Consider the following 72,089-nt stretch of genomic DNA (forward strand, 5'->3'; position numbering starts at 1 on the left):
TTATGTTTACTGAACACAGTTTGCAATTTTTCACAAACTTTATATGGGTCATCAATTCTTTGAAGGTGAAACCATAAAAAAATAAAGATGGACACTTTGATTAATCCACATGTTTTCTCATTTTTATTATCCCATTTGGGATTCTCTAAGGCATTAGCGGATTTTTTTATACTTGTGGTGAATCCCTTTATTTCATAATACATCCTCTATATGAGATTTCCATGAGAATAGTTTGAACTAGTAAGCAAAAAATCACTTGGAGTAGCCATATTAAAATATCTTATGAATTAAAGTTGCTTGCAAAAAATAACTTAACAAAATAATATTAAAATCACTTTCTTGTTATTCAATTTTATAAATTAAGTGGCATGCACTTTTCAATAAAGATGTGATATTTTAAGGTGGTATGATGATCCAGGTGGATATTGGTGGCCACCCACCAAGTCCACTTGGACCACCACCATTGTTTCTTTCAGCTTTTCAGTTTCCTTAATTGTAGCACAGTGTACTATTTTTAGCATTTTTTCTGGTCCTGAACTTCTGGAGTCGTTTTCAGACCCTAAATGACGTTTTTTGGGAAAACTGGGAGCAACATGGGTCCATGGACCGATACTGCTCTTCCCAAAGTTGTAGTTCTCGGATAGATCTTTCTAAAAAGATATTATGCGCATCAAACGGAGATTGTATGCCAAAGTTACAACCCCGGGAAGTTGATGTACCAATTTACCCAAACGGGGCCCACAATTTGGCATTTCATCCTCTAGGGTTAGGTTTTTGGATGTTTAGGGTTTCCCATTATTTCTCAACAATAAATAGGCCTTTGAGCCTCATTGTAACACAGTTTAGAGGCATGTAGCCGCCACACCTCTTCTCAGAGATAAGCTACCATCGCCCTCGCTGGTTTATTTCTATTTCTTCCTGTAAGCATATTTCAGTGTTTTACATTAATGAAATGAAGTATTATTTCCATTGCATCTCTATGTTTATGGTTATCTCTGTAATTTGTTGTGTACCTGTTTAAATCTGGATCAGTGGTATCAAAGCAGTCTGCTTTTTCTCTATTTTTCTTTGCATGTCCCCAATGAGGTCTGGATATAAGGAGTTAGGGCTTGCACTGGTCGAACCTTTGCAAGCCCAGCCTCGCAAATCCCGACGGCCTCCCATGGCGAATGAAAAGAAAGACGAGGGGGCAGAAGATCCTATCAAAATCTTGCTCGAAGAAGCCCTGGAGCGACAAAGGAACGTGATGATGGACAACTTTCCCCAGATCCTTCAGCGGTTACCCAGGGGCGACGCATCGGCTTCCAACAGCTACTCTGGAAATGCCACATCGTTTAAGGTACAAGTTAATTTTGAAATCCCCATATTCGAGGGTCAGATAGAAGCAGATGTCGTCGATAAATAGTTAAATATGCTAGAGGGTTATTTTTCTGTTCATGATTTTTCCAGTCGAGAAAAGATTATTTTCTCTCTTCTCAAAGGAGCCCCCCATGTCAAGGACTGGTGGGAAACCTACTGCGAGTAGAAGGATGAAAGTACAGGCTCACTATTTTCAGCCGCACCCACTTGGAATTCATTCCGGGATGCCATCAAGGAGTAGTACTACCCTGTCGGAAGCTATGAGGATCAATACATAAAGTAGACCACATTGCAACAAGGAAGGGACCAAGTCGTGCCGAAGTTTACCAATATTTTCCATACCCTTCTCACAAAGTTGGGTATCAAGGATTCGGAGCAGCATTTGGTACTCAAATATTGTGGCTGCCTACACAAGTAAATCCAGGAAGAAATAGAATTCCTGAACATCTCCTTACTTGGCACAACATACCGATATGCCGTCAAGGTCAAGCAAAAGTTTAAACAGAAGAAACGAGACTTTGGATCTGCGAATTCGAAGCAAGGGAAAGGTGCCCCCTAACCGCAGAACAAAGGACAAATCCAAGGTGGGGCGGCCCAAGACAACCCGCCAAAGCTGCAAGCAAAGAACAACGTCGTGAAACCGAAAAAGGACACGGGAAAGTGGTGTGAGTTCCATAAGAGCTCCACTCACAACACAAGTGAGTGTTGGGCCAAGCAGTGACTGGTGGTTTAGCTAAAGGTTTCAGAATCAGATGCATGTTTCGACTCTGAGTCAGAACCCGACAAGGGGAATGACAAAGGGAAGCAGATTATCGATGCGGAGCCCAACGCCACCATTGCCACCACGAAGACCCAGAAGGAGGAACCCGAAGATCCAGAGGAGGAGGAGCATCTCTTCCACTCCCGGATGTGGGTAGGCTCCCTGCTACAATTCATTGTCGATGGCGGGAGCCAAAAGAACCTCATTTCCGCAGAGGTCGTGAAGCGACTGGGCTTACTGACCACAGCACATCCACAACCGTACACCATCAGGTGGCTTCACCAAGGACGGGATCTTCGTGTGAGCCAACAGTGTCGCCTTCCATACAACATCAAGCCCTTCATGGATGAGGTATTGTGTGACATTTCTCCCCTTGAAGTTTGTGATGTATTATTAGGACAACCATACTTATGGAAGCGACATGTTGTGTATGAATCAAGACCCCGCGCTGTTATTGTTACTTTGGGAAATAAGTTGTACAGGATAACGAAGGTAGCACCGCCTACCACCATCTCTTTGTTTACTGCAAAACAATGCAGTAAGCTCATTTCCAAAACCAGGAAATTTGTTTTCCTAATGATACGCCCTCAAGGAAAGAAGAAGACGGTGGCCAAGACCTCCAGACAGGGCCCCTCCGCATGACAACTACAGATGGACAAGGTCGTGGAGGAGTACGAGGACATCTTCACCCCCCCCCCCACAGGGGTTCCTCTACATTGTCAGGTCAAGCACTCCATCAATCTGACCTCAGGTGCGTCGCTGCCCAATGGACCAATCTATCGACGCTCCGTTCGAGAGAACGATGAAATCAAGAGGCAGATGCAGGAGCTGCTATAGAAAGGTCACACCCATCCGAGTTCATCACCCTGTGGGAGTCCAATCATGTTGGTACAGAAGAAGGATGGTACTTGGAGACTCTGTATTAACTATCGGGCGCTGAACAATATCACTGTCTGTAATAGGTACCCCATCCCACGGATTGATGACCTCCTAGACCAACTGAAGGGGGGCAAAATATTTCAACAAGATCGATTTGAAGTCAGGATATCACTAGGTGTCAATCGAACCCTCCAATGTGTGGAAGACTGCATTCAAAGCAAGGAGGGCTTTTTCGAATGGTTGGTTATGCCTTTCGGATTGACAAATGCTCCTGCAACTTTCATGAGGCTAATGGATGTCACCTTGTGGCCATTCACCAACTCATTTGTAGTGGTATACTTGGATGACATCCTGATCTTCAGCCAGAGTTGGGAAGAGCACCTCCACCACGTCCAACAGATCCTCCAAACACTGCGGCAACACAAGTTATGTGCCAATTTGGAGAAATGCACTTTTGGCGTAACCCAGGTTCAATATCTGGCATACATTATTGATGAATAGGGGGTGCATGTGGATCCAGCCAAGATCCAAGTCATTCGGGATTGGCAATCTCCAACCACTCTGACAGAGCTCCGCAGCTTTCTAGGTCTTGCCAAGTTCTACTGCAGGTTTATGTTGGGATTTTCTCATATCACTTGGCCCTTGAGTCATGTCACCAAGGGAGGAGCGAAAGAAAAATTCTTTTGGTCTGAATTTCAACAGAAGGCATTCACAGAGTTGAAATATCGCCTCAGCTCAGCACCAGTGCTCGCATTACCAGACTTGCAACAACCATTTGAGGTCGAGACAGATGCCTCTGACTATGCTATTGGGGTAGTCCTTACTCAACACAAGTATCCAGTGGCATATCACAGTGAGACACTTTCAGACACAGTCTGGAAGTATCCCACTTATGACAAAGAGATGTATTCCATTGTGTAGGCCTATCGACAATGGAAGCATTACATTTTGGGGAAGGAAACGGTCATCCACACAGATCACCGACCCCTGCAGTTCATACGGACCCAAGGGAAATTACAGAATGATCGCCATCAGAAGTGGTCCACATCCCTGCAACAGTGCCATTTGAATACCAAGTATAAAAAGGGCAGCACCAATAATGTTGCAGATTGGCTCAGTCGACCACCGATCATGGTGTTAACCACCGTGCTCAACTCTTGTGGTCACGAGACTTCCGATTGGTCACTTCTCTACAAAAGCGACTAGAATTCAGCCACACATACCAGACACTCTTGGAGGGTCTGCATGTTCCAGATTTTCACCTCCAGGATGCCCTGTTATGCCACCTGGGTCACCTTTGTGTTCCTTCAAGCGAGCGTGCCAAGATGATCTGGGAAGCACACTACAGTCGGGCTGCTGGACATTTCAGGATCGAGAAAACGGTAGCAGTACTGCAAAATTATTTCTATTGGTTGAATCTTCGACAGGATGTCGGGAAGTACATCAGATCATGCACTGCTTGCGCCATTGCCAAACTGACCATCAAGAAGTAAGGCCTCTATACCCCACTGCCTACCCCTAGTCGACCTTGGGAATCCATCTCCATGGATTACATGTCAAGCCTTCCTTCCACTAAGCATGGAAACGATTGTGTTTTTGTGGTCGTCGACAGGTTCTCGAAGATGGCCATTATGGCGACCTACAAGAAGAATATCACAGCAGAAGCCACTGCTAAACTCTTCTTTGAACGAGTGTGGGTACACTTTGGGATCTCACAGTCTATCATCTTAGATCGAGACCGCAGGTTCCTCAGTACATTCTGGTCCAGTCTCTGGTCGATGCTAGACACCAAACTCACTAAGTCCACAGCCTTCCATCCTCAAACTGATGGCCAGACAGAGGTTGTCAACAATATGATTGTACACATTCCGCACATGTACAACTCAAAGCATCCACGCACATGGGACAAGAGCCTCCCCTATGTTCAGCACAGCTACAACCGGGCTCTCCACAGCTCAACTGGCCACAGCCCTTTTCAAGTGGGCTTGGGATTCCAACCACTATGTCCCATTGATGTGGCCATGCCATTTGCAACTACTCCCGCAGATTTGGCTCATGTCCAGTCCGAAACAGATAAGGCAAACAACTTCATTGAGCACATCCAACATATTCGCCAGCAGGCCCATGACATTCTGGAGAAATCAAATGCCAAGTACAAGCAGCGACATGATCAACATCGGGTGCCACACAAGTTTCAGGTGGACAACAAAGTCTGGTTGCATTTGCAAAAGGAACGCTTTACCGGAGCCTATCGAAACTTAGACCACTTCGATATGGTCCTTACACCATTACCAAGGCTATGGGAGACAATGCATTTGAGCTCAGCATTCCCCCATTCCTTGGCCTGCACCCAGTGTTCAATGTGGACCGCCTTCGGCCATACTTTCCACCATTACTAGACACATCCAACATTGCAGAACAACTCACGCCCACAGAGTTAAATCTAGATTGCATGAAACAAGTTGCAACTGATCGGATCATGGACACACAAATCAAGCACACTCGCTAGCAGAATATCCAAGTGTATCGAGTTGTCAAAGCAGGCCAACTCCTTCACCAAGGCAAATGGCTCACCAGGGACCAAGTTCAGCAGAAGTTTCCTCATCTCATGAAGGAACTCAACGCAATGGGGATCATTGCTTCCTAAGGGGGGAGGAATGATCCAGGTGGATATTGGTGGCCACCCGCCAAGTCCACTTGGACCCCCACCATTGTTTCTTTTAGCTTTTCAGTTTTCTTAATTGTAACACAGTTTACTATTTGTAGCATTTTTTCGGGTCCTGAACTTCCGGAGCCATTTTGAGGCCCTAAACGACAATTTTTGGGAAAATTGGGAGCAACATGGATCCATGGACCAATGTTATTATTTCCAAAATTGTAGTTCTCGAATAGATCTTTCTAAAGAGATATTATGCGCATCAAATGGAGATCGTATGCCAAAGTTACGACCCAGGGAAGTTAATTTACCAATTTACCCAAATGAGGCCCACAGTTTGGTGTTTCATCTTTTAGGATTAGGTTTTTGGATGTTTAGGGTTTTCCATTATTTCTCAACAATAAATAGGCCTTCGAGCCTCATTGTAACATAGTTCAGAGGCATGTAGCCGCCACACCTCTTCTCAAAGATACGCTACCATTGTCGTAGCTAATTTATTTCCATTTTTGTCTGTAAGCATATTTCAGTATTTTACATTAATGAAATGAAGTATTATTTCTGTTGCATCTCTGTGTTTATGGTTATCTCTGTAATTTGTTGTGTTCCTGTTTAAATCCGGATCATATGAACTTTTTCAAAAAGTAATTTAACAAAAACAAGCTAGAAAAGCCTTTTATTTAATAAAATAGCTTTCAACCAAGTGAGGAATTACAATTTTATATGACCAATGTTATGAAGGATGAGGTTTTTTTTTTACTCTTGATGTCAAAGTGTGAATTTACTCCCAAAACCCTTCTTTGTGCCTACAATAAATTTCAACACGATCATATACAAAAACAAGTGAAATTTCAAAAAAATACAATCACAAAACAAAACAATATCAGGGTTTAATCTCAATTAGTCTACTAAAAAGAATGCATGTTTTATCTCTGTTTTTTATTTGCCGAGATTATATAAAGCACAAAGCAAAGAGCATATGCTGAAAATAAAGCATTTTCTACTTTGTTTCCGGTTTTGCCAAAATTGCAAAAGATGCACAACAAATAGCATACTCAAACCAAAAATGGTAGAAAATTGGGAATATAAACAAAAACAAACAAAATGTCAACACAATAAAAAAGGTAAATTCAAATGAAACTTTATACCCCTAAAATTTGACAAGAATGGTCATATCTTGGAAAAACAAAAACCTTTCCAAGTGAAAAAAATATATTTTGAACTGAAAACAACACTCCAAATATACAATGGACCAACTCAACCCAAAAATGGATAGAAATAGTGATATGGGTTGGATCATTATATTATATTGTTTGCCATCCATCTCGATGTTTTTTGAGGAAAATTTGAAGAAATCAACTTATAAGAAAAGTTTTATCAACAAGACCGAATTTAGAAAACCTTCCAAGGTTAGTTTGAGCCTTAAATGATGTTTTTTGGAGGTAAAAAAATTGCACTTGAGTGTTGGACATATTGTGTTGTTCTACACTCAAAGACCTTTCCAACGATGCATGAATCACATCAACTGTAGTTTAGATGCAAAATTTATGCCTTTTAAAAGTTGACATATCATAATTCACCACCATAATTTGAGAGGATACCACATCAGCACCCATTACTATGGAAAAAGGGCTAGCCACATGGATACTATGAAGAAAACTATAGAAAGGTCAAAGTTGTAACTCTCGTTGAGAGTTGGAGTCAACCTTAACCCCTAGTTGGCTATCAGGCTATGTTATAACTAAGCCCTTTGGAAGAAAAGGGGTTCGATTCTATTCAAGTGCATTTTGTTCCATAATATTGTAGAGTTCTTAAGAATGGAAAGAGAGATAGCAAAACTAAGGGGGTTTGTGTTCTGTAGCAGACCACAGGGCATAGTTGTCAAGTAACTCTATAGAGAGTGCATTCTCCTTTGTAATTGCATCATTTCCATTCTAGACATACGAGAGCAAAGTTGTCTCACCTTCCAACTAAGTTTTCTCTCGAAAGGGATTCTAAGAGCATATTCATTGTGATTGGTGTGTTTGTGTGTATTTCATTGTTCTCCATTTTTCATATTTTATCTATTGCATGCATAAACAGCAAATCAATAATACAATAATAATAAACCAAGAATATAAAGGAATCAACCCTTCTTAGTGTAGATTTTCCATTTATTTAATAGATCTATTGAGATGAACAACTAGTGGAATATCCATGGCAGCTTACAAATCAAATAGCAAAATCCAAAAAAAATCAATGCATGCCATGGCACAAGTTCAAGATCTCAATCAACAATGGGAGTCAAACTTAAGAGGGCTCTAAGACTGTTCAACAAACAAGGAATTTCCACACAAGTCACACACCTTAAGCAACCACTGGCATAAACATAAACATATCAAACATACCAACACCAATGTTTTACATGGTTAAAACCATTAAAGAGGGAAATAATCCGTGGCTTCAACCATTGTGATTATGTGGCAATATATTAATGCAAAAGAAAAAAAATTGCATATGAGTTTCTCACAATCAATCATCAGCGAATGACCATCCATGCTCTTTAAAGTTTAAATAGAGATATGGACCAATCTGGTGTTAAACCATGAATCAATGGTCGTTAGTATCAAGGAAAATATGAATCATCAAAACACTTCATGTCTCAAACATATCATAAACATCGGATTAAATAACTACAAATGCATGCTAAAGAAACACACTTTACCTAAACATACTCTAAACCAAATTGATCTTAACTAAAGTGTCTAAATATCCTCACACCTTTCCTAGATTTTCGTCAATGTTCCATTTATGCTTGTGATAGTCATACATCCATTGTAACAGTCAATTGAGTTTAGCTTGGATGGTTGGGTGGAATAGTTGTTATCCTCCTCACCCATTTATGCTCTGGAATAGAGTAACTATATTGTACTCTTAAGTGAGTCTACACTGAGGGCTAGCCTTGTACCAGCAACCTCTCTCTTGCCTTCCGGCTGAGAGAGAGGCTGACTTTCTTCCCCAAATGGTACCCAATGCCCAAAAAAAAATTTATCCAAATAAAAAACATCCATTATAATAGGTTTTGGACTCATCAGGGCTGCCCCTTGTTGTGATCTTATATGAATAATACTGATTAAAACATGAAGTCCATTTTACTGCCCTCTGAACAAGAAAACAAATGTTAAATATGTCAAAGTACTGGTGTTCTGTATCATCATGTGCCTTTGTCTCGTTCCCATGTTTAAAAAAGCGCAGATGTGTAGTTATTAAATACCTAGCCTAAAATAGCACTTGCGATGACCATACTGGACTCCGTAATTTTGGTTGAAACAAACAACTAATAAGATTTTCCGCAAAGGAATGAAAACAAATTGACTTAATAATGCAAAGGCAGAAAGAGTATTATTCATGAATATGTCATCTTCTGGTACTAAAGCACGGTAAGTGATACTGTTTATTGAAAAACTACTAAATTCAAAGACTCCCAGAGCAGCAGAAAGACTTCAGGGCCAATAAAATATGGTACAAGCAGTTCCAACTTCCAACTTGTTCCAGAAAATAAGTTCATTGGAAAATGGAATGTGAGAGCTGTGTCAGTAAGTACTTTTATTCCAAGATACATAAACTTCTGCGCTTTGCCATCAGATTTTACTGCTAAAGTCACAGATAACATTGAATGTGAACTTTCTGTGAGAATAACAATTACAGTACCAGATCCTTTATATAATTCTGTGGAGGCACAAGGATTATGTGCTTCTGCTGGTAGACCTGTTTAGGAAAACCAACAAGAATTGCGTTTGTAGATGAGATTACACGCAAATTGCAATGTCAATAGATATATCACCAATATCAATTAATAAATAATAGCTAACTTGATAACAACTCCATCAAATTTGCATGATGTTAAGGCAGCTGAAATTAACTAAATCATTCTAAAGTCTCACTAGGCCACAGCTGCTTCCATGTTAAAATTTCCTCGTTTGTTTGTAATTTTCGAATTCCCCCATAAAATCCTTCATCTTCGTTGCCTTCTTCATGATGATCCTTTCTATTAATTGCTGCACGCCGCCATCGTGATCCAGGTGTATATTGATTGAACTCTAGAATCACAGTATCTGCCAAAGGTTGGTTTATTAGTATCTACTTAAACGCAAACATACAGAATCGTTTTGTACATAACCACATACATTTTTCATGTTTCTATTAAATGCACTAAGATATTTTTCATAGTTACGTATTCAGAGGTCTATAGTTTTAGAAACTAAAAATGGACAATCAGTTTAAAACCAAGAACAATACATATAACACACTGGGTTGCATGGCTTTGCAATATCATTTCTAAAGGAATGAAAACTGAGTTGACTGTAGGTTGTCACAGTAGATTCGAAATCTAGACATTAGCATCAGTCACAGAAAATGGGCAAATAACTCAGGTTATTCATGGAGATCTGTCAAAAAATTACATAAATGTTGACAGTAACCCCAGTCTTCTACTAGTGATTTTGGAGTCATTTTTTCTGGGGTGGGAATTTCATAGAGTTCTTAATTTTTGCGGAACTAATTGCTGAGTTTACAATCATATTTGCACATGCTTCTCTAATAGCACCTATGAGTACTCCAATAGCTACAGTTTACTTCAGAGGCAAAGGTGTTGCCAATTTGCACGCATCTTCAGCTCTTAGTGAATTCTACACTTAAGGGTATGGCACTTATAAAGAGCATTTTGGCATGGTAGTCAGCAACAATACATCTGCAATATAATTCTTGGGTAAGCATTTAAAGGAACATACCTAACTCAGAATCCAACAAATCATCAAATTTTCGCAAACCAAACAAGAAGGTTTGCGACTTACATTCATTCTTTTCCAAGAGAAAAGCTTGACATTGTCAATCTCTGTAAAAAAGTACCCAAGAACCAAAAAATTGACATAATGAAATAGTTGGTGATTGTTTTGTCTACTGATGCATGCCAACAATCAGATTCTCCCAGGATAGACCTACCTGGGATGCCAACCCAAATCCTTGGAATTTTTATCAGCTTAGTGCATGTCATCCCTACGCTATATTTAAGCTGATTGTGAATATTTTGGTGCACCTATCAGCGAGCCACAAAACTTCCACACACATATCTGCAGAAATTGTAAGATTCAGGGAAAAACCAATATAAATGGGACTGCACCTGCATGCCAAAAGAGTAAGGAAAGCGCACTGCTTTTCTGAAGAATAAGAGATCCAAATGAAGAAAGATACAACAGATCCAAACCCAAAACCAATGATCCTAAGACTACACTACCCGCCCATAAATACAAAATCGTGTGATCACATGCCCAACAAAATTGGAGGGAATCACACCCTAGAAAACTAGTAAGTAGAAAAATTTACCCTAGCAAATTAATAATTTAATATTTTTTTGAATAAAATGCTTTCTTTGACTATTAATAAAAACAAGTGATGTACATATTCGAATTTTATCCAAATCAGTGAACTGCTTCATAGCCACCACAAGCCAACTCAAAACTGGGGAGGACCCACTTTCAAAACCGCCCAAAAGCACTACAAAAATCAAAACTGCCACTTGGGAATATGAAAACCCTAAAAGCAATCCAGCTGGCATATATATATGAACAACAATAAATTTTGGCCTTCGAGCACACATAACAGTAATCATAACTCAACGAGCCAATGCAATGAGGCCCACTCTAGGTGGGGATCATAATCGTCCTTGGTGGTGGCTCTCATCCATCATTGCCTAGCTTCAGATATGGAGTTAGAGGTCCCCTCCCTAAGTATCCTGCATAGGGTCCTCGGGAAGCTTGTCAATCTCTGTGAAAACTACAGGAGCTCTATCATTTTAGCACTGCGGCAGAGGGGACCAACTATAGCAACATTCCATCCTCTCACAAACAACTTAAACAGCGTTATGTCTGTCATGGCCTTCCTTCAGACCTTTATGATTACCTAGATTGGACCGAATGGACTGGAGAGTTGATGGGCAGCTCCCTACCCATGGTGCAGGCAACACCCCCCCCCCAATATTTCAACAATTGTTGCAGGTGCACCACATCTAATTCAACCTTTTGAAGCTCCACATTAAAATGCATATACGGATTGATGCAAGTTAGCAAGTTTTTGTACTAGGAAAATGTTTTATCAGGTTGTGCCTTATTAAAAATAACATTATTTTGTTTCTTCCAAATGAAGAAAAGCACTTCAATGCTCATTAACTGCCATGTTGTGCGGAATTCACAACCCAAGGAAGTTTATCTCTGAAGAGGGTGTCTTTCTAGGATATGATAATAGGGAGGGGTTGGCCATAGAATTTAGTGACCCAAGTGACTTTGCATATCTACAATACCAAGAAAAGATGCTTAGCATTTCAGACCTACCACAAGGGGACACTTAGGTTGAGATATGCCCAAGTTAATCAACCTATTTGCCAGACCCAAACCCCCATGAATGAGGGACTCACCAATTTGAGTTTAACAACAGGTTTCCAAACACTACATAGCCGAAAGAGCAAGGTCGTTTGCTTTGATTTAAGCATCCAAAGTTTATTCAATTAACCAGACAAGATAAGATTAAGTTAGAGCTATCTGTAGTGGTTGGAGTGTATTTCCTTTAGGACTTGGATTTATTCCATTTCGAGTCCTTCCACCAAGGTTAGGAGATTGCAAGCCCAGCTTAATGAGAAAAGTTCGAGATTAAGCCTTTAATTCAATCAAAACTAAGCATGCCCAACAAAATTTTCCTTTTTGCGCTGTCCAAAGGCACCCAATCCCAAGTTTGGGCATCGAAAATGTCTCCAACATTGACAATGCTTCTTATAAAAAATCTCAAGCCAAGAACTAGGTTGCCTCAACCAAAACTTTTCCTTCATGCAGCAAAATAGGAGAGCACCAAGGGGAATTTTTGGGCATGTGGTATTGTTGAGTCGTAGTATTGTCCCATAGTATTATAACAAAGCCTATTTACAAGTTAATAATATATATGGTAAATTGGGCATGAATATCTATGGTTAAAAATATTGTTATATTGTGAATGTATTGTAAGTATTAAAGTTTATATGTGCTTATTAATTAAATTTGAATATGGTTATAGAGTCATTATTTTAATTTATATGGTAAAATGGATATTAACTTATAATTGTTGCTTATATGTTATATATTTTAAAGTGATATGTATATTATGATCTTCTTTTATCGAAAAAGTGATTAATTTTATTAATAAAAACAAAATTACAATATAACAAAATGAATTTTATTGCTTTTATTGATGAATAAACCAAATCTGAAAGCTTGGTCCTTTCAACTAAAATGGGGTTTCACCACCTACCAAACCCCTTCTAAATTCTTTCAGAAACAAAAGTACCTTTCAACTTTACATATGTTGAAGTGATAACAAGAGTTTATAAATTGAGATTGGCCTAGTAATTTTTTCCAAGAGGAGCTCTTAAGTGAATGCCATTCCTCAAAAGCATATTCCAGGCTTCATTTCCTTCCATTACCTTGATGACCCATTTGGTGCACGGTGCGTAGGCTTGGGAATGTGTCTTAATCATTCCCATGCTTCCCCAATCACTAGGAGTGCAACATAAGTTCCAATTGAATAAGTGAAAGCCTTTGCTCTTATCCAAGTTATCCCAAAGAAAGCTATGCAATGATTTATGAAGTCGCTCATAAGCACTAGCAAATGGGATCTAATAAGAAGAGTATTACAAACGGGTGGCTACCAAGTCTTTCATACATATGTATAAATGGGCGGCTACCAAGACTTTCATACATATCTAAAATTTGGCAATAATGACCATGGACTTTGTCAACCATTTCTCAATCTTCATTTCCACCCCTTGTATAATTTATCCCAAAGGTCTTCAAGATAGGGTTGAAATGCAAAAGGGATACCAAGGAACTTAAACATTTGGCTAGGTTGAACCTAAGACCATTCCTAATCAACAAACCAAGAAATCATGTCATGAAGGCTTTGTCGATAAAATAAAATTGTATCCCCATGAATTCAAGAACCTAAAGAATCACAAAAAATCTAAAGGATATCATAGTGTTCTTAATAGAAGCTTGATCCTCAAGAATAGTGAGAAAGGAGTTATCTACAAAAGTGACAATTCACCTATAGACTAGTTCCCTATTTTTCCAGATTGATGTCTTTGATAAGGCCTTGGCTCATACAATGGGAAATGAGATACTCAAAGTCCTATGTTATCGTCACATAAAGAGTTAGGTCCAATTGTTAATTTTAGGAATGTTCTATGCTTAGAGCAATTTATTTCAATTTTCACAGTTAGCTCAATATCTTTTCTAGATTAGCAATCACATCAGCATTAAAGTAAACTGCAGATAGAACATAAACATAAATCGCAGAAGACAAGCCAAGACAAGAGAACACAAGATGTGGCACTAGCCAAAGACAAACCTCAATGTGGGGAAACCCTTGATCAATTCTTCTTATATGTTCTTCAATAGTTCAGCAGAGGGAGAGAGAGAGAGATAGTACATTTACAACAGAAGTCAACACTTTGACTTATCTAGATAAGAGCATAGATCATCTCTCAAAAGATGATACATGAGATCAGTTGAAGACATGTTGCTTCAATTGATTCTCCAAGGTGACTCCTTCACCTATCATTGTGTTGCATCTCGTCATCATACTGCACCTCACCGTGCTCCACCATGCTGCACCCATCATCATAATGTTGGTCCTCATGACCATGTTGTACACATCATACTGTTGCACCTTATGCTACACTGATGTCCCATGTGCCATTGTTGTACCATGCTATCACAGTTGTCCCATGTGCCATAGTTGCATCATGTTGCCCCACTGTTGTCCCATGTGCCATAGTTGCATCATGTTGCCCCACTGTTGTCCCATGTGGTATGTTGAACCATGTTGACATACAGCGTGTCTCATGTGCTTGCAACACCATGTTGTCCATGCTTGCCATGCTTGTTGTTGTCCCATGTTTGCCTTAGCATTCCTTTGTTGTCCCATTTACTATGTAGCTGTCTCTTGCCACTGCTGCCTAGATATATTGTTGTAGCTACTGTCCCTAACAGTCATGCTATACCTTGTTGTTGTCCTCTTGCTGTTGTCCCTTAGCCTTGCCCTACCTTGTTGTTGTCCCCTTAGCCTTGCCCTACCTCGCTGTTGTCCCATGTGTCTTAGCAGCACCATGTAGCCCAGCTGTCCCATTTACTAGCATTATTGTCCTGGACATGTTTGAGCCCTCAAACTCTCCATGTTGTCCCTGTTTTGAGGTGGTTAAGACCGCAGCCTACCACAATCCCATGTTGTCACCTACAGCCCACTTTTTCGCTACCCCAAACAACCCTTCTTCAACTTGGCCTACCCCCGGCCTCCTTTCACCAGCTCGGTGCCTTGTTTTAGGCCTTAAAACAGTCCTCCCTTTCATCCGCATTAGGCCTGTGTCTAGGGCACCATACACCTGCGGCTAGGGCACCATTGGTATGTTTAGGATAGCGTCTATCTTCATCTTATCAGCGGCTAGGATACCCTTGAGATAGCGTAGGTTAGGGCTGCCTTAGGATAGCATTAGGGCTACCTTTAGGACAGCATTAGGGCTGCCTTTAGGACAACGTTTAGGGCTGCCTTAGAACAGCGTTTAGGGCTGCCTTTAAGACAACATTTTAGGGCTGCCTTAGGACAGCATTTAGGGCTGCCTTTAAGACAATGTTTTAGGGCTGCCTTAGGACAGCATTTAGGGCTGCCTTTAAGACAACGTTTTAGGGCTGCCTTAGGACAGCATTTAGGGCTGCCTTTAAGACAACGTTTTAGGGCTGCCTTAGGACAGTGTTTAGGGCTACCTTTAAGACAACATTTTAGGGCTGCCTTAGGACAGCGTTTAGGGCTGCCTTAGAACATTGTTTAGGGCCCTTCCTTGAGCTCCTTTAGGTCAATGCATAGAACCCTTCCATCACTTCGCTGGCTTGCCTTCTTTGTTGCGGCTAGGGCAGCCTCTTTTCCTCCAACTTCTAGGGCTTCCACTCCTAAATTTCTCTTCCACTAAAACCCGAGACAAGTGGAGACAAATCAAGATAGAAGTGTGTGTGAAATGACTCTCAAGTCATCTCCTTTTATACTAAGACGTTGAGCACATGTGGGGTTTATTTGGTTGCTGTCCGACGTTGACGAATTGTCCCATAACACAAATAATTCATAACTCCATGAATACTTATCGGAATCGAATGATCTTTAGATCAATCCTACACCTCTCGATGAGAGGGATCCAAGAAAAATATCAGTTACCATAAATAAGATGACCCACATGGAGTTTGGCCCTAGTTGCCAATTTTAACACCAATGGACCACCTTGCCAAGTGGATCTAAAGAGCCCTACATCCTCTAATATAAAAATGTTGATGGGCAAGCAAGGCAAGGCATTTTGAAAGAGAGTCTCCACTACATTTTAAGGAAAATTTGTCCAAATCCCAACACCTTGAGCATAGATAGGATGAAGGGACCGCTCAACCCTATCTTGAACTTTTTCAAAGTCAATTTTAATGAATGCAATGTCAAGTTCAATGCATCTGGCCCACTCCATGCCTTCTCATTGCACTATGATATTGTCTAGAATAAATCACCCTCATTTACAAGTGAATAATATTTGGTAAAATGCGTTTAATACGCAAAGCCATGGCCTTACCAAGATTTTGTAAGATATGTCCAAAAATGTAATCAGCCTCTCACTAATGATAAGTTCAAAATCCACAAGCTTGGGAATGAACTTGATTATTCCTTCATTCATGCACGCCCCCAAAAATTGTTTTCTAATAGCTTATTTGTATACCTAGAACTAGTCTAGCCCAGCAAAAACCCATGTGGCCTTGTAAAAATCACATGACAGCCATCCAATCCCAAATAATTATCCTTGGCCATCTCCATTAGCACAATTGTTAGTTCATCCAAGAGAAACAACTATTCACACAATCTTTCTTGTGCCTTGAAAAGACAATGAGGGACCATGTCAAGACAAGTATGCAAACAGCCACCCCTTCATTCATTTATGAAGCCTTGACACAAAAACAAACCGATAATGCTTGAAAAACTCCTCAATGTCCTCTTGTTTGGTAACTCAACCACTGCCCATATTCATCAAATAGATTATTTCAGCAACTTCTTTAGTTGATTAAGGCCTTAAAAAGTCCTTCACTGGTTGATCTCTTGCCTTCAAGTAGTGAGGTGAGCTCTCAATTAAGCTCAACAAACTTTTGTCAACCTTGAAAAAGTGTCGAAGCATGGCTGCCCGAACTTGCATTTCTTCGTCAAATGTATTGAATTGAAATCATCAATTGACCTGCTCCAATTCTTCCTTCACAAGCTTGCGACATTTTCATCAAATGGAAGTAATTTGGACCTATACGCCCAAGGAAAGCAACAATGTAAGCAATGGCATCGACCTCCCACAGAATCTAACCATTGTCACCAGTGTTACTTGGGAGCGGGAGCGAAAGCGGGGAGCGGGAGCGACATTTTCAGAAGCTCCCGGTTTGGGAGCGAATCCCGGAGTGTTTTTTAAATAATATATATATTTTTATATTTTTTATATTTTGATACATATATGTCAACAAAAACATGTAGAATAATGAATTAGATATAAAAAACATAAAAAAAACATAGATTGACCATATAACAACAATCATCTAGAAGTTATAATCTTCATCAACCACGTCCACAAGTTAGTAACATATTAACATACAACATATTGAGTCTCATGATTCATCAATCTTAAAGTTTCAAACTTTCAAAATTCAATATATAACATTTATCATCATTGATCACCAAAGTTGTACTTGTCAATGAAGTGTAACCATTACAACAAAGAATATCTAACAGGAAATGAAATGTTATCAAATGAAATGAAATGAAACAACTTTCAACTTTCATGAAGCATCATATTCATAATTCATTACTAATGAGTTATAATTGCCAACTTCAAACTAAAATTGTCATATATTGTTTAAAAAATATCATAATAAATATGAAAGAGACAATAGTTATAAAAGCTACTAGAAACTAGAAAAGAGAAGAATCTATTATCTATTTCTTATGCTTGGGCCTCTTGCCACCACGAGAAATGTCTAATTTTTTAGTCTTGTTGGAAAATCAGGATCTTTGTCATTAATATCACCCTCTAAGCATTAATATCCAGAGGTATCTTTGTCATTGCCTCTGTATCTGTATAGGAATCTTTTTCATTAATATCACCCTCTAAGCATTAACATAAGATAGAAAAAGCATAGCATGTCAAGTCAAGATCTTGTTTGAGTGATGCATACATTTTTAGGAGGGTCATGATAGAGGAGTTCAACAACCAATGTCACTAACATCAAGGTACATAGAGGGATTGGTGCTCTTAATTAAATACGAGTTCCATACCCTAATACATGACAAAATTCAATGGAAACATTGCAATCCTCCAATCCTGAAATCCTGAAAAACTGATAAGTCTACTGGATTTTGAATGAAATCTAAAATTCTACTTTCTCCATATGAAATCCAATGATGCCGGAACCACTCTCAAACATCCTGAGTCATTTCATGGTAATGTTAAAAATTTAAGTAAAAGGATGAAAATGAAGATTAAGGAGAATGTCACTTTCAATACTGGGGCCTAGACTTGATCATTAAGCTGCCCCACTAAAACATTATTTGTTTCTTTCAAAACAAATTGCATTTCCAACATTACTACAAAAAAAAATTGCAAAAAAGGCAAAACGTTCCCGAAAAGGCAGGGAGCGAAAAAAATTTAGGGAGCGCGCTCCCGCCCAAAGCGCGGATTGGGAGCGGGATCAAGGGGGGGCGCTCCCCCGCAACACTGATTTTCACTAATGGGTCTAAGTAAGAGATTCCAACCACTTTTGATACAATTTAAATAGCTCTATCTTTTCAAATGAGACGAATTCAAGATGCACCTTGTCTTATGCATTTATGGTCACTTTACTGTTCAAGGTCAAAGCATGAAACCAACCTTCCAAGGTGCAAACTTTGGGCCTTTTTTGAAACTCCTCAAGGTTTGGTGAATTCAACAAGGGAGGTGGGGAGCAATCCTTCCTACCACCTCATTCCCTACAATCGAGGTCATGAGCTTGGATGGATCCAACATACTAGAGGTTGTTCACTTGCCAAGTTAAGCCTTTCGAGATTCAATCATCTTATTGCTCTAGGATTTTTCTTTTAAATTACCTTGACCATCCACCATCAAATTCATTAGTGTCTTGAGCAATTGGTGAGCATGAGCTTAAGGTGTTTGGTTAGCTAGGGAAACAAAAGGGTCTTGATTAGCCATACGAAAATAGTCATTGATCTTGTGATATAGGCTCTAGCAATGGAAGAAAGTACTAAATAGGGTAATATATCGTAATAATTACTTAATCATCTTATCCATAACCTAGATCAAAGCAAATTCCTTAAGGTCTTTTCACAAACTAACTCTTATATAAACAGTTTTATGGGGCATTGCAATGCACATAATAGCTAGAAACAATAACTAGATAAAGTACAAAATAATTTGCACATACACAAGTAATTTTATCCTTCAAATATGCTTATCATTCAACTAATCAAAGCTTACAAGGCTATCCCCACAACCATTAAAACCTTGCAACTACATGGTAAAGAAATCCACCCCAACCTAAGGTGTGTGGCATGCACAGAAACCAACATAACAACATCTATTGTTATATAGCCTACTGTATTGTTGTACGACCTATTATACAATAGTATACAACTTGTATGGTACCCTTCATGGATCCATAAGATTGTATTGTACAACTTCTATTGTATAGTATTCATCTTCCTAGATGATGCACTCTGCTCTCTCTCTCTCTCTCTCTCTCTTCGAGTCATTTTCCTATCCGACAAGAACTGTCTAAACTCTCTATCTTGACATGTCTTTATACTTTTAGCCAAAACCCTAATCTCGAGTTGAGATTAATCCTAGTCTAAGTCATTAATGCAATATAGGGTCTACTTTAGTATACTCAACAGGTAAATATAAGACTTTTCACTTTTTCCTAAAGTGAATTAATAAACAGAATTACTTTTTGAATCATCTCAAGCCACTTCTAACACGCTCACACTAAACCTGTGCAAATGTTCTTGTCTAAGCTATATTTCTCAACAAAAATAACTTCAATAATACTATGATTGTCACAAAATAACACAAAAGGACAATGTTGAGCAAGATTTAGGTTACCAAGTGACATCCACATACAAGAAAGATGCTTCACGACATGAATTGCACTGGAATATTCAACTTCAGTGGTGTTGAATCTCACCCCCTATTGCTTTTTGGGACATGTCAGAATAAATTCTTGCACCCTAGTGCAAAGCCCCGCTAGGTAATCAAGACAATGAGCAACAATGGGAGAGTTACCACTAGCACCTTAGCAATTTCTCCCCTAGTTGTAGTGATGGGCACAATCCAACACAAGGGAGGCTTCCCTAGTAAATATTAGGGATCAAATAACCCAGGTATAAGCTAAGGTAAGAGACCCCCTAAGAATTCTACAATGATTACCACCAAGATAATAAGATAATTATGCTAATGTCCAAAAGATGACCACAAAAGTAGGTAAAAGGGATTGTTAAGTACAATGATGTCAATACAAGCAAGAGTATCAAACAAGCTCTTATATAAAGAACAAGGGATAAAGTAAAAACATAATGTTTATATGTTAAGACATAGAAAACCTTCAACTCTAAGTGTGGGCAACCAAAGACTATGTCATGGTCCATTAGAGCTATCTCTCCTAACATTAGAAGCAAAATGAAGAAAACTCAAGATAGAATGGTGCTCTAAGGAGGAGCCGCGGGGAGATCTAGACCTATTACGCTATTCTCGACAATAAGTAACCCATCATTGATTTTAAGGAACCTCGACTACTTACCAATAAGAGATCTAGTATGGGCATGTCTCTTAGGTCTCTGGAGAAGGGGAATGGTACCTCAGGTCCACACCAATCTAGAAGGAAATGTTGTTATCAATCTAATTCTTGGTGCCCCTAGTTGATGAGAGCACCATAAAGAAGGACATAATCCACTAAAAAAGTTTTGGTCTAGGAGGCTAGAGCGTGTGGGCACAAACTCTGAGGGCCTCCTGTATGTAAAGGGCTAGACATCTCTAGTAAAAGTATCGAAAGAAACTAGATAGGGTATGGATCCCCCTAAATAGGAAATGAAATCTCCCAAGAGATAAGATTACACAATTAGGGTTTGACGTTGATTTTAAAGGTAATTTCCAAATTTGAGTTCAAAGGGTCCTATGGCTCTTCTAGAGGCTTAGTTAACCATGATAATCTCAACAAAGGTCCCAAAACACACACAATCAAGAAATGACATTTGGCTGAAGTAAATTAGCATGAAAATCAGAAATTACAGCAATAAACTAGTTTATAACATCAGCAAAACTAGCACCAAAAACTATGATAATAAGCTGGAAAATAAAGGGTTATGATAGAAGTAAATAATAGAATTAATTACGATAATTTTCCATGGTTAAGAGCATATAACAGCATTAAAACCCTAGACATCAGCCCTAAAATATGGCTGAGAATGCACTTTATATGATAATTTAGGTTTTCAAATATATTTCAAAGTTTTTTCTAATCATAGAACATTAACATCCAAGCTAATAAATGTTGAAAATATAATATGTAATTAAACCCCAATATACCAGCGAACAAAAAGAATAATTTAAAGTATAAGTGACTACCACAAGATGGATAGGACTAGTGCCTTTCTCAATCTAGGGCTAATGGAGTCAAGGATCAACACACTTGGATAAAATGAAGTAGATCAAGTTTCAAAGAACTAGCGTAAGTACATTCACTGTCCCTAGCGTTTAAATCAGAACTATCAATCTTCAAGGATGAGATAAGGGAAGGAACCCACTTGCTCCTTCCCTAAAGACTTGGAAGGAAGGGTTTGTCTATTAGAGAGAATGACAATAAAAATACCATGCACACTTGTTTAATATCCAATCACCATAATTTATAAACAATAATCCGGACAAAAGAAGTACACTTAGTTTATCATGCATTCATCCCAACTTCACCATAATCTATTCCACACAAGAGTGCAAAATCACCAAGTCCTCCAAAGAGATCACTCTACCCAAGCATCCATAGCACGCTAGAGAAAAAGAATAGTACTCAAGGAGTGTATCTCCACAATGTGCAAAGACCCAAAGGAGGTTAGCACTCCCCTATTTATATTAGGGCAACCAAGCACTTTATCTCAAATAAGCCTAAAAGCCCCTAAAACATAACAATCCATGATACAAGGTGGATAGGTCTAGGCCAACCCCAAAATATGCCTCTAAAATAAAGGATATAATGCTAAAACATGAAAATATCCTCCAAAAGACGACACGTCAAAGTGTAGAGGGTGGTACCATCTCCAATAAGGGGTGTAAAGGGATCCAAAAGACATGTCTCTCCCTAAAAGGAGAAATGTATCCTCAAAAGATCATGTCTCTCCATCAAAAGTCATGACCCATCATCAAAAGGTGCCTCTCGTCATCAAGTGCCCATCAAGTGTGACATCCTATCACATGTGTAACCTCCTCCATCATCATGGCATCATCAAGGGAAAGGGGTCCATGAGCTTTTCAAACAGGTGTATGATCATCCTCAAGTGCCATGTCATCCAACCAAGCCTCAATATAATCAAAGGGGTGCAATATCATCAAGGGGCTCCATCCACTCTTCAAGTGACTCATCAAGCTCATTCATGCAATGTCCTAACTCCAAAGTGGAAAGTCCATGGTCCAATGTGTGTGGGATTGTGCCTAGCATATGGTGCCAAGTCATCGCATTATCCAATGCTCATCATTAAGGTTCCAACACCCATCATCGAGTCAAGGGGCATGTGACACCATCAAACATGGCTCAAGGAATCAAGTGAGATCAACCAACATGCATACAAGAGCCAATGTGACATAAAGAGTAATCATATTTAATGTGCAAACCATATAACTCGATCACATTAGGTATCCCCTTCAAACTTCCCACTAGCTTAAGACCTTATGCAAGTTGCCAAATTTAGGTGTGGAGGGTCGTCAGCTACATATATTAGGTGCTTCCAAATGATAGCGAAAGAAAAGGCCCCAGGCAGGGAGACAGTTCTTAGGCCAATCATTAAATTGATACATGAATGTGACAAGTGACATGGTTCGGGGTGGACTTCATAAGTGGTGTCATAGTCATATACCTAGGTTATGCAAGACTTTCATCCATGAGCACTTTGTAGAGGGAATGCTTGTAGTACTTGAGTTACCCTTATCTTGGCACTACTTTTTCCACCCCTTACTTAGCCTTTTACTTTTATTTGATTAGCTTGCTTTGGAAGCTTCATTGATTTTCTTTGAATACCCCTTTTAATATGGGCAATTCATTTCTCACATGGATTGGGATGCCATTTTAGGTCACTTTTACTTTGATAGATCATGATATGCAAGGGACTGGGGTGATGGCCACACGAGGGGGTAGGGTTCAAGCTAACTTGGCTTTTAACTACAACTCATAACTTGCCATTATTTTGCATTTTAACATTTGGCATATGCTATTTTATTCTTTCTTAAAGCCACATCAACTTCTAGGCATTTCCAAGCCCCTTCTCATAGGATGAAACAAGCAGAGAAGTATGAGCGACTAACAACCAACTCAAAGGTAAGACAAATGGAAAGTGTTCAAGTATGGAAGGATATGGTCATTGCTATACCAATCTAGGCCTCTTATTCATGCCCCTCCTGGACAATGAAAGAAAAACCCCAAGGTGGTCTTACTTGAATAGGAGGAATTGATAACCACCATGGTGAAATAAGGAAGCAAGCATAACTTCCAAGAATGATGCTTCATTTTATAACTTTAACCCATCATCCTTACTTATATGTCTAATACATTATATATAAACACTTTGTACGAAAAAATGACTAAAGTACATCATGTGTGTTGAACCACCATCATTGGATGAGTATGTTGATCAATTGAGCATACAAGGAAAAAGAGGCATCGGAGGGGATATTGTATGTGGAGAATCCTAGTCATCACCTCTACAATGTGGATTTGTCGTGGAATGGTGAAGAACATGTGTAGTTGTTAGCTAGAAATCTCCATCATAAGAGAAAAACTCGCCTAGGGTTACCCATGTATATGGATTGGTAACATGACAGAAACAAACTAATGCATAACCAAGAGAGAACATATACCTTGCGGTGGAGTGTCGCTTATCAAAATAATCCGCTCAGTCAGCGTTTGAAAAGGAAAGAAGATGGAAGTCTATGCCTACAACATAGAGGATTCCCATATGAGTGGTGCTTCTAAGATAGCACAGAATATGCTTAGCAACTTGCCAATGAGTCTCATGAGGCTCCTACATGTAGTAGGAACACATTCTAATTGCAAAGAAGATATCCAGTGGAGTATGAATAAACCACTGACAAGAGATCAATAAATAGATGCATCAAACAAGGGTGAAGAGCATTGGGCACAAAACCTAATCCTAGAAGCAATAAGAGTACCAACTGGCTTGCAATCTTCCATACCAAATCATTGCAAGAGATTCAAGGTGTATTAAGTTTGAGAAAAAAAAATCCCTGGAAAAGTATGGGAAATCTAAAGCCCCAAAAAGGAACAAAGAAACCCTAAATCAATCATCCTAATGGAGCAGCCCTTTAGTTGTTGCTTTTGATCATTGATCATGGATGTGTAGTGACCAATCAAAACGAGATCACACACATATAGCACAAGAATAAGAATTTGGCCATCTTGATGACAAATGTAGATATATGCTCAACCTCATAATGAGTGAAGCCATGATTGATAAAGAAATTGTGGATCTTCTCATATGAAGAGCAAGGTGTCTGTTTAAGGCCATAAAGAGATTTATTGAGCTTCCAAACTAGGAAAACATGGCCATTCTCTATATACCCTAGTGGTTGTTGCATATAAATCTTTTCTTGAAGAAATCCACAGAGAAAAGCACTATTGACATTCATTTGATGAATCTCCCAATCAATGAAGCAACTATAGATAAAATCATCTTAATGGAGTCCATACAAGCAACTAGAGAAAAAATATCTGAATAGTTCTTTTTAGGAGAAACCTTTAGCAACAAGACATGCTTTACATTTCACAACTCTTCCATATACATTGTACATGCTTTTATACACCCATTTGCAACCAACCAGATTTTTACCCTTGGATAAGGGGACTAGATCCGTAATCTGATTTTTCATTAAAACAACATATTTGGCAACTATAGCATCCTTCCACTTGGGGCAGATTTTTTCCCAATTGAAAGCAGTAGGATCAACATCAGCCTTAAAAACAAGAGCCCATAAAATAGGGGGCCTCTATCAACATCTAAGTTGTCCTCCAGAGTAAAGGTGAGAAATAGAATCCTACATAGTAGATGTATCCCACTTAGGCATTGCCCATGACATAGCCAATTGGGAAGCAAAAAACAGAGAGTTTTATGGTAACACTGCAATGAGGTAGCTCAATCAATAAAAGATCGTAGGAAGCCACCTAAGTAAAATAGATTTCAGTGCTAGTAGTACCAAACAAATCATCAATATGGGCTTTGTTAGCACTCGAATCTGCCTCAGGCTAAAGAAGGCAAAACTCGAGGCAACATCAAACCAAGCTCAGCATGGGAACTGATTTTAGGCTAGTAAGTGAATTTGAATGAGGGATATTTGATTTCATGACTAAGTTGCTAGGCTGTATGGGACAAGGGCAGCATGAGCAGAGAGATTAAATCTGAGACACAGATTATCTCAGGAGGCAAGACAGGCAATAAATTTAGCATTCAATTTTGAAATTATATGGAATGAAAAGACTGCTGAGAGGTTGACAAGGGCAATAGATGAATCCTTATCAAACAGAAGAAAACACAGAACATGAATACCTTCCCAAGGCAGAGCAGTAAACTGGATTCTGCCCTTCTCACTTAAAAGTATTCATTTAGAAATGATTATGAAATGAAATGTGAAACATAACAAGCTACATATGAAACAAAAGAAAAGACAAATGCTAAATTCACACCACAAGAATCTCAGGAGTCAGAGCTGTATCTTTTCATTAAATCCCTGTCAAAAACTGTACAGTGAAGTTTTCCTTCACACCTCTCCCACTGTTTTTCAGAACTCAGACCCCTCTACAAATGATTTTTTATACCATAAATGAACTCCATCTGTGGGAAGACAAATCGATGAAAAATAGGGAGTTGGAAAACCAATCGATGGAGATAGGAAAAGCATTGTCCATTTGTTCTGGAGGCAGAACAGCGCTGCATTATTCCATTTGAAAATCTCTGATGACCACTGGAAAAGCGTAAACTGTAACTGTAGACCCTTTGAATCATAACTAAAGTCCAAAATAGGAAATCGAATCCTATTTCTCTGCTGGGGTAGATATTATTTGTTCTAAATTGGCTTTTGGACTTTGACTTTTCACCTTCGTTTTCCGTTTGAATAAAACTAATTTTTTAATAAAACTAGCCTTTAAATAAGATTTCACCTTTAATGATGGGAAAAATGAACAATCCCAGCTGCAATTTACTAAGCTCAACACGTGTTTTCAGTTTAAAGAAATTACTTGTGTCATTCAAGGCCGCCTCCTCTGTGTCATTTAATTTCAGCCACTCCCAGATTCCAGTGTGGGCAACATATTTGGGGACTATTACATCCCCTATTGAAAGAGAATTGTTTGCATTGCCAGCAATGCCAAAATGCACAACTCCAACTATATTAAACAGATCAGACATCGTCTAAGTCGTTACACCTGCATTCCACATTCCTACACCGCATCTTACATAGATCACCTTTTTGCCATAGATTGTTCTAATGCGAAATTTGCGACCAGAAATGTCGAGCAATGGGTATTTGGGATGACACTTTCAGAACTTTTGTGGACATGAAGGCAGCTTCTTCTGGTGGATACACAGTGACTAAACCAATCCATGGTCCTTCTTTATTGATCTCACCGGCTATTCTGAGCGCCTTCTTGTTCCAAGGAAGAGTTGTAGCCGTCTCATATGTTAACGCCGCCACCATTACCATAATTGTAACATGAAGAGTCACTGCCTTGAATTCCATACTGTCTAGCCATTGTAATATGATTGTAATTCGTGCTCCTGATCCAATAAGTCTACGAATCCTAAATCGAAGCGAAGCGAACAGAGTGATTGGGTATCTGACAAGAAGGATAAAAGGAGTCTACATCTGTCAGTCAACTTCGGCGGCTTTAGATTGTGTCATTCAAGGCCGCCTCCTCTGTTTTCCGCCGGAGTCCTGTGGATTTTCCACAGCCAAGGTTCGGATTTGGTGCCATACAAACTTTCGGAGATTCGAAAATCTATAAAGCTGAAACTGATATGTTATTGTTTAGGGAGGCACCCTGATCGTTTGAAAACGCAAGGGAAGGAGGAATCGACGACCAAAGAGCTCTTGCCATGCTTTCAGAATTTCTGAACGGAAATAGTCATGTGGCTTTCCTCATTTGAGTCCTCTGTTATGGAAAACGAGTGGAAACGAATTCTACACCATTTGCTTGCCTTTGTGGAAAGAATGACATATTGAGAAAAATGCCGCAAGCATCAGTATATTGCAAGTATTGTTGTGCCGCATGTAAGATAGAGGCGTTACATTTGCAGTGAGAGCCCCCAGAACATGAATTTTCTTCCCAAACAGCTACAAGGCCTTCAACAATCTGACGCAAGTTAGAGGCGATTGTTAGAGTTGAGGTCCCTGGTCGATTAATAAGCTCAATGCGATCCTCAAATATTTGTCCCAAGGCGAATTCACGCGTTTTTGGGCACTTGGAGTGAATCTGGGCAATTCTCAGGCTTCCTGGCTGTGTGCGCCGCGCAGCACACCCAGTGCGCCGCGCCGCACCAGTGCGCCGCGCCCATGTAAAAACACACTGCGTGGAGGCGCCCAGTGCGCCGCGCTTGCTCAGTGCGCCGCGCCACTTAACTAGTGCGCCGCGCGGCCCTTCCATAATGCTCAACTGACCTTCGGCTATTAGTATTTTTGTTGAAAGCGATAATCAGCATGCATCTTCTGTCATAGTTCGAATCCCATCTTTTGGATGAAAGGCTGAAAGTTCATGAAATTGATGATATTTGGTGGTTGAAATGCCATTCCCATACGGTAGATTATAATCACTACCTGTGTGACTTGTTTCACTTCCTTGTATCATTCTCTATTGAATCAAATAATGCTGTCTGAATTTCAAAAAAGATTAATTTTAATAATCTTTGCAACTCTTTCAAGGATATAATGAGAAGTGGAATCATCAGGTATCCAGCGGGCTCGAGGTGAGGTGAGAGGCACCCACATCCTATTGTAGCCATAAATTTGAGGTCAGGACATGAAAAAATTCTGGGGAAGTCGCAAGAGAGATGCACCACCCCATGAATGAATACTCCGGTTGTAATTCCCACCACCATCACCTTATGAAAGTTGATATTGTCATCAAAACGGGACAATTGAACTAGCCCTGGTATTTCTATGCCAGGTGATTGTGTTGCGACATACAGGGAAGAGAATGAGAACCATGTTAAGCTTCAACGTCTCAGCAGCGCCCTTGGCTACACAAACGCAGTAACCCGTCACCTGGAATGCAGCTTTGTGCTTGTATTGCATAAATTTCCATGTGAACAGACAAGCATTCAAGGCTATCCACAATAATATGATCCAGATGCGCTTCCAGTTCTCGTGGACAAAATCCTTTGCGACCTCAAGGAATCTGTAAATGGGACTTCTCCAATGCTTGGGAATCATAGTCTTACTCAAAGTTTTGCTGTGCTTTACACATCCTTCGTTCCCATAAGTGTTCACCATGCCCTGTAGCAGGGTTTCAAGCTGCCATATCTCAATGTATCCTAAATGATCTGGATCAAGCTCCTCCATGATGAGACCAACATATTCCGCAGCATTCTCCTTCAACTTTGCCAGTTTGTTTGCAGAAGCACCCAGCACACTAACCCCCTTAACCTCATCTTCTGATATTTGGCCAACCAAGTTGTATAATTTTGGCATTCTGGCATTTGAATGCAAACTCTGTTTCGTTTGATTTTTGCTTTGTCTCTTTGTGCTGATGATGTTCTTTCTGTTTGTGCTTTTGCAGGGATAGGAGCAGCTAAAGTTGCTGCCATTGAAGAGCTGTACAACTTTGAAACACTTTGACAAATTACATATTTATTACAAAAACACATTTGATGATTTCTTCTTCAAAACAGGGTTTTGAAGAAGAATCAATCTCGCATTATTGACGATGACATTCCTGAAATAAAAACTTACTGAACCTCCCTCTGGCCTGCAAGTGTTATTTCACACTTCTGGAGACAAAACCCTGGACTCAAGAATTAAAATGACTCTTTTTGACCAAAATGGCATTTGATGACTGCAAATGACGAGAAATGAACCTTGGTGAATTTGACTCTGACAGAGGACTGACAAGACTGAGTCTAACATTGGCTCCAATTGGGATGGCAGCTGCTGCTCCGTGGAGGTGCCAAGAACATCAGATCTCTGGGAGAGCTAGACAGTGCCTTCGTCCATTGGGCTATGGAGTCCATTATTCCGACAAACCAACATGACTCAATTTATTGACTGAAACTTGACTCAAACTGACTCAATGCAAACTCACATGACTAAAAAAAACTCGACTCTAACAAACTAACTCAAAATACTAAGAACTGAACTTAAAACTTAAAGCTTGATGGTAGTACATGACCACCTGCATTTCTTGCAAGATAATATACCATCAAACAATATTAAAATGCCAATGTAACCAATCAAGCAGATGCCTTTTTGATTGATTCCCCTGATCAGATCTGTTGGTCAACAATACAAACTGATCACTGGGCATCCAAAAACATAGTTGACCATGATCTCCTTCATCACTGAACACTGCAATAAACACTTTCACAGCTGACTGCAACAGATTGGCCATTGGATCCTGAAAAACATGAAGATTTACCTCCTGCTAAAAGAACAAAGTGTCCTTTTCACCTGCTTCTAATCTTTCTTCAAAATGTACTTCAGTAAAAATCTGTTCCTGGTCCCCCAAAAATTCTGAACAAATAGATGAGCAGATCTCTTCTTGGAAAAACATTTCAACACATGAAACATATGAAGAAGAATCTGAATGGAAATCCTGAATGTTTTGATCTTCTGTGGTGTGAATGTACTGTAGGTCATCTTCATATGATATGATAGCAAAGTTTTCATGTTCCTTATTACATTCATTAATCATAAGAAGAGAAACTTCATATGATTCTTGAAGCGCACAAATGACATTTCTACCATCTACTAAAGATTCATCCAAAGGAACCTTTTCACTTACTTGAACGAAGGTCTCATTTTGTTGTTCATGCACTGACTGGATTACCTCCTCATGAAGGCTGTATTCTAATGAACTGAGAACATTTGGATCCATAATTGTGTCTTTTGTATCCCAGATGATTTCAACAACAAAGTTCTCTTTCATAGGATTCTGTATTAGGTATTCTTGGTCATCACAATCTGAATCTGGAACAGAAATAGCTGTCCTGACATTATCACATTCTGAAATTAGAACTGGACTTACTTGCATGCCGTCCTTTTCTATTGATAGATCTGAAACGACACTTTCTCTGTCATCACTTTCAGCCACATAGACATCTTCAACCTGCTGATCTATTTCATGTAATTCTTATTGACTGTCAAGATGCAAAATTCTTTCCTCTTCCACCGTACTACAATCTTGATCATGCTGCAAATTTTCATGATCGTCTTTACGCTGATGAAAGGGATTTTCATCCAGGGCTTCCATGATCTCATCATCCATAAAATTATCATCCTCATAGTATTTTTCAAGGCTTTCAATAAAAGTAGAAGCATGTTTGCAACAGTGATGAACTAGATTTAATGATGGATAAGAGTCTTTATATCTTTCAATGAACATGACATGAAAATCCTTTAAACAGTAAATACAAGCAGGCGGCAAACTTTCATACCAAGATTGGGCTTCACCTTCTAGAGTGGCCATGAATATCTTCATTAAGCAATCTTCAGGAAAATCAACCTTCAACTTGCGAATATGCATGTGAAATCGAACTAGATGTAAAGCAGCATCCTTCTTACCATCATCTTTAAACGTAGGCAAATTCCTTGACCAATCTACTTTCGGAATCTTATTTGGAAAGCCTAGAATGTGATCTCGACTCATGGGAGCGTATCTTCTTGCAACCCGATCCATCTTGAAAATCTTACCGCTACTGATCTCTCTGCAGTGGAGTCACCATGAAGGATCGATTGTTGGATTCTTTAGTGAATGGAGTCGCCAGGTGAATGATTTCAGCCGTCTTCTTATGTCTGATCGTTGTTCACCATCAATAATCAGCTCTGAACTTGAGATATGTGCTAGGGCAACACAATCTTCAAGCGAACCATTTTCTTCCCCAGTATGGTCGCCACTATGTTAGCGCTCGAATCTGCCTCAGGCTGAAAAAGGCAAAACTCGAGGCAACATCAAACCAAGCTCAGCCTCGTAGCTAGCCCTACGAGGACAGGAGAGGGCTCTCTCCAGTCAATCTCAATAAAATGAGCAATAGGGTGTGAGATGACTTAAAATGGGAACTGATTTTAGGCTAGTAAATGAATTTGAATGAGGGATATTTGATTTAATGACTAAGTTGCTGGGCTGTATGGGACAAGGACAGCATGAGCAGAGAGATTAAATCCGAGACACAGATTATCTCAGGAGGAAAGACAGGCAATAAATTTAGCATTCAATTTTGAAATTATATGGAATGAAAAGAATGTTGAGAGGTTGACAAGGGCAATAGACGAATCCTTATCAAACAGAAGAAAACACAGAACATGAATACCTTCCCAAGGCAGAGCAGTAAACTGGATTCTGCCCTTCTCACTTAAAAGTATTCATTTAGAAATGATTATGCAATGAAATGTGAAACATAACAAGCTACATATGAAACAAAAGAAAAGACAAATGCTAAATTCACACCACAAGAATCTCAGGAGTCAGAGCTATATCTTTTCATTAAATCCCTGTCAAAAACTGTACAGTGAAGTTTTCCTTCACACCTCTCCCACTGTTTTTCAGAACTCAGACCCCTCTACAAATGATTTTTTATACCATAAATGAACTCCATCTGTGGGAAGACAAATCGATGAAAAATAGGGAGCTGGAAAACCAATCGATGGAGATAGGAAAAGCGCTGTCCATCTGTTCTGGAGGCAGAATAGCGCTACAATATTCCATTTGAAAATCTCTGATGACCACTGGAAAGGCGTAAATTGTAACTGTAGACCCTTTGAATCATAACTAAAGTCCAAAATAGGAAATCGAATCCTATTTCTCTGCTGGGGTAGATATTATTTGTTCTAAATTGGCTTTTGGACTTTGACTTTTCACCTTCGTTTTCCGTTTGAATAAAACTAATTTTTTAATAAAACTAGCCTTTAAATAAGATTTCACCTTTAATGATGGGAAAAATGAACAATCCCAGCTGCAATTTACTAAGCTCAACACGTGTTTTCAGTTTAAAGAAATTACTTGTCATTCAAGGCCGCCTCCTCTGTGTCGTTTAATTTCAGCCACTCCCAGATTACAGTGTGGGCAACATATTTGGGGACTGTTACATCCCCTATTGAAAGAGAATTTGTTTGCATTGCCAACAATGCCAAAATGCACAACTCCAACTATATTAAACAGATCAAACATCATCTAAGTCGTTACACCTGCATTCCACATTCCTACACCGCATCTTACATAGATCACCTTTTTGCCATAGATTGTTCCAATGCGAAATCTGCGACCAGAAAAGTCGAGCAATGGGTATTTGGGATGACGCTTTAGAACTTTTGTGGACATGAAGGCAGCTTCTTCTGGTGGATACACAGTGACTAAACCAATCCATGGTCCTTCTTTATTGATCTCACCGGCTATTCTGAGCGCCTTCTTGTTCCAAGGAAGAGCTGTAGCCGTCTCATATGTTAACGCCGCCACCATTACCATAACTGTAACATGAAGAGTCACTGCCTTGAATTCCATACTGTCCAGCCATTGTAATATGATTATAATTCGTGCTCCTAATCCAATAAGTCTACGAATCCTAAATCGAAGCGAAGCGAACAGAGTGATTGGGTATCTGACAAGAAGGATAAAAGGAGTCTACATCTGTCAGTCAACTTCAGCGGCTTTAGATTGTGTCATTCAAGGCCGCCTCCTCTGTTTTTTGTCGGATTCCTGTGGATTTTCCACGGCCAAGGTTCGGATTTGGTGCCATACAAACTTCCGGAGCTTCGAAAATCTATAAAGCTGAAACTGATATGTTATTGTTTAGGGAGGCACCCTGATCGTTTGAAAACGCAAGGGAAGGAGGAATCAACGACCAAAGAGCTCTTGCCATGCTTTCAGAATTTCTGAACGGAAATAGTCATGTGGCTTTCCTCATTTGAATCCTCTGTTGTGGAAAACGAGTGGAAACGAATTCTACACCATTTGCTTGCCTTTGTGGAAAGAATGACATATTGAGAAAAATGCTGCAAGCATCAGCATATTGCAAGTATTGTTGTGCCGCATGTAAGATAGAGGCGTTACATTTGCAGTGAGAGACCCCAGAACATGAATTTTCTTCCCAAACAGCTACAAGGCCTTCAACAATCTGACGCATGTTAGAGGCGATTGTTAGAGTTGAGGTCCCTGGTCGATTAATAAGCTCAATGCGATCCTCAAACATTTGTCCCAAGGCGAATTCACGCGTTTTTGGGCAATTGGAGTGAATCTAGGCAATTCTCAGGCTTCCTGGCTGTGTGCGCCGCGCAGCACACCCAGTGCGCCGCGCCCATGTAAAAACACACTACGTGGAGGCGCCCAGTGCGCCGCGCAGCCCTTCCATAATGCTCAACTGACCTTCGGCTATTAGTATTTTTGTTGAAAGCGATAATCAGCATGCATCTTCTGTCATAGTTCGAATCCCATCTTTTGGATGAAAGGCTGAAAGTTCATGAAATTGATGATATTTGGTGGTTGAAATGCCATTCCCATACGGTAGATTATAATCACTACCTGTGTAACTTGTTTCACTTCCTTGTATCATTCTCTATGGAATCAGATAATGCTGTCTGACTTTCAAAAAGATTAATTTTAATAATCTTTGCAACTCTTTCAAGGATATAATGAGAAGTGGAATCATCAGGTATCCAGCGGGCTCGAGGTGAGGTGAGAGGCACCCACGTCCTATTGTAGCCATAAATTTGAGGTCAGGACATGAAACAATTCTGGGGAAGCCGCAGGAGAGATGCACCACCCCATGAATGAATACTCCAGTTGTAATTCCCACCGCCATCACCTTATGAAAGTTGATATTGTCATCAAAACGGGACAATTGAACTAGCCCTGGTATTTCTAAGCCAGGTGATTGTGTTGCGACATACAGGGAAGAGAATGAGAGCCATGTTAAGCTTCAACGTCTCAGCAGCACCCTTGGCTACACAAACGCAGTAACCCGCACCTGGAATGCAGCTTTGTGCTTGTATTGCATAAATTTCCATGTGAACAGACAAGCATTCAAGGCTATCCACAGTAATATGATCCAGATGCGCTTCCAGTTCTCGTGGACAAAATCCTTTGCGACCTCAAGGAATCTGTAAATGGGACTTCTCCAACGCTTGGGAATCATAGTCTTACTCAAAGTTTTGTTGTGCTTTACACATCCTTTGTTCCCATAAGCGTTCACCATGCCCTGTAGCAGGGTTTCAAGCTGCCATATCTCAATGTATCCTAAATGATCTGGATCAAGCTCCTCCATGATGAGACCAGCATATTCCGCAGCATTCTCCTTCAACTTTGCCAGTTTGTTTGCAGAAGCACTCAGCACACTAACCTCCTTAACCTCATCTTCTGATATTTGGCCAACCAAGTTGTATAATTTTGGCATTCTGGCATTTGAATGCAAACTCTGTTTCGTTTGGTTTTTGCTTTGTCTCTTTGTGCTGATGATGTTATTTCTGTTTGTGCTTTTGCAGGGATAGGAGCAGCTAAAGCTGCTGCCATTAGATTTGTACAACTTTGAAACACTTTGACAAATTACATATTTATTACAAAAACACATTTGATGATTTCTTCTTCAAAACAGGGTTTTGAAGAAGAATCAATCTCGCATTATTGACGATGACATTCCTGAAATAAAGACTTACTGAACCTCCCTCTGGCCTGCAAGCGTTATTTCACACTTCTGGGGACAAAACCCTGGACTCAAGAATTAAAATGACTCTTTTTTACCAAAATGGCATTTGATGACTGCAAATGACGAGAAATGAACCTTGGTGAATTTGACTCTGACAGAGGACTGACAAGACTGAGTCTAACAGGCTTCACCATGAATTGTTGACTGAGTCAACTGTAGATGAGGTGCTGAAAGAAGCACCCAAAAGAGGAGGATCAACGGGTCTTCAAAAAGAAATATACACTTAGATAGTTGGAAATGAATTATCTGCAATAAGAGCGGGGTAAGATCCTAGTAGACCATGAGAAAGAACCTCCTCAAAGACAACATCCCTCATTTCAATCACCTTATTGGTGGAAGGATCATACAAGCGAGAGACCTTGGAAGTTTCACTATAGCCCACTAGAATGTAGTGTTGTCTTGTAGGTTGTATCTTGTTGTGCATTTCTTTAGGAATATGGGCCCATGCATGGGATCAAAAGGCTTTAAAACACACAACAAAGGGTTTGTAACCATATCATTTCTCAAAATGAGTCATATGCCAAGAACACAAGTAGGTATCCAATTGATGACATGAGTTGCACAGAAGACTGCTTCTCCCTATAACTTAAGCTCCATCTGATAAGAATGCAACATACAATGAACCATTTCCATAATGATTCTACTTCTTCAATGCACCACTTCATCTTGTTGAAGAATTGGGTTCTACAAAACAATGCAAGAATAAGTGACAAATAAATGGAAGCCATCACCAAAATGCTTATCTCCACAGCCAGTGTTGATAGATTTGATCCTATGATTGTTGTGATTTTCCACCAAGGATTTAAACTCTTTGAACTTCTCAAGGGCTTCATCCTTGGATTGAATAGTATATATCAAAAGAAAGTGAAATAAATCATCAATGAAGGTGAGGAGATATTTTTCCTCATTAAGAGGAGTGGTCAAAGGCCCATTGGTATCACTATGTAGTATGAACCAACTCAAGAGGGAGAGAGGCTTGCGCAACTAAACTTTTGGGAAATGACTTGTGATGATGTTCTCCTAGCATACATTCTTCATAGACACCACTTGATGATTGAATCAATGAAAGGCCATATATGATCCTTAGATGGCTCATATATAAACACAAGGTCCAAAAGTTGGTATGACCCAAGCATTGATGCCATAGTTTGCTAGTGTATTTGCTATTGTCAGCCATTGTGGAGAATCCACTTCATCTTGAAAGGAACGGAGATTTCCCCAACTTAGACTTATGATCCGATTCATCACAATAATTGGAAGTAATCCCTTAAAATCATCATTTATGTCCTTGATAACCCATCAATCTGGCCAAAATTCCACCCTTTTGTTGATGTGAGTGATGTCATATATAGAGAGAAGATTCGGTCCTATTCTGGGATCATGAAGAGTCAACTATTCAATATACATTGCCCCTTGTATAACACATAGATGCACAACTGGAATGGCAGTCTTACCGAGCTCATGGGGAACAGTGAGCTCAGCCCCTTAAGGCTTACTCCTAGATCAATGAGACAAATATTTGATATCCATTGCATCTTTTAAAGAAAAACACATAGACAAACTAGAATGGTGTCCCAGCAATCCGTCCAAGCAGTGAACATTCGGCAATTTTATCATTCTGATACAAATTCAAGTGTCAAGGGAGCTCATTGAGCACACAGGCTACTTAGTCTGGAAGTAGCAACTGGCCAAAACAAAAGAAGAAACACCTGGTGTCTGCAAGCAGACAAATTCAATGAAGTTGGAACATGGAAACTCTGTTGCTATACAATAAGTAGACTTCCTTGCATATCAAGTGCCACAAATAGCAGGCTTCCCCCATCAATTAGAGAGAATAAACAGAATACAGTTATTCAATGCTGATCTAGACTCTAGAGCAATCCACATCCTATTGTATCTCTTTTGCTTCTAATTACCAATATCTCACGGTTCTTACTAAGCATGCTCTCAAATCCTACATAACTATCTAGCCCAAGGGGGCAGTTCAACCAGTTATATCATAGATTTAGTGTCTTTGCATTGAATGGATTCCACTTAATTCTTCTATCATATATTTAGTGTGCTTCCAATTTACACATCCCAGAAGCAGGGAAGAAAGCTCTGGTGGAAGGTAAAAGGCTACAATTTTTCATACAGGAAACTTTTCCATATATTCCTTGCTAGACCAGTTTACATTGCAGCTTTCTTGCATATCAGCACTCTGAGAGTAAGAATAGGCTTCACATCTCCAAGGCTATTCAAAAACATGTAAGAAGAAAGCATTGAACCATCAAGTGCACTTGTAACTGGGAAAATGGATGAAAGTGGGTGTGGGCTATTACTCAAAACATCAACCAGATATGACAGTGGTCTATTACTCTAACATTTAATACGATCTGTGCTTTGCAATTGTTTGCAGAGACCTGACTTCAGAGCCAAAGTTCCTCGAGTCTGAACTAAGGGTTGGCCATAAAGATTGAATGATCATAATATAAATAATGAAATATGACAACAAATAGCAACAATGTGGTGGGCTAAAATCCATGTGCAACACAATTTCTTTGTGAAGCTCAGCTAAAACACATCTTCGCATGAAGCTTACAAAAAAGGATCATTACCCTGCACGGAAAGGGAGACTTGGCATGAGATTCGTGTACTTGAAAAATAGAAAATAAAAATAGAGAGAAGGATCGATGACCTATGCTTTATACATCTTCCCCTTTCCTCTTTCTCTCAACCTTCATGTCCTAATGATGGATCCTGTTCTGGACTCGAAACAACGACTTCAAATGGAAACTGTGGATCAAGTTCCAGACACGGTTTCTTCAAATTCTGACCACCACAGAAGCTTACAAATAAGGAACATCTAGAGAGATTAATTATGATTTGGCCCTGTTGTCAGCAGTCTCAGCAATACGTTTCAAGTGTGAACAGCTTTCCATTTAACAGATTAAACATAGTAATTCAAAGAGAATTGGCAGGCCTTGATCTAGATTCAAATGCAAATACAGTGAGAAAATAGATTGTCTCTGAATGGCTCTGTTTAATGGATTTGAAGTGGCAATTCAAAGAGAATTGCCAGGCCTCGATCTATATTCTAATCTAAATGTATTTTACTAGCAAATCAGATGTTTTTGGGTTTGGAAAGCAGAGCCCCGTTGCAATATCTTTAGTAGAAAAATACTGTCTTCAACTTGTTCTTGAACAAAAACCTTTTTGTTATTGTTTCTTTCAGATGCCCTAGATTTTATCTTCATCCATTTTCCTTTCTCCTCCCAAAAGTCTGGTGGCCCTTCCTCTATGCTATTATTATATAACAAACTTATTAATTAAGCAAAAAACAGTATCTTTGATTTTTATACCCATTGAAAGCCTGGATTAATTTGCAAAATCATTGTACTGCAAGACAGAAATTTCAAAGGGAAAAATGATTGCATGACTAACAGATCAGACAAAGATTTATGGAAGGCTTCATTTTGAATCAGATTATAAATAGATGTGTTGAAAAAATTTACTCAAGTCCAGGATTCCAACATTATCCGTAGCAATCGCATTGTGTGGTTAAAAGAAACTATTTTGTGTGTTTGCGAGTGCTTCATTATATTACTAAATAAATATATGACGCGTACAACGAATAGATATCATCTTACGATTCTTAACATATGGAGGAGGATTCTCACCATCTAAATGACATTGGCAGTGGCGACTATCTCTGTCACAATAATCTGAATGGCCCACAACCCCATACCACCATCCTGCCAAGTAAAAAAAGCAATAATGGATGAAAGATTATTTCCAAAATATTCATCATGTATTTTCCAAGCATAAGAGGATATCAATTGAAGCATTAACAAAGTACTTATCTAGAGGGTTCACTTCGACTACTGATCAACATAAGAATAATTACAAGATATAATAAAACAGCCACTTGTGCACAAAATCCAGGACTTTAGTCCATAAAAAGTATGAAAGCTACACGTACCATATGGGAATTCCTTGTTCCTTCTCCACTGTATCTCAACATGATCTCCAGGACATAGAACATTCAAACAAACAGATGGGTGAAGATCATGGGCAGGTGTGTCCACTGGAGGTGCTCGCAGCCTGTCCCACTGTACTCCTTCCTCAACAACAATTTTTCGATGACCATGTGGTGGATACCTGCAAAAGGAAACCCTTAAATTTTGATGCATTCATGCAAATACTCCCTGCAGGCAATATCCTGAGAAGTCAACTAGAACTAAGAATCAAGAACAAAATTTCAAAGTGAGTTCCATCCGTCTTAGGTTAGCGGCAAATTGGAGGGCTTGCTGCAATGTTGACCCAGGTTCAAACTTCAAAACCCAGCAAGCTTGCTCCTCTGGACCGTGATAAAGCATTCACCCACTCATTTTAGAGCTCTGGGTAGTGTTAATGCGGCAATTCTGGGTCTGTACTAAAGTGGAAGTGCTGTTAATGGTGGTCCTCTTGCTAATGCAGTCAAAGCCCTTAATTGACTCTCTGTAGCTGAAGATTTTCGCGCTGTAATGCCGATATTGAAAGAAGGTACATAGCGTCTCCAGGGGTTATGTCCCTTATCCTTTATGTTAAATAGTCAAAAGTAAAACACAAGAAAATGGGGAACCAATGAAGTTGACCAAAGAAATGAAGAAATGGGTATTGCAAAAGAAGAGGGTGTACACAAGCCATGTCATTTTATAAGCTGCTAGTATTAAAAATAAATAAAAATTGTAGTTATATCCTTCCAGGATTTAACAGGGTTTAAGAAAAATGCCATTTCCAAGAGTGCAAATATAATGAAAAAAATTCAAAAAGATATATTTAACATACCTGGCCTTGAAAGTATCGGTTTTGCTATCATAACTAAGCTCTGCGTCGTAACAAGATAGCATAAACCCAACATGTCCACGCTGCACAAAATGAAATCATCATGAATTAGGCCAACTCATATATCATTCTAATACCTGTCTCATGTTTTCCTTAAAACCCACTATTTCTCCAGAAATCATTGAAATCAAGCAAATTTAAATGAAATCTAGCAAAAAATACAACTATGTTTGTCATTATTATTGGTAAGGTTTAAAAAGGCATGTGACTACTTGTACAAGGCACCAAGCTTCACAAGAAAATCTATATTGACCTTATAATTTTTTAAGATAACTAGAAACAGTGGCCTTATATTTTGATAATTTAGCAAGCAACCAGCAACATTTTGTCATACATTCCCAGCCCTCAGAATTCCTTGCCTCAGGCCAAGAGGCTATTTACAGAATTTTGGTACCTACCTCGCGATTGTACACCTGAGCTGGAAACCAAAATTTACCACTTTCAAGTGCCAGATACCACGCCATCACTGAATCACTGGGTGGGCCGCTTTTGCCTCCTTTGTTAATCTCTGGCCGTAATCTCAACCACGAAAATTGCCAAATGCAAGACAGGGACCTCAACCAGGCGTTAACTTTGCAGCCATCTAACACCCCTGTCTCATTACTCATTGTAACAGTCCATTGCCATTCACGGTAGGCTGCAGGACCAATAACCTTCCCCCATTTTGCTTTCAAACGAGGTTTCCACAGGTGATTGCTCCTACACCTCTCCCTTAGATCTCTGCAAACACATGCCATGTTACATAGGCTGGCAGGTGAAAGCCTGCTTAATATGCCTTCCAGTGCCAATTCAGGTAGATCTAAAATAGAAAAGTCTTTTACTTCTTCTACATTGTCTACTTTTTGAATACATTTTCTCTTCAAACCCGTTGGAGCAGACATTTTTACCAAGCTCCTCTTTCTGGTAAACTCCAGAAGCAGCTGCAACAGTCCCACACCGGACCCAACTGGAAAAACATTCATCTCATTCTTAGGCCAGCCTTTGACCCACAACAATAAAGGATGAAGGAATAGAGATTGAGATACTAATAGAAAAGAGAGGCAGGATATCAAGAAGAAAAACATTAGATTAGTTAAGATAGACAAGGGTGAGGCCCAACAAAGAGTTTAAAATTTAGACTAGTACATGTGGATCAATCAATGTGTGAACACGTCAGAAAAGCAAAAATAAAAACTCTTGGTATACTTTAGAGAACCCAGAATACACAAATTATATTTAAAATCGGATCTGCACTGGACCTTGAGAAAGATATGCCCATGTAAACGAACTCAGGTCTCTAAACAGACAAGTCCTTCAATCCAGAGACCTGCAATGGTGTTTATAACCCAAGCTTACAAGAACATTTCTCAACTATGTTATAGGACCATCTCTCAGCAGATTATTCACCCCAGAGCCCAAACAGAATCCCATACATATGATGGCATGTAGCACTGCGAAAACTGGTTTTAAGCCTTGAACTATCAATACCAAGACAACTTGACTGCGAAGTGGATATTAAAAACAAATAAACAGCATCTCAAAGGGCTTTGACCAATCCAAACCCAGTAAGAATGTTGAGTCCATGGACTCGTGGCCAATGCCAAGCAGGAGATTCACTGTAGGGATTCTGCACCTGACAGCCCGCAGATATTATGGGGTTTGTATATTGGGTATTGCATTGATTTTATTTGGACTCTACTGGCCCTCATAAAAACTGGACCTGTGTAAAAGCCCTCAATGTAAAACTGCTTGCATTAATATGATCATTTAACCTCTTGGATGGGTACCCGTCCCGCTTGCAAAGAGGTTGGAATAATCTTATCTAATCAGATTGAATGAATGATACCTTCCTCGCCCCATCAAGTTAAGAAGTACAGACAGGCAGTCCCAATTAACAACAAAAAGTGAAAAGCAAGCAGGAGATGGTGAGGCCGGGGATGTGTACCCCGCATTACATAAACAAATAGACCACCTGCTACAACAACATACACAGCAGTTACTCTTCTTTCTCAATGGAGATCAGCAGAAGGTTAATTGAAATAAGTGGGTTTCACTCAATTTTTATCCTCCACTTACCCATTTAAACCAATGCCTCCTCCCTGTCCCTGTGATTGTTTCAATAACCGAGATGCTGAGCAACCAATCCAACTATCTTAGGCATTGAAATCTTAGGAGGTTAAGAATTAAGGCACTAACAAACTCCCATACCGAAACAACTGAATATGGGGAATTTGTTTTTTCCAATTTGACTGTCTGTACAAGTCCCACTTCCACCTCCTTCTCCTCCTGCTTGCTTGGAAACTGTCGTCAATATGACCTCACTGGAAGATGATTATTGGTCATCTGACTTGCTCCGTTACTTCCTTTCTTGTTCGTTAAGCCGGCCGCACGTGAGCAACGATCGGCCCGACTTCCAACCCATAATAATGAAGGATCCACCCCATCATTAGCTTGCAAACCAGATTGTGAGTGCCAGATCACATCCCTTGGATGATGGCTGGCCGGTCCAGAGGAGCTGGAAAGGTCCCACATGCTCCCCTTCACTCGGAATTTGGCGCTATCAAATGAGTTTGATGCGGTTCCTTGTATTGCACAGAGAAGTAAGTCTCTCCACGACATCGATTACCATGGGCTGCACATTGCTCCCTTCTAATAATGCGCGCTTCAACTAAGAAGCAAGTCCAAGTTCATGGATGGGAAATATTGACATTTCACTATATATATACTTAGTCTTTAGGAATAGGGAGTATCATAAATACCATGTAACTATGATGGACCTAATTACTTTAATAATAAAGTACATTATCTTCACAAAATATTATAATTGGAATCTTAAAAATAGCTTATTTGGACCATCGTGGGATCACCTAGGCTACCGAGCTTTATTGTTTTAACATTGGAAGATTTGACGATGGGATTGTGGCATGCGTAAGGCATGTTATGCATGGCAACGTGGAGTCGTAGTTTAAGGTTTTCACCTTGCAATAGTTATATGAGGAAAGAGGATTGTAATAGAGGATTGTAATATGGTATCAAGCTCTATGGTGGACTTACTCTAATATACTCTAATATAAAATTGAGTTAAGAGCATTGATTAAGAAGTTATTATCGCCAAAGTTGAATATTTGTATAGAGTTGTATGGATGATTATTCATCCTATTTTCCAATTTTACTTGTAGATTGATAATCTTTTATGAAGGGCGTATATTTACGAAGTGTATATGTTTTCAATTTTATTAATAATTTAATAAAAAAATTAAAGTGTGTATGTTGGTGATTTTTTTATTATTTGACATTGTGAATTGATAATGATTGAGTGTATTTGTATGTTATTTTTTATTGCAATTAAGTTGAGATAAATTTTGCTCAAATTGTTGAACTATAGACTCAATATTTCCATTAGTGTTCTAGGCTTTGCACTACCTATTTGTCACTATATCTCGAGCTTGAGTTATAAGCTGGCAAGCATAGCTACTGTCTAAAGTATGATAGATGAACCCTATCTAGTAGTTGTAATGGGGCCTCATCCCCTTCCATAGTTACAATATCAGGATCCTCTTCTTGGATTATAGGCCATATGTGGGGGAACTTTGTATTAATATTGCTAATATATGTAGTAAATACTTGGTTCTCTTATCTAAAGTGACCTTATGTGAGGTGAACTTCTTGTTGTGGTTCAATTGGTTACCTTTCAATTACCTATTTCCATTCTTAAGTATGAGCACACCCCCACCAAGTCCTTCGAGGATATTGTAGCTATATCAATTAATTGGGATGTAGTAGAGTGGAGATTGCCTAGAGGATTCATAAGACCAATGGAAAAATTTAATGCATTGAAGTTTATGCTTTGTTGAGGGCATCTCCTCCTTTCTCTTCCTTGCCTTTGCCCAATAATCACAACATTGCATTGCATATCCTCTCCTTGGAACTGATTATAATATATGGCATATTAACACAATTTTCCTTGATTTTGCTGAGCATGGTGGCCACAAATGTTGAATTACATGTCAAATCTCAATGGTTTATATGATGTGCCCATGCTCGTATACACTTGAAAACTCACATTATTAGCAAATTTCAACTTCTAATAGCAATCTTTAATAATCAAGAAAAACAAGAAATTATTCATGATGAACACAAGCTCGTGCAGTTACCAGAAAATGCAGCTATATGTAATGCAAATGTTTGTTAACATACAACATTAAAGAAATAAATACCTAATGAATACATAGCAGAATTACAATACAAAGAGAACACAAAAAGCAAAATATATTTAAGAAGATATCACCATATGACTATAAACATTGGAAGTTCCATCCAACCTTAGGCTTTGTTGCACATTTACTCTCTACAACAAGCCACCCCTAAGTCAAGGTAGTGATTTCACAAGGATGGATTCTTAGGCCAACTATATCACTCTCAAATAATTAGCTCACAAGATTTCTTTATTCATGCAACCACACCACAATCATAATTGTAACAGTTTATTCATCTAATCTAGTATCAATCTCAACTTCCAAGTCTTGTTTCCCTTTAGCTTGCACAACCCAAGGGAAGGAATTCATTTCTCTATAATGCAATCCCTCAGGCTATTCCATTTCCCTCTAAGGTTGTAGTACTAGTCAAGAAATTTGAGTGCTAGAAACTCTATAGAATCTCGGCCATGGATAATTTCATCAACAATGTGAATGCATTCTTGCCTTTGGGCATCTTTATATACTAGAATAATAATAAGTTTTAACACACAACCACTAACAATGACTCTCTTCTATAGAATGTTCCTCTTCCTTTATCGCCAAGGTAAGAAGAATGAATGGACTAATGATGAATGAATCCCCCAACAAATAGAAGGTAAGGTTAAATATGCATGCTCTCCAAGCACCATGTGACTTCCCAAAAAAACTCACATAACCACCCTTTTCCCTTATTTTCAAAGATGTTTATAATAAAATTGTCTAGCCTCTCTAGTTATTCCCTTCTCTCATGGAAACATGGCCCCCTATAACCCTTGTCCTTGTTTATCTACAACTAGTGATGCATTTTATTATTAATGTTGACAGTTATTACATTGTTAGGCTCTCTGGTCTTTCATCATGTGCAAACATGCATTATTAATCTAGGGATCAAAACCTCATGTATTAAAGTTTCCATTATCATGTTGTAGTCCAATTGTGAGATGGTTTCCATCTCTTTTAGTTGCTCTTTTTGTTGGAAGTTAACATTGTTTGGCATGTCCTGATTGGTTCTTCTTCTTCTTCCTCCTCCTAAAAACTCTTCCTAGTATGTTCTTTGTAGACACTATCATGTGGGTCTTCACCCCTATCATCACTTATAGTGTCAATCTACTCCTTAGGCTTTATTTCCCCTAGCTCCATTGCGTCATGTATGGATGGACCTAATAAGCCTTGGTGACTTGGTCATGATTCCATAAGAGGTTCTCTTGATCTTGTTGTCTACTCCTCCTTACCAAGACCATGTTATAGTGACCTTCTTCATCTTGACAAACAACTTGATGGGTATTTGATCTTCTTCATCTAAAAGGATTTTAATTTGTGTCTATGACTTGTTTACATCTTCAAGCATTAGTAATTCTTACTAAGTAGTTGCAAGAATAGTACCTCTTGAAAGAGGGGGGGTCATGCACTAGCTTTGGCAAGTATCTTCATGGATTCTTATAAATGGAACCCATGTGATCATCTCCTCTTCTTGCTTGATGCCTTTTTCCCCTTCCTTTACTATGTAAGTTTTTTTTCCCTTACCAACTTGTTGTAGAATATCTAGCACTTTGGATGTATTTGAGGTTGTAGGGACTAAACCTTGTCTCTTATCTTTTTGCTTTCATATTAGATCTATTTGTGACTTATGAACTAACTCATTCCACTTTTAAAAGTGAGTCAACACAAGTTCTATGCTTGGTGGGAATAAAAGAAGGATTTGAATCCTGTCGAAACCCTCAATTTCCATTGGGTCCAACTCCTTTATGGGGAATAGAAGGAAGTTGCTAGTGTTTTATCATCTTAGTAATTCTCAACCAAATTTCTATCTCTATGTTTATTTCCCTTTTAGTGAGGACATAAGGTAGAGAATTTACCTTGATTCTTTTTCCTCCCTTCATAATAGGGTGAACATATTTGTTATCCCTTGGTGATTCAAACTTTATCCACGTTTAGTAGGATTGATGATAAGAAAAAAAAATTGTAAAGTGTATGTGAAAAAGTGTTACCTATAACATCATGTCTGAGCTCTATCTTCATCTCCCTTAAGCACCTTTAATTCCTTTCAATTCTATGAAATTATATGAGCACAAATCCTTATATTATTTCAATAAGTCATTTATTTCTTTGATTGTTTGCTCATCATAGTGAACTAATAATCCCTAGCATTGAGTTCTATTGCAATTCAATATTAACCAATTTTTCCTTCAAAGGTTCTTCGTAGATATGTTGTTCTGAGGGATAGCCTTGTCATGTATGAGTCGTTGCCCCACTATTGCCCAAAATGTGAGCTATTGCAAATCATTAATGTCATCCTCATTGTAATCACTTTGTCGAGGAAATATCTAGGCAGATCCACCCGAAGGGATCACATCATGTCGGCTTATTAGCAGAGCCTAACCCTGAGGGCATTGAGGAGAATTGACCCCGGTGACCTCCCATCAACAAGGTGCTTTAGCAATGGGAACTTGACTAATTGAGCTAACCCTCGAGGTTGGTGTGTGTGTGTGTGTGTGTGTGTGAATATATCATTTTTCACAATGGGTTGAGTGTATGGATGAGTATATGCACCCATAGTTGTTCTAGGTGTCTAGCTCTAGACTATTGCTTTACATAATTGTTTAGATGTATGTCCAAGTATTTTCTCCCCTAGTACTTCTAAAAAATAATATCTCGGAACTTATTTCAAAGTATGATACCTAAGATTCTTCATCACGTAGTCTCTGAAATTAGTTTTGGATAGCAAGTTTGATTACTTCCCAACATCAAATCCCTATGTGTTACCCACCATTTTATTGAAGTACAAGTGAGTACTAGGTCCAATATTGGTGTTCTCTTCTCTATGTCTATGGAATACTCCTTCCCACATAAAAAAATAAATAAAAAAATAAAAATAAAATAAAATAAAATAAAAAATATGTCACATTTGCATCATGTTTATGTCACACGTACAATAATTAAAAACAAAAACAAAAACAAAACAAAAAACAAAAACAAAAAAACATTATGTGTTATGAGGGTCATGTTTGTGTCATGATATGTTAAAATGAAATCTTATTCATATATATAATGTCATTATAACATCATGTTGAACCCTCAACAAGCCCCATAAGTTTTGAGCAAAACATTCCCCCCGCGCCCACCTTCCCCCTCTTAATCTTTTTCTTCAATATATTTTTATTTTATCTCCTTATTTCCTTGCAGCCTAGTTTATTATTTTTATTTTTTTTGTAAACTTGGCAGATCTTTATTTATCAACTATTTTCAAAAGTTTTTACATTCGTAATATCCAGGTAGTCACCTGCCCATAGGAAACCAGGTGACCATCTGTCTGCTTTTAATCCAGACCAAAATTTGAATAAGTTCATGACAATCCATCTAATAGCTCTATAATATCTTCCTATATTGCTATTTCTAGAAAGTAAAATTAACCTGTTTAGCTTCTTTTTCATGGACAAAATTTTCATAGCAGTCCGGTTCTCTTGATCATTCTTCATCAAAAGATAGTACCGAAGTTGGTGCCTTGTCGCTGGATCTTGGCATCTCGTTGTGTTGTTCCAATTTCCATTTGATATCTTTCAAAGTCTGTTCTATTCTCCCTAAGGCAAGGTTGTTCAGGTATGTCTGTATATGTGCGGTTGTTATCTCCCTTAGGAGTTCTGCTTTATCTCAGTCCTTTTCTTTTTTCTGTTCTTTTAGCTCTATCTCTTCCCCTTCCATATGCTCCCTATGAAGGGTCATGGCCCGAGCCACCATGTTTTTCATGACCCAGTACTGCTGAATGGTTTGTCGAAACAAGGATTGTCTACCGCGGGTGGTTCCCAGGCCAGATACCATTTTCTCCCATTCATTCATTGGTATGTCTTTGTACCTGAGATTCTCTCTCCCAGCTTGCTATCTACGTTATAACTTCCTCTGGGTTTCCTTTCCATGTACGAGTCTATGATTTTCTTCATTTGGTCTCCTTCTGGTTTTCAACCACTTTTCTTTTTTTGACCGCTTGTGCCTGCTTCCTTCTTAGCTACTCTCTTGCCTTTTCTGGGGGCCATTCTCTTTTCTACTTTGCTGATGTTGTCTTTTGTCTTGATCTCACTGTCCTGATTTGCGAATCTTCCCTGCTCTATTACTGGACCTATCACAAAATCAAAGCAATTGTCAAACATTTTGATTTGTCTTTCCTTCATTTCCACGGTTCTCAGGCCTATGTTCCTCACTGGCTTTCCTACCTTCTGGTGCCTGACAGGTCTTGTTTTACAATTTGTCCTTAAAAGGGTAAGGTTCAAAAGAATGATGTTAGTATTTTCTTTGTCCCTCTCAAAATGGCAATTCATGTCCTGCCTTCTTAGCAACCTCCCTCCCAAGGGACCCCTCTTCTTAGGGGTCTGGTGAATGAGATTTCCCCTGAGCCCCTCTGTCCCCTGTTTTCTAACAGTCGTCTTTCTGCCAGCTCTCTCACCCTCCCCATTTAGAGGCAAAGCGTCAGCTCTAGCTTTCGGGATTTTCCCTTCCCATGTTTCTTCCTTATGGGCTTTTTCCCCTTTGTCTTTCATTCTAGCCCCTCTACTTTTGCTAAGGTTCCTGGGTGAGACGCTACAAAGTTTTTCGTCGGGATGAGCCTCACTCTTACAGGCTTCTATATCTATCCTTTCAACCAGCTTTGCCCGCACTAACTGATATTCTTCATGGGTGGTTTTGTTCATTTTCCAAGCCATGCTATCGATTATACTGAGGATATACTTGAACTAATAGCATTCCTTACTTCCTATTTTCCTACTGAACATGCATACGAAGCGATTAGGGATAAGGGCCAGAGGAGTTACATACCGTCTTCTCGAGCTTCTCTTTTTGTTAGCCTTCTGCGTCTTCTCATTTTCGTCACCTTATTTCACACCAGCGTTCTTCGTCTTCGTCTACATGCACACTGACTCTTTTCGAGTTTTCTTAAGGTTTATCCCACATTTATTCCGAGAGTTTGATCTTACCTCCAGCTGTCTTATTTTGTGACCGGCACAGCCCCCATCCCTCTTGTCTCGAGGACCTGCCCTCTTTTCCTCGCTTCTAGTGTCTGTCATTAATACCTTTCCTCTCCCTGTTGCTCTTGCCGTAATTTTCATGTCTTTTCTCTGCCACTTGTCTTTATTCCTCTGCTCGCCCTCGTTTTCTCTATCCTACCCTGTTCTCTGTCATTCCTTTCCGGTCTCTCCTCCGTACTCTCAGGCGTTGTGTCTCCTATACCCAGCTTTGTTGTTCTCCCGATCACCTATCCACTCTTTTCTTGTGCCTCCTCTGTCCTGTCCTCCAGCTGTCCACCTCGTTCTCCGTCCCTTCCAGCGCGCCTCGAATTCTCTAGAATTTCTTTGTTTCTCCTATATTTTTCTATGAGTTGCTGCAGCGACACCATTTCTTCTCTTTGGTTTAGCTCTTCTCCGCTAACATCCATCTTTTGGCCTCCATTCCTGCATCCCTAGTTTGCTAAATTATCCGCCGGTTCATTACCTCTTCTTCTTACATGGGTGGGTAGAAGGTATGCTATTCTTTTCATTAGTTTAATGACTTCCTCGACTAACCAAACTGTCTGCTAGCTTTTGCTCAACTTCTCTAGTGGTGTTCCACTGGTCAACTTCTTGGTTGTGTCTATAACCAGCGTCGAATCTCCTTTGACCTAGATTTTTTAGTATCCCTCCCTGATGGTTATTTCTAGCCCCCGCTTCAGCACGTGGAACTCGGATTCATTGTTTGTTGCGTGCCCACATCCCATAGCATATATCCTTAGCAGTTTTCCTTCTTCATCCCTGAATATTCCTCCTATTCCTGCCTCCCCCAGATTACCTTTTGCAGCTCTATCAAAGTTCATTTTTATGAATCCTTGTTGCGGGTGCTTGTATTGGTTATTATCCTCTACCTCTTTTTCCTGGTAGGTTCTTACAATCATATTTGTCTTGCTTGGTTTCAACTGTAGGCGGTTCAAGATTCGGGTTTCTATTTGGTTTGCCTTCCAGTCCTCATCGTTCCACTTTTCTATTATTATGGTTTCTCTTATATTCTTAATGGTTTGGTCCCAAATTTCGTTCTTTGCTTTGCCATTTTCTTTGAAAGTTATTCGGTTCCTTTCTTTCCATATATTCCATAGGATGAATCCTATGGAGAGATTCCAGGCTCTGTTCAGGACAATGTTTTGGTAAGGTTTACTCCTCCATTTCTCTATTGTTCTCATCATACTATGAATGTCTCTATCACTATTTCAAAAAGTTGTTGGTGAATAAGTTGTTGGTGTTGTCGCCACATGATGCTACTCACTCGGCAGGTGTTGGTCAAGTGCTCCATCGTTTCTTCATCTTCTTGGCACAGAGCGCAGTGTGAGGGGCCTTGCGTCCCCTTCCTTCTTTTCTGGTCCCATGTTAGTGCACCATGGGACAAAATCCAGGTAAACAGTGCTACCTTCGGCCAGGTTTTAATTTTCCAAAGTCTTTCCCATTTTTTTCCTCAGTGTTACTGTTATTTCCTGCTTTCAATTTGTATCCTTCTGAGATTAAGAACATCCCTTTAATTCTTTTCCCTCATCTTACTATATTTGTACCTTCCTTGACCACTAGTTTCCTTGTCTCCATCTCTTTTTCATATTTTGCCCATTGTTTTGTTTCTGGTGCTTCTGACCAGATCTCTTTTCTTTCAAGTTTCTCAAGTATCCTTCTGTTTCTAGTAGCCAATAGTTTTGGACAACATTTTCCTTTGTTTGAGTGGTGAACTGACGGATTGCATGGAGTTGGGGATGATGGCAGAGTTTATCTCTTTGTTGCCATGCCTCCTCCCAGAAGTTCTCCTTGTCTCCCTCTCTTATTTCCCAAAAGTTGTGTTGTCTTATCAATTCTTTATTTGTTCTTGCCAGGTTCCATATTGCGGATCCTTTCCTCTCGCCTTGGCTTCTCATTTTACCTTCTAGGGTGTTGGCCATTTCATATTTTTTCTCCCATATTTTCTTCCACATATCTTCTCCACCTTGTATCCATATCCACCATAATTTCGCACCCACTACCTCGTTTAAGATGTATGGGTCCCTTAGTCCTAATCCTCCTTCCTTTAATGACTTACTTAGCCACTTCCAGGATAACAGCGCCCACTTCTTGATCTTACTTGTCCCTTTCCATAGGAATTTTTTGAAGGTTTCTACCAATTTTTGACTTATTGTTTTCAGAATTGCTTGGCTGGTCATTTGATATACAGGAATGGCTTGAAGGACCAACTTGAGCAGGATTATACGGCTCGATGTATTCAGAGCCCGGAAAGTCCAGTTTTTCATTCATTTTTGTAGCTTCCCCATCAGCCCATCATAATTAGCAATTCTGTTTTGTTTGTCACTTAGTTGAATGCCTAAATATTTGGTGGGGAATTTTCCCACTCTAAATCCCATTGTCCTTGCCAAGAATGTTTGGGAGGGTATTGGAGTATTGAAAAAATAAATTTTTGACTTGTCTTTTCTTATCTCCGTACCTGAGGCTCCTGTAAAATTATTGAGGATTTCCATTAATTGCTTTGCTTCTCGGAGGGTGGCCTGACCATACAGCATTACATCATCCACAAATTGCTGGTGTGTTAGGGGAAGATCTTCTCCCCACAGTCTGAGTCCCTTCAACTTTCCATTGTTCGTTGTAGCTTTTATCAATCTTCCCAGACCTTCAACAGCTAGTATGAATAGAAACGGGGATAGAGGGTCTTCCTGCCTTAGTCCTCTTGATGGGTTGAAAGCTTCTGATGGTGTCTCATTGAGAAGAATTGACATGTTAAGCGTGGAGACCATGGACATTACCCAGGTAATCCATCTGTCGTCAAATCCATATGCTCTGAGGATCTTCTGGAGATATCCCCAGTTTAGTCTATCATATGCTTTAGCTAGATCTAGTTTGATCATCATCCCCTTGGTCTTCGAATTTTTCGGAGAATGAATTGTTTCTTTGGCAACTATAATTCCATCTACTATCTGCCTTCCCTTTACAAACCCCGTCTGTTCCTGGGATATCAGCTCTGGGAGCAATTGTTTAAGTCTATTCACCATTATAGTAGCTAGGATTTTGTATATTACATTGCATAGTTCCATTGGTCTAAATCCTTGTGGGTCCTCTACCTTTTCCGTTTTCGGGACCAGAGCTAAAAAGGTGGTATTCTAGGTTGGGTGCATTCGTTTTGTGCATATGGATTCTTCCAATGCATTTACTATATCTTGTTTCATGAATCTCCATGTTGCTTGGTAAAATTCTGCGGTTAATCCATCCGGTCTTGGTGCTTTATTCTTTGCCATTGCTTTCACTGTTTCTTCTACCTTCGCTTCTGTGATCATCCTTAGGAGTGCCAAATTTTGTTCTCTCTTAACAATTTTGGGGATGTATTGATTTATTGTGGCTATATTTGCTTCTCTGTTAACTGGAGGTTCTGTCGAAATCCCTTTAAAATGTTGTACCAGCAGGTTTTCCATTTTCTCCTTCTGAGTGATTCTATTGCCTTCGCTGTCTTTTAGAGAGAATATTCTATTTTGATGTCTGTGTTGCATGGCTTTGTGGAAGAACTTCGTGTTTCTCTCCCCCTATTTTAACCATTGTACTCTCGATTTTTGTCTCCATAAGATTTCTTCCTGATTTCTTCTTTCCTCCAGCTTGTGTATCACCTGCCCTTCTTCTTTTGCCAGTTCTTCTGTTCTCCCATCTTCTATGATCTTTTGTTGGATTCTTTTCATATCTGACTAAAGATTTTCTTGGTCTTTTTGGATGTTTCCGAATTCTTCTTTATTCCACTTCTTTATCCTACCTTTGAGATCTTTTAGTCTTAGCTGGAGAGTGTGCATTTTGTTTCTACCTTCTAACCCCTTCTCATTCTCCTTCCACCAAGTTTCCATTTTCCTGATAAAGGCTGGATCTCTTAACTAGAAAGCCTCAAACCTGAATGGTCTATGTTGATTCTGTTGGTTCAAGGCTATTTCTAGCTTTATTGGCCAATGGTCAGATCCCTAACATGGTAGGCTTGTGGCTTCAATGAAGATGTCCTTCCTTATGAATTGTTCTGTAGCCAGGAACCTATCAAGCCTAGAAGCTATTTGTTTACTTCCACCTTTGCGGTTGTTCCATGTGTATTTACCATTTATGGTATGAATATCTATCATTTTCAATTCATTTTGCATGTCTCTTAATCTTTCCATTTCCGGATCATCTCTTTGCAGTCTCCCTTTATTTTCATCCTTCAATGTTATCATATTGAAGTCTCCCGCTATCATCCACATCTTTTCATTATGCATTTTACTTAGTTGTTGCAATTGTAGGAGGAAACTTCCTCTCTCTACTGGTATATGAGGTCTGTATATAGCTGATACCAAGAACCATTCTCTGTTGCCTATCAGACGAAATCTTCCAGAGAGTATTCTTTACATTCCTATCTAATAATCTACTGTGATATCTGCAGGGTTCCATAAAATTCAATTCCCCCCGCATTTCCTGTGGCATCTATAGTCATACATTCATACTTAGGTTTGATTTTTTTTAGAATTTCCTCCATTTTCCTCCCTGTTATTTTTGTTTCTTGTATCATCATAATTTGGGGTTTTTCTCTCTTTATCCTATCCGCTAGGTATATATCTCTGTTTTCCTTTACTATTTAGGCGTCTTATATTCCATGATGTAATTATCATTGGATGGTTGAGTTTGTCTGCTGAAAGACCGCCGAGAGCGGAACTACTCTTCCGGTGTTTACTAGCATTTCACCCACTAATTGTATTGATTCCTGGATTTTCCGCCGTCTTCTTTTTCTTCCTACTTTTTCTTTAATTTGTTGCCCTTGATTATTTTCTTGTTGGGTGCTTGCTTAGTCTTCCATTTCCATCTTGCCCTGGTCCTTCTTAGCTTGTTATTTTTGGAAGGTTTCCTTGTATAATTTTTTTTCCTCTTCTGGTATGAACCTTTCATCCTAGTGTCGCCATTCCTCTAGGATTTTTTTTCAGTATTCCTTCTTCTGATATTGGTTCTTCCTCACTACTATTATCGATTTCCATTATTGTATTTTCTTTGTTTTCTCCCTTTTCCTTTCCTTCCTGGTCTGTTAGTTCACTTTGTGCTTTTCTCTTAATATGTATGGTGCCTTGACTTGTGCTGCCCTCTTGTCCTTTCTCTCTCTGATAATCCATTACACGAGTTTCATTATTTTCTTCATCCTCTTGTAGGGCTTCGAATCTGTTGTGTTTCTTTTCTTGGGTTGTTGTACCTTTCTACCATCTCTGGGGTTTTCTTTTGGGGGTCTTTTCCTGATTTTTGCCTCTTGGAACCCTTCCTTATCTTCTTGATTTTTCTCCTATTGATTTTTTCTATGTTCTTCTTCTTCTGTGTTGAGAGGGCATTCTTTGAACAAATGTCCATATTCATGACATCTTCTACATCTAAAAGGTATGTGCTCATAGTCTAGTGTTTTTTGCCATACTTCCTTATGATATTCTAGCTCAACTGATCGAGGGATCGGGTTTGCTATGTTCATGTAGACGCAGATTCTTGCGTAGGATGTGTATCTTACTTTCTTTGTTGATTCTGCTATCTTGACAAAGCTTCTGATTGCGTTGCCTATTCCTTCTAGGATCTCTGGGTCCCAGAAGTCCATTGGTAGTCCGAACAGTCTTAACCACACCGGGGCTGCTAGGAATTTTTCCTTGTCCGGGTTATAACATTCCTCTTAGTACCTCATAAACAATCCTGCATTATAATGGAAATATGGACCATTTTCAAATATTCTTTCTTTATCTTGCAGGTTTGAGAAGAATACCGTAAAGAAGCGTCTTGCTCCCATCTTTAGCTCTATGTGACCATGGGGTTTCCATTTTTGCTGAATCCATTTGGTGAGGTCCTTTTCCTATGGCCAAACTCCTCTGAACTTGCATATAAACGCATGGTCCTCCATATAGCTTCGGTAACGTTTCAACTTATTCATCGAGATGATGTACCTGGGTTTTTCTGTCGCACACGGTAAGCACTTGCTGCGGCCGCCTGCCTGCCATCTAGCTCCAAGAACAGGTCCCTATTCTTCTCCTCCTCATTCAGATCGCTATTCTGTCCTTCTCCTGCTGTTGCGTCTCTGTAGGAAGGGATCTCTCCCCTCCTATCCTCCTCTGTCATTGTTGTAAGTTCTCAGGTTCCGTGCCGATCTCTTTTTGCAGATTTTAGGGTTTTTCTGTGCCGCCTACCTCATGACCGCGTGACCATTAGGGTTGCAAAGCTCCAAGAAAAAAATTCGCAGCCTAGTTTATTTTAATTAAAGCAATAAAAATACTATTTTTCCTTAGATTGCACTTTTGTTGTGTCTATGTTAGTATGTGTTATAATTTCATAATTTGTGCTTTGTCATAAACCATTATGTGTTATGAGGCTCATGTTTGTGTCATGGTATATTGAAATGAAATCTTATTCATAACTATATAATGCCATTATAGCATCATGTTGAACCCTCAACAAGCCCTCTAGGATTTGAGCAAAACATTCCCCCTTGCCACCCCCACCTCCCCCCTCTTAATTTTTTTCTTCGGTCTATATTGATTTTATCTCCTTATTTTCTTGCAACCTAGTTTATTTCTATTATTTTAAAATGAAAATGTCAATTGAGCCTCCATGTTCCACTCTTTTAATTATGACCTCCATTTCTTTTTTGGCTTGAACTAATGTTTTATGAAATAGGTTCTTAGCTTGCTTACTTTTTGAATTTTACCTTGATATTCAATTAGGCCTCTTCTTTCTTAAACAACTTAACTTTCCTCCCAATTTCTAGATTAGGCCTAATTTCAAAATCAGGTCCCTTTTCACTTTACTCATTATTCTCCCTCTCCAATTTAAAAATTAGGTCTAACCTTAAAATCAAGCCCCCTTTATTTTTTGTTGCCAATCATTTCCCCCTCCATTCTTCATCTTAGTGGCCATTTATATTTTGAATTTGAATAAAATCTTACTTTTTGAACTTGTTCCTTGATAAGCATACCGGGCCCTCCTCAACCTCCATGTTTTCCCTTAATTTTTTCATTGCATTTGGACATTTCACATAGTTGAATTACTGTTTCAAAATTTTGAGTTGGTTAAAGGGGTTCTAATTTGGAGATTGACCCTGATCTTGAAAACAGTGCCCTTATTTACGTTACTTATTCCCCCCCTCCCCATTTCTAGATTAGTCTCGATTTAAAAATTGAGCCTCTTATTTACTTTCCTTTTTGAAGTCTTTCCCCAGTTTGGAAACTAACCCCCATTTGTAAATTGGGGTCCCAAATGTTAGCTTCAAATTCAAGTTCTCCTTTTATGCTCAAGTTCATGTTCCTTTTAAAAGTAAACTTCATTTTATTCTTCTTAGAATGTGAGTTCCTTTCCAAGTTGATATTCAAAATTTATTCAAACTTTCCTTTCGAGCATGCTCATCATCAATTTTTAGATCTTGTCCAACTTCAAAAATCGAGCCATCCCTCTTCTTTTGTTTGTTGAGATCCTACCTAATCTTCTTATCAACCTCAATCTTCAAATTTGGCATCCTTCCTTACACTTTGGTGTGGAAAGGTCTCAATTTTCTAATTGGCATGATTTTCAAATTGGACCCCTTAGCCACCAACATGTTTAATCATTTCTTTGATATATCCTTTAGCCTCATTCAATAGTTGAACTCTTGCTCTAGAATGAGAAATCTTACCTAAAATATTTATATTTTATATTAAGTTTTTATGTGCTTATTAAGTAAATTTAAATATGGTTACGAAATCATTATTTTAATTTATATGGAATTTACATTTACATTTTCCATTATACATTTTAGCTTTTAGCTTTTACACTACATTTTACATTTATATTTTTCTTGACATTTTAATAAATGTTGGAAAACTTATATATATTACATTACTTACATTACACACATCTATTACCTATCTATTACCTTTTCTAAGTAAGTACTTAATTCTGAGATGCTCTTGTTCTCTTAGTTGGATATGCTTTTAAAATGAGCCAATTAGGTGCAAAATCTTTTTTTTAGCTTATGTTAATATACATATTGCATTATAATTTTTATGAGGGTCAGATCTATGTAGCGATTCCATGCATCCCAGTAGAATTCTTTCCCACCCTCAAAAAGCATTTGCTCTATGTGCACCACTTACATGTAGCTCTAATTTCCTATGATTTTCCTTGTCAATTGATTTTTAGAAGCCTCTAATTTGAACTATAAATCTCAACTAAAAAAATCAAATCTCTATGTATTTTATGACAACATGCTCCTTAATTCAGGGTCATATTATCATCCTTAAATACTATATTTTATTTTGAATTGCCAGAAGAAATCTGCTAATTCATTTTATTCAATTTTCAAGCTAAACCTCATGCAACTTCTTTATTATGTTGCACAACATGCAAGAGCTTCTATATGGTTGTCAAAGGATATAGGAGAAGGAAGAAATCCATTTATAGAAATTAGTAATAGGCCAACCAAAGGATCCAACTAAAACCATGGAGGATCCTAAAGAAACAACATCAGTAGGAAAGCTAACCCCCATATTAGTAGAATCATCAATTTAAATGGATAAGAAATATATCAAGGGCGAACAACCAATCATGGAAACCCAAGCTACTAAATATGTTAAATTTCCATTTTTGTAAATACTTCCTACACTATTAGAATTGACGGGCTCGGACACACACACACTAAATTCTTCAATTTGATTAAAGATGAGAAAAGGCTCAAAGATGATGTGGATTTGCATGTAGAGAAGAAAAAGAACATATAGTTGTAATCTCCCTTTTCAATATAAACCAATAATTTTTATTTAAGAACAAACAATTTGCAAGAATACCATTGGGACATTTCATCAAAAAAATTGTATTCAATTGAACATTAAACCCTTATGCAACAAATAAACACAATAAATTCTCAAAATGGGCAACAAAAATGCAACAAAATATTTTATTAATATTCAACACAATGTTGCATGTGAATCAATTTTATTCCTTATGCAAAATTTAACCTGTGAAACTCATGTAGTAATGGCATCCTTGACTATATCATCTATGAAAGATTGTTTTTCCCTCCAAAAGGGTAGGTCTTTAATGTTGGGCCCAATTGAGAAGTTTGTTTGACTCCTATTTTTCTCCAATTTAAAGCACCAATGAAGGATCTATATGACCCCTCCTTCCTCTTTATCCATTTAAGCACAAATGAGAGATATGATATGATCCCTCCTTGTAGAACAACTAGGGTGTATAGTTTCAATACCGAAGCCAATTATGGAAAGATCAGATAAGGTGTATCTCATACCACAGAAACTAGCCTCCTCACACTGGGTTTTTACCATTTCTTCAAGCTCCATGAGCTCTCATACCAAATATAAAAAAAAATATCCAATTCCACATCCTCAAGAGCAAGCCCCAATTTTCCTTTTATTCTCATGGCTATCAGAATACCATGGGGCATTTTTCTTCTTTTTATAAGATTTTAATCCTTAATTAATTAAAAAGTCACTTAATTATCTCCTTCTTCTCAGAAAGGGACATTACAATCCTCCCTTCTCTAGATTCCTTGTCCTTATGTAATTCATGACCTACATACCAATACTAGGATCCCACACAAATATGCAAAATGCTTCATTATGTAATTGTTCAACCATACCACACTTTGCCTTAGCATAAATATGTGTACCATGCTCCATAAAAACCCATGATAAAATTAAAGAGTATAACTCCTCATAATCCCCTTATCTAGTGTATTTTATGTACCCTTTAAGGAGAATTAGACATGGATGCTTTGTGATCTCATATACAACTGGAATTCCTCTTGTGAAAAGCTATATCATCCTCCTCCTTAATGAACTATTGACAGTGTGAGGTCTTGTGAGCACAATGTACTAGTCAAATCACAATCCAAAGTACTTACGTGTTGTCATGTGTTGTCACATGTTCCATCTATTCCAATTTGGAAAGGGATTCTACCATGTTCTTTGACCCCTAAAGTATCACATATCTCACAATTTCTTCCTTCTTGATACCAATGATTGGATCTTGTTGATCCATCCACTGCTGCATGACTGACCTAAGGTTATATTCAGGAGTGAAATCATCGAAAAATATCTCACTCACCTGAAATATCATTTGATAATGTAATGATGGACAAGTTAACTCCTTGTTATGTATGTTTTCCAATACTTTCTCCATGAATTATCCTCCTTTATAAGTTTTATCCATGTTGGCTCCATCTCTGATATCTACTATTTCATGACCAAAACCTTGATAATATCTCCAAGTTTCCAGTAGCTTCCTCGCTCTACCTCACACAACTTTCTTGAGCCTATATTTCCTTGAAAAAAAATAGTTAATGGTCTTTCAACAAGGCTAGATCATATTCGAGGTAACTCTTCCAAGCTAGATCGTGTGTTCCCCTTTTGATTTGGTGATGTTAGAAGGCAACTATGTTGGTTTTCGTCTGATGTAATCATATTTCTTGCTTCCCCATAAACATACTCATCCCTAACCCTACACTTCATTTTCTTGGTTGTAGAAATCCTAGAGACACCTTCATTCATGCCTCTCAGAACTACCCTATGGCCATCCTTTGCAATGAATTCCATCTCCATTGTCTAATAATTTTTCTAGTGCCTCCCTATAGTGATGAGCCACTAGACACCCAACAAAATGTTGGTGTCTAAGAACTCCACCACATAGAATTCATCAACCATGGTGTAGTTTCCCATCTTCAATTCTAATCACAAAACCTTCTTCATGCATGCCATGTTGAATCCGTGAGCTTCCTCCACATCAAAATCTCTGAAGTTCCTTGTAAGGATGTTCCTCATGGCTAAAAATGTGGGATCAACAAAATTATTGGTAGACCCACCATCAGTTAGGACTATGACACATTATCCCTGTCTTATTCCTCTAACTCTTAAGGTGCAGTAGCTTGGAATTCCTAAAAGTATTGTTATGGTTCCACCTCCAACTTCTAAATGAGGTTTCTCCCCATCTCAATTGTTATCCTCATTGCCTAGTGTTGGTTTTGCCTCTTCTTCCTTTTCACTGTCGCAAAGCACTTCAATGTAGTGCACTTTACCTTTTCCCTTTCACCTGTGTCCTGGCTCCCAAGAATCCTTGCAATTAAAACAAAATTGTTTTCTCCTTAGCTCATATTTGGTCTCTCTACCCATCCCAACTTTCGTAAACTCCTCCTCCTAGAAGGGAATATTATCTTTATTATGCAGAAGAAGTGAGGGTTTAGAGGGGGCTTTAATTTTAGGCACCACATATTCCATATATATTGTTCCCCTTGTGGCATCTTATAAATATCTAGGCTTGGAGGCTTTAACCCAACCACGTAAGGGTTTGGCTAATCCCTTGATGAAGAGTATGACCAACCTATATTATGATACATCAAACAATCCCTTGGAACTGTGAAATAACACATTTAAAGTGTTGGCTTCTTGGGTTGTGCTAGTTCCTTGAAGTGAAGCTTTGGGTCCTTGTTGAACCAATCAATCAATCTCTATGTAAAATTGATATAGGAGGTGATGGTAGCATGTCCCAAAGTGATGATCCCATGGTACCACCACTCATGAGCTTTACCTTTTAGATGCAGAGTGGCATACTGGACGGCCTTTGTTTTAGTAATAAGACTAAGTTGGAAGTACATATAAAACTTTTGTACCCATGCTCTACCCATGCAGCTAGATGTTCCATCAAATAAGGGGATGGTTATCTTCCGATCCTTCTTTTGACGAGAGAGGTGTTTATGCTTCTATAATCAAACCCTCAAATCTCACTAGGCAAGTGAAATAATGGCACTGTGAATAATTGCTTTATGCCCAACTTTTTGTGAGCAATTTGGGGAATTTATAAATATATTTACAATATACACAGGTTTATCTGTAGCTGTATACAAGAGTAAATAAAGTTACATATATGGAATACAAACAAAAGTACAAAATTAGTTATAAAATATACATGTAAAAGATATAACAACAATCTAAAAATGAAGTGAAAGATTATTAAACAACCCACTAAACAATGTTCTAGAAGCCACAAGATTCTAAAAAAATTGTTAATGACTTGTTGTAAGTTTAACAATAAATTTAAAAAAACTTCAATGACAAATAATTGATAAACATATGGAAAATCTATAGAAATATGCACAAAAAAGTATAGCATAAAATGGCTCACTTGTATCATGAAGTGTGACTACAACAATCTGTAAAGCGAGTTCCTATGAGAACTCTTGGTCATAAATTTATTATAAATGTTTACAATGTAAATGAGTCATATGCAAAAACTCAAAGAAGCACAAAGATGTGAAACAACCTTGAGAAATCTTTCTGATGACCTGATATAATTAAATCTGCTTGTTTTCTTTGCAAAATCAGAAGCTATTAGCACTAGCTATGAAAGTCAAACCTTCTATCAACAAACTTTGATTGCAGAAAATAAATATTACCTAAAATAGATTCAGAAGAAATGAGTGTATTTTCCTTTCAACCCTTGTTTCCCCTTAGAAAAATTCTACTACCACCTACATATTAGCTTCTTTTACTCACAAAAATAAAATCATGGGAATAATGACAAGTGTTAATATTGGTGCATACCTCTCCTCGTAATGTAATATATTTTTCCTTCATAGACTCCATCCCTTTTTGTATTCCTTGGATGGAGTTAAGAAGTTCAACTACTTGAGGTTTTTGTTATTGTTTTGTTTTTAATCATGTTTTATTATGTTATGGGAATGGAGTGCTCTAAAGGACGAGTTAAATTAAATTTAACCCTTTACAATGTTTTGGTAAGTGCCCCCCCCCCCTTTAAGTAATTATGATTTGAGATTACTCTCCAACCATTTATGTTCCTTCAATAGTAAAGAATCTAAAATAAAATACTCTTGAAAAATAACCTTATTATTCTTTGCCACATCATATCAATCATCTTGTTATACAGAATCTATGACTATGGACAAAAGTATCTTCCCTAGGCCTGGTGGACTAACTTAGAACAACAGAAAGACAAGGAGACTAATGTTTTCCTTAAAGTAAATAGATAACGGGATGAAGCCTACCTGGAATCTATCACATGCTTCATTCCTTCATTGCCTTGTATTCTCTAATCCTAGCTTCGATTGCTATAATTATAACTTGCACAATCAAACAACACAAGCCAACGATATACATGATCTATATAACATCATCTAATTACTTTATCCACTAGATCTACATAGTATTGAAATACATGAAACCATAACATCATATATAGGAAAACAAAGAACTCTTTGCATTAATAGAAATGGAGTGAGTTACAACCAAAAATAGGTGTTGATCTTGTAGAAGAGCTCCTCCAAGTTGACTTGTCCTTTCCTTGCCACAAAGTGCACCTCTAATCACCCTAATGCATGGAATGATATCTCTCACATCAGTAGCATAAGGGTAGAATCACTCTCCAAAAGCCAACCCCTTGCCTATGGATGGCATTTTATATATATGTGAAGGAGATAATTCACGAATTCGTATCCTTTTACCATTTTGGGCTTGAGATCCACTTTTGATGGGAGGATGAGCTCAAGGGATAAGGGATGAAAAATACAAGGTAAGATAGGATAGGATTCGAGACTTTTATCTAAGGTAAATAGTTACAACAGATCCTGGAAGATTTTGTAAGAGGAAGCTTTGGGATTCTTTTTCGTTTTCCTAAATTTCTATAATTAGCACACCCCCAACACTAAGTAACCTGCTAGTGATTAGCGCAAGCACAGAGTAGCAAAACCTGGTATTCAACACTATCCAATGAGGGGTCAGGGTGCATTGGTCTTTAAAATGACTAAAATAAGGTACTTTTAGGAAGAAACGTAGGGATTAGAAAGCTTCATGCTTAGGGATTTGTGTAGGGAGGATGACAAAGTGTCCAAAAGATGTGAATGATCCTGTTTGCAGACCTATTGACCAGATGTGACAAAATGACCTATAACAGATTCCCCCCTAAAGCACAAAGTCAGAAATGATAGCTGATGACTAAAGTGCTTTACCTTGTGACAAGTCGGGATCAAGAACAACATGCGAGATCATCATATGTTACAATACATTTACATCAAGACATCTTGGTTTGGGGAGGCATATCCATATGCAATGTTGAAGAATCTAGGGAAAATGTAGTTAATGTGATTCTTCTTAGCATGATAACTATTTGTGAGGTATTTTAACTTTTTCTTACTAGCACAATCTTCTCTTGATATCATTAGTGTGTGTATTTCTTACTTCATCAAGCAGTTACAAAATACAAGAGACAAGAACACAAGATGTTGGCTTTCTGATAGGGCCAAAACCTCTCCCTCTTAGAGATGAAAACCCACACAAAATTCTTCTTATGGAGATTGCAATTGACGAATACCAAGACCATGACAATCTTCTTCATCGTTTAGCTTGCAGCCTTCTTCTTGTGCTTGTCTTGGAGGATTGTGCTTGTCTTGGAAGGCTATTTTAGACTTGTATACATTACACATAGGCTCAAGAAGAGCTCCTTATCCATGACTTTGACTCTTTGAATTTCCTAGACCTATGAAAGGATCAAGAAACTCATTCTTATCAATTACAAAAATAATATTTCTTTTGTACAAAGATCAAAATTACATCTATAAATACGGAACCTAGTTACACTTTTTTCAACACTTCCTCTTAACTAGTGAGGTATTTATAATGGTACTTGGTCATTATCATTTGAAGAATTGATCATAAGAAGAATTGGATTGGTAATCCCATCTGTATAGCATCATATCAACCAACATTGTCCCAGTGAAATGCCTTGACTAACAGCTCCAGCTCTCCATGAGATCATGAGCTACAATGCTGGCGAGACCAATGATTATAGACACCTTCATCATTGTCTCTCAAGGTACATACCCACCCGGGTGTTCACTGAGTATGACCTTCTAGGGCTATTCTTATCTTGGGTTCCTAGCCCTCAAAGAATATCGATCCTCTTGCCTACTCTTGTCTTGGATTCCCTACACATCCTCAAAGAGCATCGGATTCCAGATGATTACCCAATCCTCCATTCTTTTTTCCAAATTGAAGAGTCTATCTCTCCCTCTCAACTGGGGAATATATGCCCAAGCTCCCTCTGATCAGGAAATTGCCCAAGCTCCCTTTTAATTAGGAACTTGTTAGAGCTCCCTCTTATCTAGGGACTCTTCTACATATCATCAACTTCTTCTTCATGGGTCCTTCAGTTGCTTGATCAACTTCTCTCCTTGATGTCATGAAATTCAGTTGAGCTTCTTCCTTGTAGGGCAACAACCATCGATCACTTTCCTCCTTAGTTCGTCATGTCATTCATTTCTTCATGGAAAGTGGCCTTCTTCATGTCTGGAACCTTCATCATATGACCACTTCTTTCTCATCATGCTTCTACCATTCATCACATGAATGTTAGTTGTACTTGTAATTAGCCTTGCATGAGCTTATCCAGATATTATTCAAGAAACATATCATTAAGTCAAATCGTACCTTACTAGATGGCTCTTCATCATGACATCTTTATGTAGGTATTAGCATCCTGCATACATGTTGACACATCTCCCAAAGATATCCATTGTCAAGGGTCTTCATCTTTTCCATTAGAGTCTTCATATCTTTCCGGGATATTTGCTAGTCAAGTCTTCTTAATCTTTTGGATGTTGATTACCTTCATTAGGGTTTCTTATCTCATGATCTCTTCCTTCCTCACACATTCCATTTCCAGTAGCTTTCAATAAGAATTTCTTCATTGTTGTCAAGCACCTCATACTTCATATGAGGACATATTATGTTGATTTCATCTAGTGGAAATTATGCCTCCCTGCATTCTTTCAGAGAGGAGATCCTTTTTCTCTTGATCATGCTTCTTAAGATAGAAGTAATGATCCATGTTACCTGCAACCATATGACATGACATTATATATTAAACATGAGCATACATAACTTATTTTACCTTTAGGTCATCTAGGCTTCGTTCAACAACTTCCTTGTTTGAAGTGTCTCCAACCCCTTGATCGGTTTATTTTCTTATGTCATCATAACATCATCCATGAGTTCCACAAGTTGGAGTTCTTGATGAAACACTTGCTTCCTCTCTAGATTGGTGAACCCTTCAAAGAGGATTCCGTCAGAGAATCTTGAGGATCTTGTATATCCCCAACTGGCATATTTTTCCTTTTTGACTTGATGTATGATGAGCCTTGTCCTAGATGACTCCTTCCTTTCTCTTAATGTCCATTGAGGTTCTCAAGAGCTATATCCTTCATGTTTTCCTACCATGGATTTTGTCCTCCATGATTCCCATGGTGATGTCACGAGATCTTGTTTCTAATGCTTCCATGATGCCATGATGCATCTTATTGTCATTATCATATCTATAACAAAATATTATGATAGGACCATTTTGTGAGGAATGTTATCCCAATCATAGTATAGATATATTACTCCCTCTTTCCTTGGCCCTATTCTTCAGCTTCCTCCATCTATTTGGTGATATGAGCTTCTTATTCTACCTTGTTTGAGGACCAAACTTTCCTTTCCTTTATGCACATGATTTAGTCCTTTACCCTTCAATATTCTTGCCATCAAATTGTCTTTCTCTATTTGTCATAGAGACCATAAGTTGTCGAATGAGGTAACCTTCTTATCCCATGGATATTTGTTACCTTGATTATCTATTAGTGAATTATAGATCAATGATGGTTATGTTCCTTCCTAGATCTTGTAGATGAGACTTTATGAAGATATCCTACATCCTTTGATACCCTTTACTTTTATGTAGATTAGATTTCATGTGATATTCTTCATTGCACCTTCAGAGACTAATTTTATCATATACATATTTATGATGTCTCCTTTCTTGCTACATAGGGATGAGAGAACCTTAAATGTTTCCTCCCATGAATTTAAAGGCGATATTTTTCCTTGGTATGTTTACTTGACTTCTCTTACCTATGAGGATTATGACAATCCTCCTTATTTCGTGCAAGGACATTTGATGACCCATCCAACCTCTATATTTCCCTGCAATCATGAAGTCATTTAACCAAATGTGATTATAAAATGAAAGATACTTACTTGGAAAGTGAAGATGAACTCTTCCACTTGATCACTTTGATGATGGTTGAAGCAAATGCATTGCTGCTTCCTCCAGATGAGATCGTTGATGTAACGGTATGAAGCTTTCCTTCTTGCCTTCAAGTTACTTCGAATTATACATCTTATTCTTATGATTAACAAATTGTTGATGAACTTGAGATGGCACTGTCTTGCTATCACATAAGTGGATTATGGAACCTTATAGTATGCAACATTGTGTAGAACCATAGAGTCTTGATGTTGCTTGCCATGATGATAATTTTATAGTATTGAGACCTGTCAACAGACACCTTCATTCTATATTGAGATCATTGTGGTATGACATAGACTAAGACTGTGAGAGGCATCAAAACTGCTGCCATGAACCCAAGTTATGAGTACTTGTGATCTAACATTGAAACTTCATTCTTTGATTGAGATTACTTAATCCTATTGTGGCACCGAGATCTCAATAGCATAGGACCGAGATTGTGGGTAGTTTAGACTATTGAACACTGTCTCCTTGATTATATAGAAAAAATCCTTTGCTATTGTAGACTGTTGTTGTAGATTAATCCTTTAATCTTGACAAAGCTCTTGTTTTGATGCCCTTCTTGAAGACTGATCCTTGTATGTCTCTTTTGTTGCCCTTCCTTTGACTTCAACACCTTAGCTCTGATACCAAGTTGAATAATCTAGGGATAATGTAGTTAATGTGATTCTTCTTAGCATGATAACTATTTGTGAGGTATTTTAACTTTTTCTTATTAGCACAATGTTCTCTTGATATCATTAGTCTGTGTGTTTCTTACTTCATCAAAAAGTTACCAAAATACAAGACACAAGAACACAAGATGTTGGATTTCTGCCAGGGCCAAAAACTCTCCCTCTTGGAGAGGAAAACCCACACAAAATTCTTCTTATAGAGATTCCAATTGATGAATACCAAGATCATGACTGTCTTCTTCATCGTTTAGGTTGTAGCCTTCTTCTTATGCTTGTCTTGGAGGGCTATTCTAGACTTGTATACATTACACATAGGCTCAAGAAGAGCTACTTATACATGAATTTGACTCTTTGACTTTCCTTTGACCTATGAAATGATCAAGAAACTCATTATTATAAATTACAAAAATAATATTTCTTTTTCTTGACAAGTACAAAGATCAAAATTACATTTGTAAATACCAAACCTAGTTACAATTTATTCAACACTTAGCACATAAGCTAACATTACATGCACAATGATTAAAAGACATGTCCATAGATGAAAAATGGTGGATCCATGACTGGATGATTTTCTTTACGATCATAGCAATTATACATTATGATTTTGTATTACTCCTGAAATCACAGCCTGGATGGATGAAACTAGATCTGGGGTCTTCTATCTCATTCACACAACCAACCAATTTATGAGTCTAACCATGTCAATTAATGATCTAACATCAAACATGGTAGAAACCATCTTATTACCAGCCAATGATGTAAGTCGTTAACGGACATGATAAAAAATACCGATTATGTTAATGCCTCTAAGGTACTCTAGTACAATCCTTATGGTGTGAATAAATGAGTTTATGTCAAACACCACATAGAATCTTTTGGTCAAAGGCCAATGATGTAAACATGTCACTGAGAGAGGGGGAAATTTCCATTGATGATGCAAGAACCAAGGTACCAAGGGATGTTTCTAAGTCAACTTCTTGGGTAATGAGTTGATGTCGACAGGAAGCGGCCCATCGCAGGAAGGCCTTTATGTATCCCCCATCAACAACACAAAATGGGTATCATGATTTGAGACAGAATAATCAAAATGATGCTTATACAGAACTGGATCAGGAAAGAAAGACATGGAATGAAGGCTTAAGAGTATTGTAGCAAATATTAACTAAATGACATCTCTTGAACACAGGGGCACACTGAATGGAGTTGGCAGGATTGACCCAAAACCAAAAATGAAGGCTTTGAAAAGGTATGATAAAGCAAAAGACAAGTAGATTTCCCAACCCAACAACCATGAAGATGAAGTGGAAGAGTGTCGTGTTCAGAAGAAAATCGCTTCCAATAATAAATGGATTACCTTGTTTTCCAAATTTCCCCAACCATATTGACCAATACCTCTTTATTTTTTAACAAGCTTGAGGAGGATAACATATGCTTGATATGTAAGTTCACCCTTTGGATGAATCCATCTGAGAATATTTAACGAACCCAGAGAAGGAGTGTTTCGGTCCCATCATGAACGACGAGTCCATTGTTGTTTGATGTTTTTATAAGTCCAAGGAAGGTATAACTCGACATCTTTTTCATGTTTAGAGAGTTTGAAAAAGAGGTGAAAAAGAAAACTATAGATGTTCCTTTTCGTAGATAGTCCCTTAGGTATGAAAAGGTAGAAAATAATACCCAAGAGAACCTCTTAGCCATGTTTGACTAAGGTATTCATTTTTCGTAAGTAATCTATCTAAGTCCAGAAAAGGGTTAAACTTATACTGAGTAAATGTATTTTCATTTACTTTAACGAGTTCGAAAAGACAAGTGCTCGACAATATTTTCATATTTTGGGAGTTTAAAAAAAGTTGAAATAATACTACAGGGGGTTCCTTTTTCATAAGTTTACAGAGCTCGAAAAAGTGATAAAAATGTGCTCCTCAGTCAAAGTAATCTGTTCAAAACACAAAAAAATCAATCAGACAATTGTCGACCTGCTCAAAACATCAAAAAAAGGATTAAAATTACGTGTTTCACGGTAAAAATTGGTTGTAACTTGGTAAAAACATTAAATACGAATAAAATAATGGAAGAAACAACCATAAATTTTGAAAATGACTCTTCATCTTTACCATTTCATATTAACCTTCAACAGCGAGAGTTCTGAGTAGTTTTTTCCCTTTATCTTCTGCAGCTGATTGCGGTCAATCTAGTGGATCGTTTCAAGAATTGTCACTTCCAGGTAAGAGATAAGACCTTTCTCTTTCAATTCATGGTCCCATTTTGTGTTTTCATGCAAATTTTAGGTATTTTTTAGGGCCATGGGTTTTAAAGAACTCGCCCTAGGACCAATGCAAGCCCAGATGGTCGAAAGGTGCATTGCACCTAAGTGAGAATACACTGTAGGGGAGGGGTGCAACACATTATCTCTCCTCATAGGTGTGCATTGGGTGCAAATCTAAGATGTGTTTGCAATTTTCCCTTCAAAATTTTCAAGTTCCTTTGCATGGAAGGGATCCTAATGAGTCCCTTCTTGATGTTTTAGGTCTTCATTAACACAAAATGGCCTTTATCTGGAGAGAAAGAGAACATGAAGAACATGATTTGAATGCAGCTAATGATCCTGCTACCATCCAGGCACTGAAAAACTGTGGATTATTGAAATTCTTTTGGCTTCCTGGTATGAGGCAGCAGATGGAATTACTAGCGTATCTTGTTCATTCATGGGATGTGCAAGCATAGGCATTCATATTTGGGGAACATCTACTCGAGATAATAGTAGAGGACATATATTTTCTGACAGGTTTATCCATGAGAGGTGCCCCCATCTCTCTCCTAGGTGGGAGAAGGGGTGGAGAAACGGTGAAATATTATATTGCCACTTATTGTAGACCTCGATCCAAGCCAACTAGAGATGGAAAGCTTAACATAAAAGATGTAACCCCTTTTCCCTTAAGAACGATCTCATTCATTATTGCTAGATTGGCAAGTATCTCAGCACTTCATGTAGCTAGAAAATTATACATGTAGTACGGTGTGGAATGTTTGGAGCCAACAGTCTTCAACTTGAGCAAGGGAGTGTTAGTTAATATGAAGGAACACCTGTCTAAAGCAAGAGAGGGAAAGTTGAAAAACTTTGGATACAATTCCATCTTGGTCTCTTTTGCTCTAGAGCGGGTTCCATTACTACAACCTCAACAGATTACGCTCGATCCCATTGATTCGAGGGTTCCGCAGATGAGGAGGTGGATAGATCATATGTCTCGACATGCAGGTCCATCAACAATTAGTTTCTCACCATCCTTCTTTGGATGGATACATAGACAGTTTATTATGATCAATGATTATTTGTACGCAGGGATGGATTTTTGTGAAGACCCTGAGCTCATGCTTCCTGAGGGTGAGCGATGGAGTGTTACAAGTAAGATATTTCAACCATTTGAATTTTTGGAAGTTTTACAACTTTTTTTTGTGTTTTTTATGTTTCCGAGACTAAACTATTGATTTGTTCATGCAGATATTGGGCTTGTTCAACCGACATGTGCTTCATATCTTCGTCGTGCAAGAGAACAACCACATGTGACAGTATAAAGAGTTTAGGTTGCTGCAGTAGGATGGGATTCACTACGAGATCTTAATGTAGCCGAGATCCTAACAGAGGTGGAGCGTCACATGGAGGGGTTGACACACAAGATAGATGAGACCGCGATCAACCAGATTCTAATGCGACTTCAGCAACACACTATTAGAGTGCCTATCTGTATCAGTCAGTTACTATGTAAGATAGCTCGTGCAGTGGCATGTTATCATGAGCACTTTGATTAGTCTACTTAGATATTTGCATGTATTTTTTTATATGGGTCGTGTGGCCATATGTGTCTTAGGCACAAATTTTGTAAAACCAAACTTTATATATATATATATATATATATATATATATATATATATATATATATATATATATATAGATATATATACCTTCAGTGCTTCCGTGTTCCTATTATTTTTTCAATAGATGTAATTTGTATTGAAACTTATTTACATTTGTTGCAAATGTCTATCTAAAACATGATTAGCAAGTGCATTTGTCAATGTGTTTAGATTTCTAGAAATATGTTCATATTGTATGAAATCAAAATGTCTTTCTAGAAGGTGAACCCTTAAGAACATGCGAAGGATGGTAGGACTTCTAACTGAATAAAGATTAGCGAGTTTTAGTACCATGAGTTGTGAGACAAGTCTAATGACTAACAAACGGATACAATGTGAAATAACATCAGACAATAGCTCAACCACTACACTATACTCAACGATGTTGTTGGTAGAGCAACCAACACAAATCCCTTGTAGACTCACTAACTCGCCATTTGGAGCAAAGATAACCCACATTGTGGAGGATAGGTTATGAGTACTATGACTAACACCATTAGCATAACCAAAATATGGTTCAAGGGATGCCAACATCTGCAAACCAAATGTAAAAGGGATCAACAGAAACCGTAGGAAATTCTGAAGAGACACACTGCAAACACTAAACACACCTATTCACAGTATGTACACAATGTTACTATGCATGAGATCAAGCATAGTATTTATTTAGGTACAACCCATTTCTAGGCTGCGCTAGTGGAATTCCATCAAAATCGACTAACTCATAGGCCCCTTTTGCAAGAACACACTTGACAATATATGGACCTAACCACATAGGTTGGAACTTTCCTGAACCTAACTTATCAGATTCTTTGTCATATATAAGAACAAGGTCTCCTTCCGAGAAGACATGAGGCTTGACAGTTTTGTCATATTGTGACTTGATACATCTTTCATTTGGTATAGTGGCATCACGCTGTGTCTCATCTAAATGGGTCATATGTAAAATATGTTCCTCTTCTATAAAAGTGGTAGGAAGAAGTTCTACATCTCTCTTTAGTGACAAAATCTCACATTCGATTAGAAGGATTGCTTCCAGACCGTAAACCAATTGAAATGGTGTAAATCCGATATGAGTCCTTACTGAGGTTCGGTACGCCCACAAGGTAGCGTAAAGAAGCAAACACCAATCTGATTTATGGACACCTACCATACTTTGAAGCATAGTTTTGAGAACTTTATTGATAGCCTCAACCTGACCATTAGCGTGAGGATAGTAGGGAGTGAAACTTTCATGGCAAATTCCTAGCTTAGCAGTTAGTTCAGACATCATATGATTCTGGAAATGCTTTATGTGATTCGTAACTATGGCTTATGAAACACCAAGTCGAGAGATAACGTGATTGAAAAAGAAATATGTAACCGTTTTGC

General features: G+C 38.5%; 1 protein-coding gene across 6 annotated transcripts; it reads right to left on the reverse strand.

Annotated features, from left to right (window-relative positions):
- Positions 1-8,991: 8,991 nt before the first annotated feature.
- On the reverse strand, positions 8,992-42,437 carry LOC149263115 (F-box protein At2g32560-like). 6 transcript variants are annotated; one of them, XM_089425788.1, is made up of 7 exons: positions 41,853-42,437; positions 40,196-40,743; positions 39,741-39,820; positions 38,893-39,071; positions 38,591-38,665; positions 9,575-9,745; positions 8,992-9,398 (listed from the first exon to the last, which is right to left on the reverse strand). In XM_089425788.1, the coding sequence occupies exons 1-7, from the start codon at positions 41,854-41,856 to the stop codon at positions 9,085-9,087; spliced, it is 1,371 nt and encodes a 456-aa protein (XP_089281914.1). In that variant the 5' UTR covers positions 41,857-42,437; the 3' UTR covers positions 8,992-9,084. The 6 variants fall into 6 exon arrangements, with proteins under 6 accessions (XP_089281914.1, XP_089281911.1, XP_089281917.1 ...); XM_089425785.1 differs by having other exon boundaries at positions 40,196-41,748; XM_089425791.1 differs by having other exon boundaries at positions 41,036-42,435.
- Positions 42,438-72,089: the final 29,652 nt, after the last annotated feature.

The sequence above is a fragment of the Pinus tabuliformis genome, chromosome 6 (genome assembly GCF_031772625.1).
Source record: "Pinus tabuliformis cultivar Carrire ecotype Pingquan chromosome 6, CPIR1, whole genome shotgun sequence".
Taxonomy (NCBI): Eukaryota; Viridiplantae; Streptophyta; class Pinopsida; order Pinales; family Pinaceae; genus Pinus; species Pinus tabuliformis.

Bases quoted from the DNA above. Each gene is read 5' to 3' on its own strand.
- LOC149263115 (XM_089425785.1), bottom strand. From the start codon at position 40,861: ATGTTTTTCTTCTTGATATCCTGCCTCTCTTTTCTATTAGTATCTCAA. The intron at 39,821-40,195 runs GTAGGTACCAAA...CATTTTGTGCAG, and splicing joins CTCAGGTGTACAATCGCGAG to CGTGGACATGTTGGGTTTAT. The intron at 9,399-9,574 runs GTGAGACTTTAG...TTTCCTAAACAG, and splicing joins ATGGAAGCAGCTGTGGCCTA to GTCTACCAGCAGAAGCACAT.